Raw genomic sequence first — 72,089 nt, 5'->3', positions numbered from 1 at the left:
TGACATTTTCTCTTCGTTTTCTTTCAGTCCTTGGCCCCAAGATTCAAATTTGTCGATAATCGTGGCTGGGTCTTGGCTTTGTACGAACAAATTTGGAGCTGTGTTGATTTTTAGGCTCGAGTTTAACGTTTCCAAGGATAAGTTAAAACTCGGGGTGATAAGGTCTATTTTCGTTGACTCTCTGGCGATCCCTCGAATAGTGTATTCATTACACGTCACTTGGCATCCTTGATGGATGTGTATCAGGCCGGTTCCGTTAATTACCGGATTTTCGGCAGTATGTCCTGGACATCTCCATCGAATATTTTCCTGCTTGCACGTCGAATATGCCCAGGTGTTTTTCTCGTTCATTTTTATCCAAGTTAATTTGCATTTTGGAATTATTCTTATATTGCAATTCCGTAGATTTTTGGTTTTCGGATTCATTAATAATTCCATCTCGCAATGTACTTCGTTCTCTAACTTGGTTGTTTTAGACGGAAGGTCCGGCGGACAAGCCATGTCTGGTCCGATGGGCTTGCAGCTATTGATGTAGTCTTGTCCAGCGAGAAAATATTCGTCGAACGATGGCTCTGACACGAGGAATTTTGATGTTGGTTGGATTGTTAATGTTGATATTTGGTCTCCAATTTTCTCGGGCTTGGGAAGTGATTTTAGCTCATATGCTAACCATGGCGTCTGGTCGAATAGTGGAACTGTAATTATTATCAGGAAATGTCTATTTGTTTTTCCTGTTTCCACTGTGGATACCCTGGCTAGTGTATTGATGTCCATGTGATTCGGAGGTTGAGGTGGATTCAGCGTCGGATGTTTTTTTTATCATGTCAGCGGTCGCTTGATGCAGTTGTTTGGCTGACACTGTTAAATAGGTGAGTCTACCCCATTTCGCCTCTTCTATAATTTTTTCTGCGTTGTTGAGAGTTCTTAGGTGGTTGGTCATCAGGTGAATATGTTCATCTCCAGCTGTTGAGAACAATTGGATTCTTTGTAGATCGCTCAATTGTTTATTTACTGCATGCTTGAGGTAGGCTAATGTTCGGACTAGTTCCTTGATTCGACCGTTTATGTTTGCTTCGTGTTTAAGGATCTCATTTATTTCACTCTTGATGATGTGAATGTTGTTTTGAGATAAGTGTATTAATTCCCTATTGTTTTGATATAGGTTGTCTATTTCCTTAGTGATGTGCTCTTTGTCGCTGTAGTCCATGGTCCCAAACAGTTCTCGAGCTATTGTACCTACGAATCCGAACCATGGAGCTCTCTTGGTGCGGTTTTGTGAGTCGAGTTCCTCTAGTTGAGGATCTTCAAGGAGTTGTCTCAGCCGGTGTTGAGCTTGTTGGATTTCTGCTTGTATTTCTCGATGGCTGTTGACCCTCAAATATGACGTGCAGATTGAATGGTTGAATTTTGCTGAGCATATTCCATAGGCTTCACATAGACTTTGATTTGAGTGTGGGTACAGGTTCACCAATTTTTCGATGTTAATTGAACTAATGAGTTGCCATTCTTCGCGAATAAGGTATATTTTCTTGAATGGGTCATAGAGTAGGCCTGGGTTGGCTTCCATTGGTTTTATTCTCGTCTCTCCTGCGCTCCATGCTAGGTATCCAAGCCCCAGGAAGAGGAGTACTACGGTGTTCATGTCGAACTTGTATTGGCTGTTATATATCTGAAACAAACAACTTGGGTTCCTTTTTAGTCAAATTTTTCGCGGCTGGCTGGTTTAGCCTTATTCGGGTGGAGTATTTTCCGTTTCCTGTTTTCTTTTTCTATTATTAAATTTCCCATTTCGTTTATTTCAACTATCTCATATGGGCCGGTATAATAAAGGTCTAATTTATTTTTTCTAGGTTCTTTTAAAGTATATATGAGGTCTCCTACATTAAATTTTGCCGGGTGTGTATGTTTGTCGAATCGGACTTTTGACTCGTGTTTAGCTCTCGTTATATTTTCCGCAGATATTCGTTGAATTTCGGAAATTCGACTAATTAAGTCTGCTAGATAATCGTTATATGATTCGATTTTACTAAAGTCCGGAAATTGAGTCGGACTCTGAGCTTTTCTTCCGTACAAAATTACATATGGTGTAAATTTCGTGGCTGTATGCACGGTGGTGTTGTAATTCAACATTGCCATTGGGACATACCGATCCCAGTTGTTGAATTTATCTACATAAGCCCGTAAGTAATCGACTAAAGGCTGGTGAGATCGTTCCAAGGCTCCGTTCGATTGGGGATAATAAGAAGAAGTTGTTATTCTTTGAATTTTCAGCGTTTTGGCTAGCTGTTGAATTAGTTTGCTTGTAAATGAGGTGCCCTTATCTGATAGAATTACGCGAGGGCACCCATAAAGAGCGATATAATGATTTAATAAAGCGTCTGCAACAGTTACTGCTCTGATATCAGGGAGAGGAACTGCCGCAGCTGCTTTGGAAAAATTATCCTGGATTGTTAGGGGTCAGGGGTCATAAGGGTCATAGGTAAAGGTCCTACCGTATCTATACTAATTTTTTCGAAAGGTTCAAAAGGTGTGTCTGTGATGGACATAGGCTGTTTTGTCTTTATTCGCGTGAGTTTATTTTTCTGGCATATCTCGCATGCTCGTATATAATTGTAGATTTTATCTTTCATTCCCGGCCAGTAATATTTTTTGCGAATACGCCAATACATTTTTACTACACCTTTGTGGCCCCCTATTAAGCTGTTATGATTTTCTTCAATTATTTTTGTTCGAAGGGATTCGTCTGGTACCTCGACGTTCCCTTCGCACAAGGTAATTGTTATTGGACAGTCTCTTAATTCGTGTAATAAATAAGCTTGAATATCTAAATCGTCAAATTCATCTCCCTGCTTTGCACAGCGCAGTGAATGGATATCGTGTTTGTGCATCGACTGTCGAAGATTTCTCAATCCTTCGATCAGGTCGATTGGGTCTAATTTTTCAAAATGTTTTGTTTTGATAAATACCGTGAAGATTTTACAACGAGCTAATTTGGTGACAAATACGTCCCCCTTTGTAGGTTTTGAGGCGTGAAGGTCGTCGGCATTGATAAATTTTGAGTCGCGGAGCAGCTTCGCTACGGGTTTTATTATCTCGCAATCAGCTGCTAAAAAGTGTACTAAGTGGTCTCGGGTATAAGTAAGCTCGTCTCGGCTGTTTGAAAATTTGATTTTTATTTCGGACCCTTTTGGCGGTATACTTTCGTCTGAACTCAAGGGTGAAGATATTCTTGGTCGATGGCGCCTTTCAGCAAAAATATCTTTAGCCTCGTCGGAAGTTGGAGGGTCATAGGCGACAAAGGGTGGTCCAAATCGGCGGTTCCCTATGTCGTCCCCCACTGTATTACTTCTGCTTCAAGTTGTTTCGCGTTTATTTCTATCTGAATCGCTAGACTTTTCTGAATTACTGTGCGGTTTATTATTATTATTTATTTGCTCGCTATTTTGTCCCTGTTCCGTTTCGGTAAGAGTGTCGTTGGGTTTAGCCGATTCGGTTTTGACCCTTTCGTTTATGACTTTACCGTTTTCATCTACGATTTGGCCGCTAGTATGGTCATACTGGATACCCATGGCCGCTAGTTCGTCAGGAATGAAGACTCTTGCGAAGATTGGAGTTCGGGGTTCTGGACCGTTTCCTAAATATCCGATAAACCGTGATCGATTTACGTTCTGAGGGGTTAAATTATTTTTGTTTCTCGTATCTATGTCGTCGACCGAAGTCGAAGGTTTTAAGATGATGGGAGGCTCCGTTTCGCTGTGATCTTCGATTCCTTCGGTTTCTTCTGGACTGATATTGCTGCTTGATCCTTTTTCAAACTGGTCGCTGTTATCTCTCAGAAATTCGTCGACGTTAATTTCGGGTATTATATCATCATTTAACGAGTCTTCTTCACTTCGCCAGAGAGTTGGGTGTTTGTCTAAGGACTCACGAATTGTTTTTGCGGTCTCCGAGCTCGTCCGTTTTATTTCGGCATACTCTTGGGGAGTGTAATTAGATATTGCTTCTTCTCTACGGATCCTTTCTAGTGCTCTCTCTGTGTAGACATTTTCTTTTGGAGGTCGTCTTTTGAAGAGTTCATCAAGCATTTTTACTAGTTCTTGGGTTTTTCGCCGTTGTTTTTGTGGAACGATCTTATCGTTGTTCTTTTCAGCTTCATCTTCCTTCTCTGCTTCGTCGTCCCCCTCTTGGCCAATGTCTGGAGTCGGATTACTTGTGGATGGTCCTGGTGTGGAAGCTGTTAGGAAGACTTCGTCGTCCCCCTGTTCTTCATTTCCGGTTTTCTGTGTCTTCTCTAAGTCTTCTAAAGTTATATCGAGGTTGCTAGTTTCGTAGTAATTTATTTTCGGTGGGACTCGCGTTTTTCCCATCTCCCTTTTCCTAAGACGAGAGGCAATGGTCTCTCTTACTTCAGGAGCGCTGCTGACTCTTGGTCTATTTTTAGGTTTCGGAGGGCGACCAGGGCGTTTGACCGCTTGAATCGCCTCCGAGTCAGAGAGTTTCTTACCCGATCCTTTTGATTTCGGTATAGCAGAAATCGGTAGCGCTAGAGGGTTATTTTCAGTACTATTATTTATTGCGAGTTCTGGAGATTCTGAACGCCCTTCTGGGTTATAAGAGAGCCCTTCCGCGTATTGCTCGGTGATTTTATGGCGGACTACAACGTTAAATTTATATCTACTTAATTTGGAGCGCCACTTAGCTTGTCTTTCGGTTATAGTTACGCTATCTCTTTACCAGGTGATACAAGGGCTACTAGTTATTAGAGTGAAATGTTTTTGGAGATACGGTCGGAACTGTTGAATCGCGTATACTACCGCGAGGCATTGTTTTTCTACGTCTGTATATCGGGTTTCAGTGTCGTGAAAGACGCGTGAGACACATGACACTATTTTCTCTCCGTCTCCTTCTAGGTCATCGTCCCCCACTGTCGTCGCTTGACTGAGAATTTCGGATATTCCCGAGTCTGACGCGCTGACAGCTAGGATGAAGGGTTTGTTAAAATCTGGATATTTTAGGAAAGAGTCTTCACAGAGGACATTTTTGATATCATTAAATGCAATTTGTGCTTCTTCGGTCCATATAAAAGGCTTTGTTTTTCGCGTAAGATCTGTTATGGGCTTGGCCCTTTCAGCGAAATTTTGGATGAATCTTCGATAATAATTGGCAAGTCCCATGAATTTTCTGGCTTTCATATGATTTCTAGGTCGTGAAGCATTTTTAAGTGATGAAATCTTTTTCGGGTCTGGTTTTATGCCCCTTTTCGTTATTACGTGGCCTAAATAATCTACTTCCGGACAGAGAAATTTACATTTTTCAGGTTGGAGAGTGAGACCCGCTTCTCTCAATCTATGAAATAATCTTTGAACTCTCACCCCATGTTCTTCTAGGGTTTTACCATAGCTAACTAAATCGTCGATATAAATAAATAATTCCGTCCCTTTCAACCCGCTTAAGGTGGAATCCATCATTCGTTGGAATATAGACGGAGCGCATTCTAGGCCAAAAGGCATGCAACAATATTCCCAGTGGCCATCTGGGGTAGAAAATGCCGTTTTTGGCGCATCTGCGGGATGCATTGGGACCTGGTGGAAACCCATGGCGAGATCGAAGACGCTGAAGAAATTAGCGTCGCCTAACTGGTCTAAAATATCGATAATTAGAGGTAAAGGATAGGCATCCCCTCTAGTGATTTTATTTAGTTGCCTAAAGTCGATAACCATTCTAGATTTTTTTATAGAAGGTTCATTAGATTTTTTTGGTACAATCCACAAAGGTGAATTGTACGAAGAGTTAGATTTTCTAATTATTCCCTGTTTTTCAAGATTTTCGACCTGCATGGCGATTTCTTCCCGATGCTCTGGTGGAAATCGATACTGTCTTATTCTCACCGGTTCGTTGGTGGTCGTTTCAATCCGGCAGATGAAATTTTTCGAGCAACCCAGCTTGTCTCCATGGAGATGGAAGACATCGTGGTTATTTTTTATAAGGCTTTGAACTTGTTCTTTTTCTTCTTCATTTAGATGACCTAGGGGTATTTTCTGAAGTATGGTCTTAATACGTACTTCCGTATTGGCTATACGACTAGAATTTTTGATGGAGGGGTCATCGGACTCGTCGCCGTCTGAACTAGGGTTACTGAACTCGAAATCTTCGAGTGCTTGGGGTCCGATTATGTCGACTGGATTTGAATTAAGATTAATGACCATACACGTGGCATACCCATTCTCTACCTTGACAACGGCCTCTCCTCCAAAGACTCCGTCCGGAAGGTTCATTCGAGGGAGATATCCCTCATTCTTCTCGAAGTCTTGGACTGGTATTGCCACTACTATTTTCATACGAGGTGGTAATGTATACCGTGAAGAAGGCTTTGTTTCAAGGCTAAAGGAGGTTGTTTTTGTTGGAGAAGATAACAAAACCAAAGTTTGATTGTCATAAGAGATTTCAGCTTTTTCGGTTTTAAGGAAATTGTTTCCCAGGATTCCCACTCCGGAGAATGGTAAATCCTCCCGACAAACTTGAAATTCGACTTCGATATTGAGAATTTTTAATTTAACTACTCCTAGGGTCTCAAAAGTACTGTCGCTGAGACCTCGGAATTTCCTAGCTTTTCCAGTGTCGATAATCGTTTTGGGTTTTAAAGCGGATACATTGATGAGGCATACATCCCCCCCTGTATCAATGAGGAATCGCTGGTAATTACCTAGGAGCAGATTGCACGAGATATATACCTTTGGCCCGGTTCCTAGAGCGAGGATCTTTTGCTCGGGGAACTTTCGTGAGTTGATGATCGGTATTGGTTGAATAGGTCTGTTTTTCATTACTAGAGTATTCCAGTAAAACAAGATGGTTACACGATTTTGAATAAAAAATTCATTTCCGAGGATAGCTCTATAACCGCCGGGTGGTTTTGGTACGAGATGGAACGTGATTTTAACTCCGAATATTTTTAGACTGATAGAACCGGTTATAGGCATTGAGCTCGTAGCAATACCTCCAACTACTCCTGTATTTTCGATGTTACAGAGGACTTCGTCGCATAGTTCTTCGATGCAGAGTAAGTTAAGGTCGGAACCGGTGTCGAGAAGGGCGTTTACTCTGCCTTTTCGAAGTGCTGGGCTTTGTAGATGGACTGTAGGGCCTCTTCCTGTAGTTAGACACTTTGGTTCGTTCTCGCCTGGGCTCGTAGCTCTCCTGCGGTCATCAATTGAGGGTTCTGCTGTTCTGCTGATGACGTCGAGTTGATCTGGATTGATTGTTGTTCCAGTCTCGGTAGAAACGTTGGTTCCGTCATAGTCGATTGATGTTCTAAGACTTGCTTCTGGGAATTTTGCAGAATTGATCGAGGGTATTGATTCTGATAATTCCGATATTGACTCATTGGATACTGCCGGTAATTGCTGGGAGTCCTCGTTATCTTACGAGGATGGGAGTCCATCTCACTTAACCGGTAGTAGAAATCTTCAATATTTTCCGTATCTTTTGGAGTCGCAGCAGCTAGATTTTTCTGCCACATGATATATGGGTCGCCTCTTTTGAGTTTTCGACCTAGGACTAGTGAGATATCTTCTACCGAGCCTAATTCGACATGTTCAACCAATCTCTTGGCTCGTCCATATAGTTTTTGGGCTATACGACGGGCGAAGAAGTCTTGGTTGTCTGCTGGGATGCTCGGTAGCCAATTTCTTACTATCCCATCAAACAATTCAAAGTCTTTTACTGCGTTTGGCCCTTCTCCGTTAAAATAGGGGAGGGCATCGTGTAGCTCTTTGGCCAATGTTTGTATTTGAGTTTTAAGAAGTTCCTCGTTTATAGAGACGTCGATACGGAAAGTTCTTCTAGCCATGATTCCAAACGGAAAATCGTTTGAACAAGGGACGAAAAACGTTCCTTCTTCGTCCTCGAAGAGTTCCACGATCCTAGGGTGGTCTAACCTGAGGTAAAATTTAACTATTCTAGGTAAATTTGAATTTAGACGAAGGTTAAGAAGAAAGTTTTCGCTCAAAGAACTCGAAATAAAGGAAAATAAAAAAATCGAATTTTATATGATTTAAATCGCGATGTATTTTTATCGGTCACTAGGTAAGTAGATCACAGCTGTAGAGTACAATACACCGGATAAAAAGATTAGTTATCGTGTGTATAGAGTTGCAGTATGTTGAGTACGGACGGATAGACACGGAAGAGTTGAAAAACGTGTGTTTACTATAAGCAATTTCGAGATAGTAATAAAAGAAGAATCGAATATTTTAATCAGACAGTAATGAAAAAGGAATTTTTATTATTTGTCAGCGAATTTAATGTTAAAAAAAAAAGGCGACAAAATATAAAAAAAAATTTTTTTTTTTTTCGTTTTTTTTTTTTAAAGAAAAAAAAATTTTTATGTCAGCAAAGGTACTAATAAAAAATTTGAAAGGGAATTCTAACAGCTTGACCAATCCCTAATTTCCAGCAAAAAGAATCTTTTAATTTTATTATTAATTAAAAATATAAAAAGGTTCACATAAGATTGGAGTCAAATTACGCTAATGTATCAACTGGTGACTCGAAGTGAAATTTAATTTTTTGCTTAGTTAGCAGAATTTAATATAATGAAATAATGTAAGAGTTCAAAAAAAAATTTTATATACAAAAAATGTCTTGTTATTCCCATTGTAGCATCTCGAGTCAACAGAAATTACGAAGAGGGAGAAAACCAAAAAAATCATAAAAATTTTTCAAATTATTAAATATTCTTTCTTATTTTGGTAAAAATTTATTTTTAGCCAAGTAACGGTGTGATCAAGGGGAGGTGCTAAATTCAAAGCACCCTTTCCAAGAGTTGAGTTTCGTGAAAATTTTCTCAGCTAAAGAAAGTGCTTTTTAAGCACCTTTCCAGAACTGGGAAGCTTTTGTATAAGAGAAGGTGCTAAATTTAAAGCACCCTTCTCGTAGTATGTAAGTATAAATGTAAAGGTTCAAAATAAATTTATTTTTTTTTTGCCAAAATAAGTCCTTGTTAACTAGTGATGAGGGACAAAAAAAATAAACTTCTATAAATAAAATTTGAATAATATAATTTAAAAATAATACCCGTAAAACTGCTTAATTAGCAAAAGAATTCTTTAAATGGACGTACAATATTTCTGCTGACAAGAGATACACGTGCGAGTCCGCGTGATGCGAGCCGCACCTCGAATAAAGAAACGTCAGCTAATCTTTATTCTATTATTTAGACTAAGAGAAGAAAGTTATAATAGAAGGTGAAAAAGATAATAAAAAGAAATGATTTTATTTTAAATCTTATAACTCCTTTAAATAAATGAAAAGAAAATTCTTTAGCAAATTATAAGAAAAACTTTGATGTGAACAAAAAAAAATGTTAAACGAAAATTAGAATTTCTGGAGTTGATGGTATATATATAAAAAAATTTTAAGAATTTTAAATGAGACTTGAAAATTTATAAAATTTAAGAATAAAAGAATGATAATTTTAGGTTTTAAGAAAGAGATTCTTAAACTGTCAAAACTAGAGTTTACTTAACAGTGGAATTTACTTGATTTTAATAAGAGATAGATTTAAAAGAAAAAGAGGAAATATTTAAAGATTATAAATTTTTTCAAACAAAAGTTAAATAATTTCGTACTCGAAATCCCAACCGCTGCCACCAGTGTTCTTTATGTTATGTCCAAGGGCGTTTAAGTGGTAGCGTAAACGGTGGAGGTTTGGACTAACGAATTAAAGAATACGCAACGGAGGTTTTAATTCCGTTGTTTAATCATTTATGTGGGACGTTTTCGAACGGACGAATTTACCACGCCTTCGTTTGAGACTGAGCACGGATTTTTATTGAGTATAGATGTACTTACTACTTGCAGGATTATTTCTGATTACCGGATCCGTGATCCCGGGGCTGCTGTTAGCGCCTTTTCCTTGAATGGGCCCTCCGGTTGTTCCTTGCAGCGGATGGATGTGGATGGATTTGGGCTGCTTATTTTAAGGGCTTCTTATTTTTATGAAATGAATTTATTTAAAACAGATTTCACTTCTTTTTAAGATTTATTTTAATTAACACCAAAACTTTTACACTTTCACAAATTTTATTTAGTCGAAATTATTATAATGAATTTTATTTGAATTTAAGCTAACGTCCTCCAGTGCCTCGTAGGATAAAGTGCGCAAATTTAGCTTTAAAAGATCTTAAGTTACTTATTGACCGAACTCTCGCCTAAGTGCAGGGCAAATTAGAACTTTGAGAATCCGGTTCTCTAGATTTTCTTATTGATCAAAATCTCGCCTAAGTGCAGGGCAAATTAAGACTTTGAGATTTTGACTCTCTAAATTTTATCTACTGACCGAGCTCTCGCCTAAGTGCAGGGCAAATTAGAACTTTGAGAATCCCGACTCGTAGACAATATTAACGACTAATACGTGGCCTGCCGGTTAAACCGCGTCCAAACTTCCTCTAAGTGCGGAGTAAATTAAAGCAAAGGACTCTACAAGGCACGGGCCCGTCAGTTAAACGCGGAAGTCGAATTAACCAACTAAGACTACGCGTTGGCTGTTGGTCGCCTTTTTAAATACTCGCGGTGCTGAGGTTGCAGAAGTCTCCGCTAGTTAACCAGCAGTCGCGTAGCTTCTATTTTATTGTGGCTTTCGCGCATGGAAAAATCTTCCATCTGCGCGGGTGATTTAAATTTAAAGAAAGAAAAAAAATGAGGGTGGACATAACACGGGGGTGGGTGTTGAAATCTAAAATTTAAATTTCCAAACTGTAACTCCTGCAGATTCTAAATTTGGTAGGAATCTTCGTGTATGATGTCAAGTTCAGCTGAGAATGGATTTTCTCGAATTCTAACCCCAAAAGGGATGGTGGGGGCGTTAACAATGAAAATTTCTCATTTCCAATCGATAGTTTTTATAGACTCGAAGTTTTGTTGAAATCTTTTATTTATAATGTAGAAATTATCTCGAATAGGATCTTACGAAATTCCTCCCCCACATAGAAGTGCGGGAGTAATAATTGTCAAAAAATTCATATTCTTTAAATACAGTTCCTACAAATATAAAATTTGATAGAATCTGAAGAGAAACAGGCAAATACCGGGATGGCCTCCAAGGTCAACGGATTTAAATATTTTTCTTCCGTAATAGTGATATTTTCTTACAACAATCGTCTCTTTGGCAGCGGCAAAAAAGTCGACTAAGAATTTTACATACATTTTTTTTTGCTGATCACATAACCGATGAATTGTTCTTATTACGGGATCGCGAAAATGTAACAGATTAAAAGCATTGCATTTTCTAAACACATGAGATATAGAAAAAAAATTTGGCTACTCATTTTAAGAAAATTCGTAAAAAACAAGTACAAATAATTTTCTATGTATAATTGATGTTACGGAAGAAATTTTAATTAACAGCGAAATTCGTCACAATTTAAGCTAGTCAGATTTCAACTTCACTTATGAGACCTGCAATTACTTTAACTAAAACTTACAATGCTCATTTAAAATTTTTTTTCTTTGTGTCAATTAATATTCATTTTTGGAAGAAAGCCACGAGAATGTTATAGTGATTGCACATTGACAGTTACAATGAATTTTAGCTAGAATAATCATGTGGACAAAATATACAGACCAATTTGATGGAATTTGGAATCTGTGCAAATCAAAACAATCTTCCAATTAAATTTCAAAGCTAGATCTAAAAATACAATTCTATAAAGCGCCCAGCGGAGCGGGCGGGTAACAGCTAGTATATATATTTATATATATATATATATATATATATATATATATATATATATATATATATATATATATATACTAGCTGACCCGGTGAACTTCGTATCACCAACAATATATTTTAAAACACCTTCCGAACAACGATTATCAATCTAAACTCTAATCTACTTCGATAAATAATAAATACTGGCTGCATGAAGCGCGGTTAGAATTTTGTCAAGTTATTAAATGAAACTCGCTTCTCATTATCGCCTGAAAATCAAGATCCTAAAAAATGAACACTGAATTTATGAAATTTTTTTTTGTCCATACATACAGAAGATAGACGTTTAACAATTTTAGATCTGTTGATTTCCTTAGCTAAACTTTCGGTTTTTTCAAAAATTTATTTCTTTCGAAAACATCCCTAAACTATAGCGAGATTAAGGCACAGCTATTCATTTTTATCTATATATATATATATATATATATATATATATATATATATATATATATATATATATATATATATATATATATATATAGATAGACTTATGTAGGTGACAAATGAAATACTGCTGTGAAGCAGAAAACAATTGATGTTTCTTGATATTTTTGATTTCTTAATATTTAGGATTTTTTTTTTCAACTTTTTATTTTTTTTTCTAAACCACCGTCTAACTATACCTGATGACGTACAAAATAAAAAAAAAATTATTACAATCGGTCCAGTCGTTTTTGAGTCTTAGCGAGACTAACGCACAGCTATTCATTTTTATACATGGGGTATTCCATGCCAAGGCGACCACATTTGAACTCGACCCCTTTAAATTTAGCTGAAACTTTATCATTCTTTTCTATCTTTTGAAAAACATTTTTGAGAATTTTTTGAAATTTATTTGTTCAATCCAAAAACGGCATAATTGCGATTTTAAGCGGCCAGATATGGAATTAGCAGAAAGTTGCAAGGATGGCCTTCAGGGTCAACCGTTTTCCTATTTTTTTTTTTTATTTAATTGAAAAAAAAATTGTCAAATTTTCGAAAATAAAAATTTTTTTTTTTTTTTTTAAAAAATATTAAAAAAAATCGGCCCTGCCCGGGATGAGCGGAAATAGTTGTCAAATTGATTGAAGTCTTTTTTTGAGAAAAAAAATTAAAAACAAAAAGTCACCAACTTCGAAAAAATAACGATTGTGCTTAGAAAAAAAAAAAAAAAGGCGGAAGTAACTATGACTCTCTTAAGGGAGTGAGGACAAACTTAAGAGAACATAGTTAAGCAAGCAATTTCCTTTCCGTGGGTCCCGCCATAAGTAAGGTAACATTGAAAGGCATCCCTCGATGCGTTACCCCAAACCAAAAATTGCCCCTGCGCTTTCGATTGTAGGTGTTACAAGCTCCTACAACTTAAATAAATCGGTCAGGAAAATACGGCAAAGCCTCGGATAGGTGACGCACCCACGTTCGGTGGTCACCAAACTCTTTCGACCGTTCGACGGAGCGCCAGAATAGCCAACCGCGTTTCTCCGAACGAGCTGCTATCTGACGTTCTCGTTCATCGCCGGCCCGCGAATTCGGTATCGCGATCGCGTTCGTGTAAGCTCGCGGAAGCATTACGTATAAAACAGCTAATGCCTCTAGCTACGCGACCCTGTTTAGTTAAACTCACGCGATTGAACTTAGAAGAGGTAAATCCAAGTAGAAGGGGGGTTTCCGAATCTTGCTCGCGAAGCATCGACCGGCGAAGATGCTTAGGGACAACTAAAAATACCCTCAGAGGGTCCGCGAACTCGGCAAACTTAGGTGGGCTCGCGCCGGGCGTTAGGTCAAATAAAAAGTCTCCGCACGCGACCCGGGGAATGGGGGTTGAAGGTTTTCGAGTTTTGCAGGCGAATTTGCGGAACGACAGAGCTGGGACCCTGGAGGCGAGTCAGTTGTGGGAGGAAAAACGTATTGATGTTCTCCTTCTACAAGAGCCATACGCAGCACATAGTAATAATAGTTTCAAAATACCTAGTTTCGGTTGCGGCATACAAGTTGCTGACAAAACCAGGTCTAGGCCATACGCGGCCATTTGCTTAACAAATCCAAAATACCAGTTGCTGGTTTTATCACAACTTAGTACAACTCACTACGTATACGCTCAGATCATAGGACCTGACACATCGTTCTTCGTAGTCTCGGCATATTTCCAGTACAAAGACGAAATAGACATGCATTTAAAGCACTTAGAGAAAGTGGTCCGAGCACTGAGAGGGAAAAGGGTATTAATATCAATGGACGTGAACGCGAAATCCGAGAGATAGGGATCCGAGACTGACGACGCGCGTGGCGAAAAGTTAGAGCAATTTATTGACGCACACGAGTTAGAGATAATCAACGACGCGAGGGAGGGTCCGACGTTTGAATCAACTAACGGGAGTTCGTATATCGATGTGACACTCATCACGCCTAAACTGGTGAGTAGCATTCTTAGCTGGTCCATTAAGAGAAGTTGGGTGCAGAATACTGACCACTACCCGATCGAGATCACTCTAGGAGCTCAGTCGGGGGAGAAGGATGACGCACAGGCAGACCCCAAGAGGTTCAACTTAACGTTGGCCAATTGGGAAAAGTTTGACGAAATCCTTTTCTCGTGTGCATGCACAAACCTTGATGGCCTTGGAGTGGAATCGGTTGAGGACGTGGAAAGGTATGCTTCTGCACTTGGCAAATCAATCTTAGAAGCTTGCGAAGCCGCGATCCCACGTAGGAAAACCCATGTAAAATCATACCCATGGTGGACCAGGAAATTAACACGCGCGAAGAAGCTGGTGTACTAAGCCAGACGGGTATATCGAAGGGAAAGGGACGAATTAGCTAAAAATACCCTAAGCGTCAAATACAGAACACTACGAAAACAATACTCGACAGACATAAAGCGGACGAGGGAAAGCAGCTGGCGGGACTTCGTTACGAAGAAAGGTAATCAAGAAAAGTGGGGTCCTATTTACTGAACCTGCGCAGAAAAAGTTAGAGTCAAAAGTGCAGTGCGCACGCTAAATCGTAACGGAGCATCCACGGAAAACTTTAAGGAAACAGCCAGGTGTTTTCTCGAGACGCATATTGTAGACGATGACCAGGACAACGAAACCCCCGATCAGGAAAAGATTAAAGCCAACACAATTTTACTACCTGACACCGCGGACGCCGAACCGTTCACCCCGCGTGAACTGGACAAGGTCTTAAAAACACTGAAAAACAAGAAGGCCCCGGGGCCGGACTTAATAGAAAACGAGGTAGTTAAACGCGCAGGGGTTATCCTTCGCGAACAGTTTTTAAAGTTATATAATGCTTGCTTGGCGCTAGGAGCATTCACAAAATAGTGGAAGAAGGGGGCAATCATAATGTTAGTTAAAAGCAGCGACAAAAACGCAAATGACCCTAAATCTTATCGGCCAATTTGCCTCCTTTCGGGTTTAGGTAAGGTGTTCGAGAAGCTCATCAATGAGCGACTTACTACCACAGTCTTAGCGGAGGGGAACATTTCGAGCCGACAGTTTGGGTTCACAGCCAAAAAGACGATGGAAGATGCAATTGTGGAGATGCGCCGATTTGTAGACTCTTTAGAGAAGAGACTGGTGGTCGGACTTCTCTTCGATATCTCTGGCGCTTTTGACAACGTGTGATGGCCGTTAGTACTCGAGGGCCTCAAGGCCAGAGGCTGCCCTAGCAACATTTACGCGGTAATTCGGAATTACTTTGAGGACAGATCGGTCGCGCTGTCATGGGGTTTTGGTAGCGAATCGAAAACGCTGACGCGAGGGTGCCCTCAAGGATCTGTGCTAGGACCATTATTTTGGAACATTATGTTCGACGATCTCCTCAAGAAACTCGAACTGACAGAACACGGAAAGAAATTTGTTGCGTTTGCTGACGATTTGCTCGTCTTAGTAGATGGCTCTTCAAGAAAAGAAATAGAGCGTAATAGTCAAGTAGTAGTAGATAAGATACTGGAATGGTGCTGTTCCGCAAAGCTCGAGCTGTCGAAGTCGAAGACTGAAGCCATCTTCCTCAAGAACGAATTTGTACATCGCGGTCCACGTAAGGACAAAAAGAGCCCGTACCCCTATGAAGCAAAAGGACGACAGAGAAAGCTCAAATACGATAACAAACCGCCAAAAATAATGATAAGAGACTCCAAAGTCAAATTTAAATCAAGCGTTAGATACTTAGGGGTACACTTCGACGAGGGCCTCAAAGTGAAAAATCACATTAAAACAAGGCGCGCGAAACTAAGTAGGGTATTCGGACGCATGCGGCGTATTGCGCGGGCAGAATGGGGATTGCGATACCCAGCTATGTCCACCATATACAAGGGTTTCCTTATGCCTGTCGTCACATATGCGGCGGCAGCTTGGAGTGACCGTTGCGATAGGGAGGACTGGAGACATCTTCGAGCACTTCAGCATCAAGTGCTAATAACAACAACTACTGCCTACAGGACAGTTTCGCTTGACGGGATTTGCGTAGTCGCGGGTGCAGTGCCCATTCAGCTCGTAATAGACGAACGGTGCGCGCGATACAACCTCCGTATCGGCAAACAGGCTACCTTTGGAAACGTCACCGTGCAGCCAGATGCGGAGGATCGCCTTGTCACCCTTAGAACTGAAACTATACGTCAGTAGCAAGAACAATGGGATACATCAGAGAACGGCCGTGAAACTATAGTCTTATTTCCAGACGTAGCAGAGCGTCTAACAAACAAATGGATCAGCCCTAACTTCTGGCTGACCCAAATCCTAACCGGCCACGGTTGCTTTAGAGAATACCAATACAAGTACGAAGATACGGATAATAGATTCTGCGACGAGTGTAGGGAGAATGGGTTAGGAGAAAGGGTCGACAACGTGGAGTACTTAATGCTTGAATGCCATGAGTACGAGCCTCAACGTGAGGTGCTCAAGGACATATGGGGTGGGAACGCGGAGTGGGCGAGCGTTGCGCGTGCGATTGCCACATCCCAAAGTAACTTCAAGCTTTTAAAAGGTTTCAGTAAAGTAGTAATGTGCTGCAAACTCCAAACCCAACTAGCTAACGAAAACGCGACTAGGGACGAGACTCAACAGACATCCACCTAGGTAGAGTCGGAGCGCCTAGGCACAAGCGATATGCTCCACACAATTGTGAGGACAGTATAAAGCTTTGGATGACTGCCGTAGAATAAGTTAGGGAAAATGACCACAAATAACACAAGTGCCCGGGCACCCTACACACGCAAACACTTACACGTAAAATCATACTTTACACACAACACATCACACAAACAACATGGTCTTCAATCGACTCCGCCTCCCCGTGGTCCCCGCTGGACACTGCTCATATCCTGTAGGTACATCTCGATGTGCCTACAGGGAATAAGTTGCCAGAGGAGTCGATGAGAGTTGCACACACTTACAATTATACGCAACTCTTGCAGCTGTTCAATGAATATAAACACAAGAGAGCGGCGGTTTTTCCTTGTCCGCGAACTGGGCTGTGTTCTCGCTATAGTGGGGGTAGGACAAATATACGTGCATGTATAGCTCTTTTGAGCCCAGGAAACGGCCTCTTCGGAGGTAAGCGAAAGCCTCGCCATATATTCTTCTGTGCTTAAAAAAAACCGATTATTTTTTATCGAATTGAACATATTTAATTTTTATTGCGTTTTTTTTCTAAAAGTTCATTCAAAAACAAAAATTTATTAAAAGAAAAAGGTACCCAAAGGTCAATGCCTAAAAAATTTATGGCTATTTGAAAATAAAAAAGCCATTTTTTTTTTAAATTCATAACTTTTTTTGGGTTGGATGAAAAAATTTGAAAAAATTCTCAAAAATGTCTTTTGAAGGGTAGAAAAGAATCGTAAAGTTTCGGCTAAATCTAAAGGGGTCGGGTTCAAAAGTGGTCGATTTGGTATGGAATACCCAATTGATAGATAGATATAAACATTACAAAAATAAACACGAACAAAACAAAAGTAATGACAAACATTTTTCTTGCGTTTCTTCTTGAGATTTGTGGTTATGTCCGACAAAATGAATAGGTAAATAGTACAACTCTGCAGTATACATGTACATATCTTCCTATATATCGAACAATTTTGGTACTCTCTTGCAGCCTTGAGGCTCAAGCGTAACAATAGCGATTCCAACACAAAATTAATAATTTTTGATTTTTTTAGCTGAACTTTGGCGTTTTTCAAAAATTTTTAACTTCCCGCTAAGAAAATCGGAAATTTTCAAAAAATCGGGAAGTTATTGTTTTCAACACGTTTTGAAAAAATCGAGGTTACAACAGATCTCGACGTTTTGAAGCCGTAAAAAGCTTTCCTGACTATTTTTACGATGATGCCCGTACGTCTGTATGTGTGGGTGTGTGTGTGTGTGTGTGTGTGTGTGTGTGTGTGTGTGTGTGTGTGTGTGTGTGTGTGTGTGTGTGTGTGTGTGTGTGTGTGTGTGTGTGTGTGTGTGTGTGTGTGTGTGTACAAACCTCTTATAACTTCTGAACGGCTTGACCGATTTGATCGCAGTTAATGTCATTCGAAAGGTCTTCGCCAAACTTAGATTTCCTGAAAGTCGGAACCTATTCGGACCTGTAGATTTCGAGAAATCGCAAAAAAAGTGAAAAAAAAATTTGTTTTTTTTTTTCATTTTTTTCAAATATCTCCGAATTGGCTGAAACGATCGACCTCAAAAACTCATAAGCGTTCGTGAGATATCATTGTCGAAAAAAATCGAAAAAAGTGTTTTTTTATAATAACTCCGAAATGTTTTATCAGAACAATTTTTATGTTCTGAATTATTCATAGAGCTTAAAAAACTTTATCTATTGCTGCCAAATGCGTAAAAATCGATTAGTTCATTCAAAAGTTATAGCAGTTTGAAAATTTAAAAATCGTGTTTCATCGAACTTTGATAAAATTTTTGAACTCAAAGAATTCAAAAGCATAGGAAAGCTGTCTCCTTTAGCTCGGAGAGCTCAAAATAACATTTAAATCGTATTTTTGAGCTCGAAGAGCTCAAAAACGTCATAAGTGCAATTTTAAGCGCCTAGGTATGGAATTAGCGGGAAGTTGCACGGATGGCCTTCAGGGTCAACCGTTTTCCTTATTTTTTTTTAAATCATCTCTTAACTATAGCGAACAAAACAAAAAAAAATTTTTCAATCGGTCCACCCGTTTTTGAGTTTTGGCGAGACTAACGCACAGCAATTTATTTTTATATTTTTTTATTATTTGATGATGATTGATGATAATGATTTTTTTAGCTAAATTGTTGGGTTTTCCAAAAAAATTTATTTTCTGAATTATCTCTGAACTAGCAAACAAAACAAAAAAAACAATTTTGAAAATCGGTCCAGCCTTTTTTGAGTTTTAGTGAGACGAACGCACAGCAATTAACTTTTTTTTTTTTTATTTTTTTAGCTGAACTTCCGAGTTTTTCAAAAATTTTTATTTTTCTTAACCATCTCTGAACTATAACGAACAAAATGAAAAAAAAATTTTTAAAAATCGGTCCAGCCGTTTTTGAGTTTTAGCGAGACTAACGCACAGCAATTTATTTTTATATATATATAAACTTTTGAACCATGTGTATTTTCTGACTCAGCTCGTCGAGTTAAGTCGGAATATAGTAAAATTTTTCAAAAGTTCCGTCATAAAGACCATTGCAATAGTTAGATTTCTATGAAATCTACTAAAAATCGGCGCGTGTGGGAATCGAACCGTGGACCTGACGCTTGAAAGACTAATTCACTAGCTGTTTACCTAAGAGACTTACTTGAAGAGCAGACTTTGTTATAACTACAAATAATGAAAATCATATACATTGTAACAGGGTAAAATTACCCTGAATCGATAAGTCACCAGAGATCGATAACTGTTCGACGCAGCACCGGCGCATCTCGATCTTCGGGCCTAAAGTGAGAGTAGGAGGGGGTAGTTTGGGGGTTATTATATAGGTGAGCCATGCGTTGTGATAGGGAGAAGTAGTGTAACCGCCAGACAGTGTGCCACAGAAATCAAGAGGGACCGATCCTCGAAGTAGTTACCTATCAACAGAAGCCAACAACATCTAGGACTTCAATCTCCAGTAGTGAGTTAGATCGTTGTATATTTAAAAAGGTATCAATAATTACTCTGTGGGCTAGGAGTGGACCGCGGTATTTATACTCGGTTTACTTCTCCTCTGATTAATTGTTCATTAATTATTTAATTCGTAATAATTCAGTAATTATTTAATTACAATTGATTCATATTCGTTAGTTGGTGTTGAGCGTCCCTCAAGGGGATTTTTACCCGAGGACTGCTCAAGGACCTTGTGGTGTAAATTGTCGTGAGAATTTATTTGATAAAAATTAATTTACTGGATCAATTATTAATAATTCCTGAACATTTGAAAAATCGGTTTTAGTTGCATTTATTTTATTTAATAAAATAAAAAACGAATAATAAATTCTTCGAGAAATTTCCTTTGTCTTCTCACGGTCCAGTCAAGCGTCGGTTTAATAGTACAACGCAGTTAATACGTACCCAAGGTCAAACTTTACTCCACACTAACGACTGTAGGCGTCCATTTTGAACGCGCAAATTCTTGTCGATTATTTTACTCGATAATTTATTACGAACAATTAAATTATTATTTATTAATATTAATTATTACAAGGAAATAATTATTTAACATTACATCATTTATTTAGAATTGGTTTACTGAGATTTTGGCGCATTTAAGACTGATTTACCCGTGGATAATTTTTTGTTAATTTATTTTTTATATTGAGATAAATTATTTATTAATTATTCATTTAGCCAGAAAATTCCACGTGTTTATTTTTTTATATGTTGAACTTAAGTTCTGGAATTTATTTTTATTAATTTAATATCATTATTTGATAAAATTCTTAGAATTTATTTAACAGCGTGGATATCAAGTCCGGAAATTTTTAGTTAAAATTAATTGATGAATTTTATAAGAATTATTTCTATAATTAATAATAAAATTACGAGTTGAATTTGAATAAATTTTTACGTCGAATGTTCTTAAAAATATATTTAATGTTGAGTATTAAACTCGTGATTGATTTGGAATAAATTCAGCATCGGATTTTAGTTTAAATTTTTAAGAACTAATTTATTAGTCGTGGAAATATTTTATAATTTAATTGCTAGCTGATGACTGAAATTCTTTTAGTTAAAAATTAATGTAATAATTTTTCTGGAATTAATTTTCGTTAATCATTTTTATAAATAAAAATAAAAGTAAATTCTGTGTGTGTGTGTGAAGACGCGTGAGTTATGTGTGTGGAAATTTGTACGGGTTATGAGAATTAGCTGCAGATAGTCTTGGTTTACGTTGCGTTCACTAGGCCGAGGCTTCTTTAGCCCGGTGTTGTGACGAGCCCTCGTGCACAGCGCGTTCTTTGTATAGGGTGACTTGTCGGGTGGTTAGGTATTAGTTTTTGGCACTGGATAGCCGCCAGTTAGGCTATAGACGACCTCTGTCACACAGCGCGTTCCTTGTGCAGAGTAAACTTTGGATCTGGTCAGCCGACAGTTAGGCTGTAGTTTTAAGTTGATTATAGTGTGAGTGTGAGAGTGTATAACTTTGTTAAATTGTTGTTATCAATAAATTCCGGATATTGTTAATTAAGAATTTATTTATTTCAGATCACCGTCCTCCACTCTCTCTCTCTCTCTCTCTCTGTAAGATAAGCTCAGTTCTGGTTCCGGTTCCAGGAACTGTGATTAAAAATCCTGGTGGCGCCCTTTTATTTATTAATATTAGATTTCAATTTTGTTTAGTTTATTGTTTTGTTTAATTTAATTTAAGGGGCCAATTGAGCGGCATAAAAACCCGTTTCAACATGATCGGTTTGTAGTGAACAAAATTTTTTATCTAATTTATTAATTATCATCAATATATACGTAATAATGGTCTCTATATGTAGATTTATAAAATTATCTATGCATACATGAAATCGCAAAAATAATTCTACGATATTGTTAAGGTACACTGAGAAAAAAAAATACTTTTATTAAGAAAATTTTCTTGATACAAGAATTTATGTTCTTGAAAATTTTCAAGAATAATTATTCTTAGCTCAAGAAATTGTTAAATTGATTGAAATAATTTTTACTTAATTTAAATAAAGCTATTCTTTTGTTTATCTATTATCCAAAGATAAATATTGATTTAATTATTATTTTTACGATCGAATATTGATGCTCTTCTCTTCAGAAATTGATAATTAATAATAATAGAATATTTGATCGTAAGCGAGTTTCTTGAACCGAGAAATTGTTAATTGAGTAAAAGTATTTTTTTTTCTCAGTGTACTTCGTTGCTTTAAAATTTATAATTCCTTTAAAATTAAAAAAATAATAGAGGTAGAATCAGAACTAAAAGCTCAAATTTTGATAGAATTATTTTTGTTTCGTATATGGAACTATATATTGCTGGAGGGCCCGGCTAACTATTTATGAACTTGACAAAACTAACAACTATTGTAAAATTAAATTTTTTTTAAGTTCCTATTATTTCATTCGCAAAATACTATTTAAGGTAAAAGCCCCAATATATGATCATGTTATTATGATCTATATTCACAAATATAGGTATACAAATACATGGAGTGATCATATACTGGTACATGATCATATATTGGGGTTTTTACCTTATTGAAAGATTGTTAATCATTGAAGTAACAGACTCTTAGATAAGAAAAGAGAATGTTTTATAGTAATCCCCATCAGAAAAATAATAAATCTTGTTACAGCGTTCAGGAAGACTTTTTACATAATCAGTTATTAATTTGATGAAAACATGAACAGCAACGGCATCGTGATTATTACAATCTGAAATACTTACTAAACTTTTGTGTTCAAGATCATCATTTACTTTGTTATAAATAACAACCGGAAAAACTGTTGCCTAGTTATTATTCCAGTGAAAACCAGATGCTGCATTTTGTACTATGAACGCATAATTCTCTGCAAAATCACAAATAATGACAAAGTCATTTGATTTCAGTATTTCTTTCAATGTTTTCAAAAATTTGGCTTGTTCTTTAGCAATAAATGAGTGAGGTAAAAGAACTTTTAGTTCACTACAAAAGTTTTCAACAAATTCTTCTGTCGGCTTGAAAAAAGTTTCCAAACTACTTCTCGGTTTTGATATCCAATACTTATACGTAATATTCTCGATCTCCTGATTCGCAAAACATGTTAGTAGAGTGTTACTCAACTTATCTACCCCTAGACAGTTGTTACATCTACCCAAATAACATTGCACCGATGGAGTCTCACAAATTATCATGTCCAAACAATCACTATAGTGTTTCATGGGCTTTTGTGTATTTATTGTTAAAGAATGAAGATTTGCACCTAAAAGAATAGTTATTTATGCTACATGTGGGATAAGTAGCAAATAATCGGACAGTCGTGTTGTTGCTCGCCTACGGCTCGTAGCGACATCTACCACACTCGTCTTCATACGAATGCCCCATAAACCTTACAGCGAATGTCGTAATCACGACTGTCATATTTGTTATTTATCCCACCTGTAGCATACAATACTTTTTACAACTACTGCTCTGGAAATTGAATTTGAGAGGAATATAATAAATAATTTTTATTTTAATTACACTTTTATTTGCGTTTAACACAGTTGCTCTGCGACATAAATAAATAAGGGTTAGGACTGATCGTTGTTTTTAGTGTATGAATTCACATGAACGATAAAAAAATAAATTACTATCACGGCATCAGATGGCGTTTCAGTAGTCTCTAGTAAAATAAAAACGATAGACTGAGTCAAACACAGATTGTGTTCGTGGAGTTATCCCGAGTCGAAATTTAAGTTCCGTTTTAACGGTAAAAGTGCGCCAAGTCAAAATTTAAGTTCTGTTTTAACGGTAAAAGTGTCTAAGCCCTTTGAAGTCTGATTTCGATGGTTTTCTGACGCAACCTCGTATCTCAGAAACCACCACTTTCCAGGAAAGACAAAAAACGTTTTATAATGAAATTTTTAATTATTTTTAACATTTTTTTTTTAATTTTAAAAATATTCAATCTTTTGCCAAATTTTTGAGTTAAATATAGTATTAAAAAAATTTAATCATTATTTTTTCTTTTTTTTTCTGAGATACGTGTTTGTCGTAGGGAAAAAATCGTAACATACGTGATTGCGTAATATCTTTTTCAAATAAGAGTACATGAATAAAATTGTTTTAATTATTTTATTTTAAGAACAGATCAACTTTTTTAATTATTCTTTATCAAATAAAAATATTATTATTAAATTTTTTAATAATGTTTGTTTTTAATTACTGAAATATAGTACTTTTTTAACTTGAGATACACTTTTTGTCTTAATTCTAGTATTATAGTATTAGTATCACATAGTTTTAATAATACTTTTAATCACTTTAATTGGCTTTTCTAATAGAATTATAAAATTACAAAATATTATCTTTCATCATTGCCAATAGATAATATTTAAAGGTGTAAAAAAATATAATTTTTATTTCTCATTAACGTATTTTAAATTTTCATAAAAAGAATGATAATCCTTCGGTAATAATGGATTGAGAGATTGTAAGTCCCTGTATTTTTGACTAGTTAATGGAATTTCTTTGGAGTATAAGTCTAACTTCAGTTTCTACTGAGTACTTCTTATCCAAACGTTGCGGAAGATCCTTCCATTCATCATCAAAAGATAACTTAAACATCAACTTGTCTTTACTATATTTCAATCCTCTTAGTTGTAATACAGTTGGTGAACCAGTTTTATTTCCAGGCCAAATCGATTTGAAAAATTTCAAATCTGAGTGATTTTTGAAAAATTTGTAATCAAGGTATTTGACTTTGTATGGTTTTTTGACTCTAGATTCTTGAATAATTTGCACAAAGTTACAAGGTGCATACAGCTCGCGATCTTTTTTATGCCTTTCAATAGCCGCATGAACGGAATCACATTTCATTTGAGCGTGAACCTTGACTAAAGATTTTTGAAGAATGTCAACATTGTTTTTTGCAGCAAATTGGTACAAAGCATTAGCTATAGTATCATTGCGGTTCTGGGCACTGCAACCGTCGCTGTAAAAAACAATTGGCGTATCAAGTTTAACTTCAGTTTTTAAAAAATCAATAAGGCAAGACGCAAAAATGTTGCCGTCCATACCACCTTCACCTTCGTGCCATACGTAGCACAATACATCTCCATTTGCCATATTATATACAGTAAATTGATGACACTTTAATTTTTGTTTAAAATAAAGAGCACCTACCGGCAAATGTGGGATCATTTACACGGCTTGGACATCTACAGTGAAAGCCATGATCTCTCCAGCAATAGCCTTTGTTTTATCCTGGTCTTTTTCATCTCGAGCATGGTCTTTTTCTTTTACATGCTTATTGTACTCTTCTGTTGATATATTTTTATTTTTAAATGCAAAACATGTGTCGCAGAAGTCTTTTCGCGGTTGGAAAATCTCAATATTCATCGATTGCATTTTTTTAACTAAGAATCCATAGCTAGATACTTTACTATCTGGGATATTTAGCTCTTTCATAGATTTTAAAAAATCACGGTAAACGTCTTGAGCAGACTTATATAAATTATCTAAATATAACTTGGATGTATCTTTTCGACAATAGTGAGACTCCATCTTGGGTAATTTATTTAAAAAATTCTCTACGTGTGATAGCTTCCCCTTGATTAGCTTTGATTCTTTTCTAGTATTCTTTGATTTATTTTTTTTTAACAAACCAAAATTACTACTTTTTTTTACCCAGTTTAGAACTTGAGACTCACCTAAGCTTAATGTACTTAAAAACATTTTTTTACATACTAATAACCTTTTATTATCAACCATAAGATAGTACTGAAGAGTAAAACTTCGCCTAGATGTTTTTGAATTTTCTTTTCGTGGAATTACTTCTTTGGTAACAAGAGATATTACGTAAGACTGCTTCTGGTCCCAATTCAAATCTTTCCAAAATGAATTGAAAATTTTTTTTCTTGTTTTTTCCGAAATTTCATTTCACTTTTTCACTGAAGGACGAGATGGACTTACGTCACTTGTTGCACTGTCAGTTTGATTCAAAACTATTGAATTTGATGAATTTAATAATCCATGTGATGACATTGATTGATCTGAATCTACTACAAATAAGCCCGTAGATTCATCTAAGTGCATATTTATAAATAAACTAGAATCAATATTCTCCTCTTCGTCTTCGTTCACTGGTGTACATTCGAGAGGAATTAAAACTCCAGTAGTTTCATCAAGCACCATTACTACTTCGTGATTTTTACTTTCATTATTATTTCGATCTTTATCTGATATTACTTTTTCGTTTGTTGAATTTGGCTCTTCGGATGACATATTATTTAACTCTAAAAAATAACAAATTTAATTTTTTAATTTCATGCCAGAATTGTGTCAGTGATAGGTTAGAATTGATAATTGTTTAATTTTTTTTACTTACTGTGATACTTTTTTTCACTATAATAAAAAATGTGTTTATTAACTATTGTTTATTCACTTTGAATAACAATTCAATTTACTGAAAGATAAATAATAAAATTTTTATTAATAAGATTGGACTACATAACATTGCTGAGAGAGAACTTGTTTATAAATGCGCCATCTTGTATTTTAAGATACGAGGTTGCGCTTGACACATTTTTTTGAACTGAGATACGAGATTGTATTTTTTTAAATAAAAAAAAATTGAATGAATATTTTTATTTATAACTTTACAGATCTATGCGGCTATATTTATTGATTAATTTTCCGATTAAATCTCAAAATCGTCAAAAATCGAGTTACGAGGTTGCGTCAGAAAACAAAATTTACTATTATTATTTTCATCATTAATTGTATATGTAATATCTTGTTATTGGGAATCCCTAGTGTTAAAATGTTGAGTGGTTCGAGTTCGAATCCCACTACAATTTTTTTTTTCATTATTTTTTGAATAATAAAAATAATAAAAAAAAATAATAATAATAACTAGCAACCTTGCAGTCACTATGTGACTGCCGTGACTGGTGAACAATAAATAAATAAAATTTTCCTTTTTCTAAATAATGACTTTTGTTAAATTGCACTGTACTTCCTTAAATATTGACGTTTTTAAAGATATCAACTCATCCCAATGTAACACTCATCAAGAGCTTTCATTTGAGTACCCACATGCATTTTTTATATATACATATACAGGGTGATCCAAAATTACTTTTACAGCGAAGATATTCGAATAGAGAAAACGATTCTGAGCAGAAAACTTAGTCGTTACTGAAAATTTTGAGTAGTTTTTGAGTTATTCAAAATTTTCGTTGACCAATCAGATGTGAGATTTAACATTAAAAAAAAAAATACAAAATAATAAATAATAAATTTGGCTGCGTTGCGATTTTCAACTTCATGTTTTACTTTTGTTTGTTTACTTTTTTTAAATAATTCTAATTTTTAAGAGTTTAAACAAATGTAACCTTTAAAATAAAATTTTTTTTTCTTAATTTTGTTTAAAGTCGCATAAACTACTAAGGTCGTGAGCGACTACGTTAGGGGGTAAACTTTTGAGATTGGAACTCGTTTTATTTCTTGGGCTGAGCAGTATAATACACTTAAATATTGAAAATATTCATTGGTGTTACGTCCCAAACGATGAACGTAAATTATTAATATTTATTTTGGTCCTGGTATTTCTCAACCACTAGACCGGGAACCCAGAAATATTGTGAAAGGATATTGGTATTTTCTTTTTAAATAAATTAACTCACTGCAAATTTAAGAGTTATACAATATATTGAAATTAATTAAAAGTTACAAAAGATAAATGTTTACAAAATTCTATTGTTTCAGGTTTATATTAATAATCAAAGTTTTACACATGTGAAACTACAATAAGTTTAAACACATACCTTTATTGTTGCGTCGACACACGTGGGTTTTTGGTCAATTAATATTTTTATTATTTAACGCGGTTAATTATTTATTTAATTTTATGTGAAGATAAGTAGGAAGATGTTAAAATATTATTACGATTTTACTTTAAAATAACAAATGAAAACTTATTCATTAACACTGAGTTTTATTTAAAATAAACTATTCAGCTGCGTGAGAGTAGCCACGGTCACTAGCTAATTGGGCGATCCGCACAGTTCGGGGTCAAGATGACGAGAGAGAGAGTTCATACGAAGTTCTCTTGGGGCTCGAATTTTTGGGCGTTTCCAAATTACTAATTGGGGGAAAACAGTATCCAATTACCTGTCTATTTCCCTTAGTTTCTACCCTCTCTTCCGATTTTTCCAAGATGTTCGCTTGAACTCCCTTCCTTGGGCCCAGAGGGCATGATGTGTCTCTTTCTCTCTCTTACTTATAGGCTAATATATAACTATGTATTGGTGTACGTGTAAGCACATTTACATGCACACAAATACATAGTTTTTATTTAACTAAGTCTTATATTTTATTAATAACTATTACTAATGATATTCATTTCTTATAATTTTTTATTTATTTATTTATTAATATAACAATAATTATTTATTCTTTCGTAATTATTTACGTAATTGTTGTTGATTTTTCTTTTTTTTATATTATTAAATTTTTAAATAATTATTTAATTATTTTCTTTTGTTTTAGTTGTTAATTCCCCTTTTTTAGTAATTATTTAAATACTTCCTATTTATATTAATGTTGGTTATTAAATTTGTTGTTAACTTTTATTATTAAATTTTTAGTTCTTTAAAATTATTTTATCTTAAAAGTTTTAAATTTATTTTCTATTAGATTTAATCCTATTTAAACGTTTAAAAATTTCTAAAGTTCTTTTCTAAAATGCTGTCAATACAGAGGGCAATAAAACTCCCATTTACTTGTGTACTTAGGATTTTAATCTTCAAAGAACTTAAGTCTGCCTAATGACGGGAAATTTTCCGGCGAGACCGGACGAGATACTTAATGCGTTTCTCATTATCAGTGTCTGCTGTAAATTTTATTTCTTTTAAAAATATATTTTAAAAGAATAAAATTATATTATTCAGACAAATAAAATAATGTTAAAATAAGACCACGACGTAACATTGGTGTACGCCGGACTCGAACCCGATCCAATGCTTCGGTAAGCAAGGGCCGGATCCGATAGGCTACTGCGCGCCTAAAAAATAAAATAAAATAAAATACTCAATTTTAAACTTAATTTCAAAATTTAAAGAAGCTATTGAATTAATGAATGGATAGGTAATCAAAGATAAAAATTAATTTATTGTAAATTATAAAGATGAAAGATTCTAAGTCAATTGTCAGAATAATAAAAAGGACTCATATCAGACGAAGTATAAGGACAAATTCTAGGCTACTTATCAAGATAAAAATAAGGACTTTTATTAGGTAAAGTAAAAGGACAAATTCCCAGGCTGCTTATCGAGGCTACAGGGTAATAGTAAGGACCTTATCAAGAAAACTAACAGGATAAGGACCAGGCTATTTATAAAGGTAATAATGAGTCTTATCAGGAAAACAAATGGGACAACTTCCAGGTTACTTCTCAGGATAATAAAAAGGACTCTTATCAGAAAACTGGAATTTACTGATTTCACTGTAAAATTCCACTCATTCATTTTAAGAGAGTAGCTTACGATAAATGTCAGAAAAATAAAAAAATTGTAGAAAAAAATGCCTATTTTAACAACAATATCTAGATCACTATGCAAGGTGAAATTAAAAAATTAACATTATTTTTAGGGCTGAGATCCGAAACTCCAACTTTATAAAATTCCATATAATTGAGTAGAGTTATTTCAAGTTTTAAATAATTTCAGAAATATTATAGATAAATAGATAGGTTGGATACGTATTAGGGAGATGACAAACAAGACAACAAACGAGACGATAAGCGAGACCACAAGCGAGATTATTAGCGAGACCACGAGTGAGATCATTAGCGGGAGCACGAGCGAGATCATTAGCGAGACCACCAGAGAGATCATTAGCGAGATCATGAGCGAGACCATGAGCGGGATCATGAGCGAGACCATGAGCAAGATCATGAGCGAGACTATGAGCGAGAGCACGAGCTAGACTGTGAACGAGATCACGAGCTAGACTATGAGCGAGATCATGAGCGAGACCATGAGCGAGACTACGAGCGAGACCATGAGCAAGACCATGAGCAAGATCATGAGCGAGACTATGAGCGAGATCACGAGCTAGACTATGAGCGGGATCATGAGCGAGATCATGAGCGAGACCACGAGCGAGACCATGAGCGAGACCACGAGCGAGACCATGAGCGAGACCACGAGCGAGATCATGAGCGAGATCACGAGCAAGATCATGAGCGAGACCGTGAGCGAGATTACCAGCAATACCCTTATTATTAACCTCTAAGAATTTTTGAATTCGATCTTGCTAGCCTCCACATTGTGTTTTTTTGAATATTCGGCAAATTGTCTTTCAATCTAAGCTTGATAACATGATTTTTACTCCCGCAGTTTAACCTAAACTTTATCCAGTAAAATCATCTTTCGGATTCTCCTTCAGTTTAGTCGTTCAAATTTATCCTGAATATTATCCTGCTAAGCTTTCAATTTTGTTGCCTTCATGTTATCCTCCAATTTAACTCTTAGAACGTTTTCCTTTTTTGAACAATCTAGATTTGATCATCAATTGATTCTTTCGAGTGTTTTAAGTTGTTTACGCGTTTAAAATCTCTGCATATTGTCCTTTTAATCATTCTTCTTATGGTCCTTCTGTATGATCTTCCTTGTATCCTACATTTTAGTCTTCTATTTTTTATTCGTTCATTCAGAACAAAAGAGCACGCTTATTACTACGTTCGCGTTGCGATCGCTTATCTTTTATTTATGTCAATCAATCAATTCGGTGTGTATCTGTCATTACAATTAATAATTTACTTAAGAATTTAAATATTCATAAATCGATTTTTCTCAAACAATATCTGTATTATGGCTGAATATACTGCTCAAGAGTATGCTGATATGATCTTCCTGTATGGTATGGCCAATTGTAATGCTGCTGAAGCACGGCGCAGGTATGCAGAGAGATTCCCGAATTGGCGGCATCCAAGTTCTTCAGTGATCCTTAGTGCAGTCAGCCGATTACGTGAGTCTGGTAATGTTTTACCAAATCACCGAGAAGCTGGTGCACCACGTCGTGCACGAAATAATGAGAACGAAAAGGCTATCATTGAGGCCGTTGAGGAAGATCCAGAGATCGGTATTCGTGGAGTTGCTCAGCAACTGCATTTGTCTTTTGGCACCGTCCAACGAACACTGAAAGATGAAAAGCTTCACGCGTATCATTACCAACGAGTTCAAGAGTTGAAGCCCGAGGATTATCCAGTTCGTATGGCTTTTTGTCAGGAACTCTTGAATAGTTTCGAAAACGATGAAGATTTTTTCAAAAAAATTCTGTTTACTGATGAAAGTAAGTTTGGCCGGAATAATTTTTGGAATACCCGAAATTTCCACTGGTACGCTCAAGAAAATCCCCACTGCACTATTGTTCGGAATCACCAAGACCGGTTTTCGATTAACATCTGGGCAGGAATCCACTTTGGCCAACGCACGATTGTAAATTAAATTTATTATAATAATTGTCTTCAACTAATTTTTGATTTGTAAAGTTCTAACAACAAAATTTATTATAGGTTGGTTCTTATGAATTCGAAGAAAATTTAACATCAGAAATATATGTAGATTTTCTCGATCAACATTTACGGCAAGAATGTCGAGAAGCAGGAATTCCGCGGAGGATTTATGAAGAAATGTGGTTTCAACAAGACGGCGCTCCGGCTCATACAGCAGGAGCTTCGCAAGCATGGCTTCATGCAAATTTTCCCAATCGCTATATCGGTCGAGGTGGAATAATAGATTGGTCTCCAAGATCACCAGATCTCAATCCGTTGGATTATTTTGTATGGGGCCATGTGAAGGCCAATGTTTACCGTCATCCCGTTGACGACGTTGATACTCTGCGAGACAAAGTCACAGATTGTCTGAGAGAGATCACACAGGAGATGGTCGATAACTGCGCAACGAACTTCGTCAAGCGTCTTCGTTGTTGTATCCAAAATAATGGAGGACATTTTGAACAATTTCTATAATAGATTTGTTCACTGACGTTATAAATTTCATATTTTAATAAAATTTTTACTATAGATAATAATGCAGTCATTATAATGTAATGTTAGTTATCCTTATAGGATGCCTGGAAATTGTTCTCGTAATCCATCTGATAAAAGTCCTTATTATTATTCTGATAAGCACCCTGAAATTTTTTCTTGTACTCCACCTGATAAAAGTCCTTATTATTTATTTATTGATAATAAATGCCAAGGCACAGGCCAAATGGCAAGATATAAAATACAGTAATTTTTGTGGAACTGAAAAATTTACAAAATATGTAGATAAATAACAAACAAAACTATAAAGTAATGTATAAATCGATTGAGCTTAACAATATTATAAATTCAATAGGTATATTTAGTAATAATTTAAGATTAAATTAATGAGATTTAAATTAAATAAGATTTAAATAAGTCCATTTCTTATTTGGAATAAAAGTTAACTAACATCTTGTAGAAACTAGCTAAACAAAATAATACGTTGTAACATTGCACATAAACTTAGAAATATTAATCGTAGAAATATTAATGTATCTATAAATCATTTGACAAAAGGTAATCGAAGAATTTCTTTTTAAAGACTTCTAATGAACTCGCATCTAAGACATCTGGTGGAAGTTTTTGCCATAACCGTATTGCTGATATAACGAAAGAATGTTCTAGGCAAGATGTTGAGAATTTAGGTATTAAGAAATTTACATTATTATTTTTAATTGCAATTCTTTCTGAACGCCTAGAGTCATCATCAACGAACATTTCTCTTAAATAAATAGGCTTACCGATGGTTAACAATTTGTAGAAGTAAGTTGCCAAGAAGTACAGTCTTCTAGATTTGACTGACAACCAGCATAATTGTTGTCTGTAAGGCGTGATATGTTCATCTCGTTTTAAATTATAGATAAATCTAATAGCACTATTTATGGCACGTTGTAATTTTAAATCATTCTCAACATTTGAATCAATAAGAACAACAGAACAATAATCAATTAATGGTAAAATAGTAGCTATAACCAATAGTTTCCTTATTTCCATAGTAAATATATTTTTTCGAATTTTCAAACAATAAAGAGCAGAATTTATCTTTTTAATAATATAAGAGATATGATTTTTCCAGGAGAGATCATTATTTATATATAGTCCAAGGCATTTAGTTGAATTTACATAAGGTAGTTTAATACTATCAATAACAATAGGTGGAAGAGTAGACCAATTTACTTGCTTTAATTTACTATTTGTTCCAATGATCATTGCTTTAGTTTTATTGAGATTTACAGCCAAACCGTGTTCGCCAGCCCATTCGAAAATAGCTTGTGCGTCCTTTGTGACTAGATTAATAGCATTTTGCAAATTACTGACCGATGAATGATAATAAATATATTTGTCATCGGCAAATAACCCATATTTGCAATGTGCAATCCGTCGTGCTACTAGGTTTATAACCATAAGAAATAATATTGGTCCTAAAACTGATCCCTGAGGGACTCCGGAAAATGTTTCGAGAAATTTAAGTGGTAAACTATTTTCATCTATAATTGACTGTGATCGCTGTGACAGATATGAGTGAAACCAGGTGATAGTTTTTAAAGAAAAGCCTAACTCAAACATAGTTTTTAATATCACTTTTGCATCAACATAATCAAAGGCTTTACTTAAATCAAACAATACAATAATTGTTAATTTACCTCTATCCATGGCATTACGTATATCCTCAGTCAGTTTTAGTAGAGCCGATTGCGTATTATGGTATTTTCTAAATCCTGATTGATATTTATCTAGCAGCTCATTTTCTTCTAAATAATTTACAACTTGATTAGCTACCAATCTTTCAAATGCTTTACTTAGGTGGGATAAATTAGCTATCGGTCGAGTATCTGCGGGTGACTTTGGCGGTGTCACTTTGTTTAAAGGAATAATAAAAACTATTTTCCAGATGTCAGGGAAAACACCACATTCTAACGAGCGATTAAATAGACGGGTCAAGAAGATAGTAATTTGGGGTATATGGTCTCTTAACCACCTTAGATTTAAGCCATCCGGACTTTTGCCCTTAGATTTTGATAGAGTTAATTTCAATGCTTTTGTTACATCAACAATATCAATATATTTCCAGTCAAAAGTACAATTTACTTGACTATGATAATGTTGTGGTAATGAATCAAGAAAAGTATTATTACAAGATGGATGTCGTCTAACTGTTTCAGCAAAGTAATCATTTAGTACAGAAGCATCAAAATAATTCAAGGGTGAGGACACTTTTCCTTTGATTAATCCTAAATATTTTAGCTTGCTCCAGACGGCCGGATTATTAGATTCTAATGAAAGTTCACTTATTAAGTAATTGTTACGAGCTAGAATTAATTGAACTTTCAATTCTTTTCTTTTAATCTTATAAAGCTTAAGCAATTCATGGCTTTTCGTTCTTTTCGCTCGCTTATATAATGAATCACGTTCCCGACATTTAGATTTAAGTTCATTTGTTATCCAACAATTTGAATTGCCCTTAATTTTACGAGTAACAAATGGAGCATATTCATCCAGTAAATTAACGACATTACTCAGAAAGAATGACAATAAATCGTTGGGACTAAGACTATTAATCGTTTCATCATCAATATTTAATACTCTCATTATAGAATCCGATAAAGCAATATGATCACAATCCCTAAAGTTTCTATAAGTAATTGTTTTATCCGACATCTTTGGTAAATTTATAAGATACTCACAAAATAAGTAGTCATGCCCTGAAATAAATGGTGAATCAGATTTAAAAAATTTACCTAATTTAGTTTCCGAATCTAATATAATTACATCCAACCACGAATCTTTTGATCCACTATGGTGTGTAGCATTAAATGGAACACAAAATAATGCTGATTCAAAAATAAATGAACTTAAATGATTAGACGACCAAGTTGTCTCTAGTAAATTACAATTTAAATCACCTGCAATAATAATATTTTTGAAATTGGGTGAATACTTGGAAAACATGTTAAAGAAATTAAATAGCGTATGACCATTGGGACGTCGGTAAACACAGGATAGTAAAAAATATGGTCCACTTGCAAGGTTAACATCTAATATTAAAAATTCAGGAGTATTTAAGTCATCAGAAAAGGATGAATAAAGAATATTGGCTTTGAATGATTTATGTATAAGACAAGCTACTCCCCCACCTTGGACAAAACGTCCAGTGTTTTCATGAACTAAATTTCGATCTCTCCTGTAGACAACATAATCTGGAAATGCAAAGATACTGTTGTCGATAGTTGGTTTTAACCATGTTTCAACCATCACAATGATATGAGGATTTAAGTCATCTATTAGTTTATTTAACTGAGCGATATGACCTGCAAGACTATTAACATTCAAACTTAATACTCTTAAGATTGTATTGAAACTATTTATTTTTGGCTTATTTAAATCTAATTGTTGTTAGTCTAATTTATTCAAATCTAACTCAGAATTTATAATGATGCGATCAGAATCATCATTTTTCTTAACATACAATACACTGTTTCTCACCCATGCATATTTAAATTTACAGAGTTTCGCTTTTTGTTTTGTTATTAACCATAACTTATAAAGATCTGAGGGTAAATATTCGTTAATGTAGATATAACCACCAGATGGGCCAACATAATTAGGAAAGATATCTGCAACACGTAGATGCTTCGAATTCTTCTTGACACTTATGATATGGTTACGCAGCTCAACTGATTTCATCCTTATCATATAGGAATTATTTAATGGACGATTTGACGGGCCATTTGAATCATTAGAAGTATTGGTCAGTTTATTATTTTCTAACTTTCTCACAGTAAGAATATCATTTTTTAGATGAGATATTGCTAATTTATCAAAAATGGCCGATGAGACCTCTAACGGAGTACATTTTGTATCTATTGAATCAGGTATACCTGATATTAATAAGTCTGAGGTAATCAAAGGGGCCTTTAGATTTGAGGGTCCAGCTTGATCAATCTTTAATTTGCTCACTTCATTGGACAGTCGAGTGGAATTGGCAATCGTTTCTTTTTTAAATTCATCAAGATCAATCTCAAGTTTCGTAATACTCGTAGCATTTGTGGTGACGTTTGCTTGTTATTATACCCTTCAATAGCCTGGACTGTCTCCCGTTTGTTTTTCTGCTAAGAGTCCTTAAAATTATCCTGATAAGCAGCCTGGCAGTCATCTACGTCTTCGGCCTGATAAAAGTCCTTCAAATTATTCTGATAAGTAGCCTGGATTTCGGCCTTACAATTTTCCTGATAAGAGTGCTTATAATAATATCGATAAGCAGCCTGGATATTATCCTTTTAATTTTCCTGATAAGAGTTCTTATAATTGTCCTGATAAAAAGCGTGGATTTTATACTTAAAAGAGTCCTTAAAATTATCCTGATAAGCAACCTGGAAGTCATCCTCGTCCTCGGCCCGGTCAAAGACCTTAAAATTGTTCTGAGAAGTAGCCTAGATTTTGTCCTTTTAATTTTCCTGATAAGAGTCCTGATAATTATCTTGATATGCAGCCTGAATTTTTTCCTTTAAATTTTCTTTAAAAATATCCTGATAAGCAGTCTGGATTTTGTTGTCTTAGTTTTCCTGTTAAAAGTCCTTAAAATTATCCTGATAAGCAGCCTAGGTGTTGTCTTTTTAATTTTCCTAATAAGAGTCTTTATAAATATCCTGATAGACAGCCTTGTATTACTCTTCTTATTTTCTTGATTAACGTTATCATCTTTAACCTTATAAGTAACATGGAATTCATTCTCTTAATTGTCTACAAGAAATTAATTTTTATCTTTGATTACCTATCCATTTATTAATTCAATAGCTTCCTTAAATTTTGAAATTAAGTTTAAAATTGAGTATTTAATTTTATTTTAAAGGTTACATTTGTTTAAACTCTTAAAAATTAGAATTATTTAAAAAAAGTAAACAAACAAAAGTAAAACGTGAAGTTGGAAATCGCAACGCAGCCAAATTTATAATTCATTCTTTTGTATTTTTTTTTAAATGTTAAATCTCGTATCTGATTGGTCAACGAAAATTTTGAATAACTCAAAAACTACTCAAAATTTTCAGTAACGACTAAGAAGTTTTCTGCTCAGAATCGTTTCCTCTATTCGAATATCTTCGCTGTAAAAGTAATTTTGGATCACCCTGTATATAATATATATAAATATATGAAAAATTGATGTGGGTACTCAAATGAAAGGTCTTGACGAGTGTAACATCGGGATGAGCTTATATCTTTAAAAATGTCAATAGTTCACAAGATACAAGGTCATTTCTCAATTATGTATCTAGAGATCGAACTCTTTCAATTGCAGCCTAAATACTTATCATCATGAATTCACTATTGGTGAAAATGATATCAAACCTTGAAAAGGCACAACTCCGGATCAAGACTTTTCCAAAAATCCAAATTTAACCATAAAAATCTATTTTATTATATAAATACACTGGCCACAAAATTTTTCTTATTCTTTTAATAATATAGATAATAATGATAATAATTATAATAATAATAATGATGATAATATTCTCAGTCACTTTGATAAATTTATATTAGAAGAAATTTGGTATTTTTTTTAATGAAAATTTACGGACTCAGTTTATATATTTGAGGAAATTTTTCAGAAAAGTAAAATGATTAACTGTAAAAAAATTATTTTATTCAGAGTTATTAGAATTAACAGTTATAGCAACGTACAAATCGTCCTCAATTTTTATTTCAAAACAAACGGAAATTAATTGATCAATAGACATAGATAAAAAATTGTTCATTTTTAAACATTTGTAAATGTATGAAATTCCGTATTCTAGATTCTGATCACCTTTTACTTCAAAAATCCTTTCACTTGAAAAGGTTTGAATAATGGCTCGATGGATAGGTACTTGATGATTCAGACAACCTTCTTCATTTACACACTCACAGTAACTTAATTTCACAGAGCAAAGAATTGAGCAAAGATGATACCCAATATGATCCCTGTACAAAGCATATGATGATGAAGTTTGCTTCACTCGACCATATCGTTCAGATACGTAGAGCTGAGAGTTTTTTAATAAACGCAAATATTCTTGAATTTTTTGAGGCATTAACAAATTTGCTATAGCTTGCTGAACAAAATCAGGAATAATATAATTATCATTATAAATTTTATAAGAACCGATAGTATAACAACCTTCCTTGAGCCGTTCACAAATTTTATTATTATATTTCCGTTTTAGACAGAAATCTTTTATTTTCCCTTCTAGCAATTCATCAAAAAACCTTTGAAGTTTTAATTTCTGATTATGTGATCTTAAAGTTTGGGAATCAATATGGCGAGTTCCTTTGATTACATTTAAATATTGTCCATTTAAATCTTCGTATGCAAAACATTCGCGTGCCCACAATGGCCCAAGGGCAATTACACAATCAGGCAGATGCAAAATAAGATGAACGTTGATCGAACAATTTTTTAATCTATACATGACTTCAAATTCACGTACAAATTTATGTAACAAATTAGATGCCATATTTACATTTCCATTTGTAATTGAATCTAAATTTAAAAAAGAGATCCCAGCAATAAATAGTGAAAAGTAGTCAAAATACTCTCGTTGCATTACTCCTTCTAAAACTGGCAAAGAATAATAAAAAAACCAATTTTTAAGTTCTGAAGCTTTCCAATGCAGGAGATCTTCAATAGTACGAGGCATGCGGTGGACAAAGCTAGGTGGTTTTATACAACCAACCTGTTATTTATAATATTTGCGACATCAATCAATGAATACGCTTCATTTCTGTTGCTAGAATCAAACCATAGTGATAACATTTTTTTTACAACGCCACCTAAAACACAATGCATCTGGTCTATAGCAGTTCTAACGATAAAATCAGGCATTAACTTCGATAAAGCACAGGGACCTTTGACACCCATATATGGGGAACCATTATTTAAAGCAATTTCTGCAAATGCAATACATCTCGCTGAAGTTCATACCTCTGGATTCTGTGTGTATGGATAGACATATGAGAGCTACCATCGTCTGTCAGGCGATAGGTTTCTCCAGGCCATAAATATGATGGGCAGCCATAAGCACCCATATAATAAGTGAAATTAAAAAATTGGCATTTAGCTGGAAGATCACAAGTTTCTATTAGTAACACTGCTTTGACTTCTATGATTTGATTATCTGGTAAAGTAACATTTATACCATCAGATAAATTTTTAAACTGCTTGTAAAATTTATAAAAATAATTATTAGCATTAGTCTTTTGATCTCCAAACCACAATCCAATCGATAACACATTTTCTCGTTTTGTCCGCTCTTCGAAAGGTAATTCATTGATTGATAAGTACACTGGCCACATGCTTACTTTTGATGATTTATAAACTGGTATGCCATCAGTGTACCATGTTAAGAAAATATTATCTCTATTTGCTAAGAAACCATTTGTAGTTAATTTCTGATACAGACTTTCTTTATTCGTATCACTAATATTTGGATTATTATCTTCTAAATGAGCCTGAAAACGATGTTGCAGACAATCGTAGAATCCTGATCTTCGATATAGTTCTCTTAGTTGATACTTGACAGGAATTTCAATGAAATGAGCCTTTTTCTAGATTCGCAGTCATCACAGTTATCATTTTCGTTTTCTAAATTTTTTTGACAAGTTACACAGTAGTAATGTTTTTTTTTTTTTACTTTCCCTTTCTTAGAAAGTGAAAAAAATTTTCGAAATTTATGTAAGCTATTTTTGAAGCTATTATTATTTTGAATACAATGTAAGTTGATGATGGTTATAATATCACTCAAGCAAGTTTGAGTAACATTGTGCCGCACAAGTAAATATAATATTAAAGACATACTTTGACTAACAGTTAATGGAGCACCATCATATAACAGTTGCTCATAATCAAAGTTCCTTATATTATCTTCATCTTCCTCATCACTATCATCTACTGTTTCATTTTCACTATCCTCGGTATCTTCATTTCTATTAAGTACTTGTTCATCACTTTCATCCCGGTCACTTTCTTCTTCACTTTCAACCTGGCAAAAAAATTTCATTGAATTACTTATCAATTAAGAAGTTATTTTGATGATGTATATTAAAATTTCATGATATAAGAGTGCTATAAATATGTCATAATGAGTACATATATGTACTATTTTTATAATACTGAAGTAAACCGTCAGCTGTCAATTTTAAAAATTTTTTTAACAAATCAATTACAGTAAAAAAATTCTTTTAAAAATTTTCACTTGTAACTTTTATTAATTTTCACATGTCGAATGTTTTAATTCATTATTTTTTATAATAATTTAATTGCTATAACATTCTAAAAAAAATTATAATGTCTGTTAACTTCAGTGTCATTAATTTTTTCATTATCTGGGAAATTTATTTTATCCTGTACTTTTTATTTCATGAAATTATTAATATACATAAGCTATCACAATTGTATTTGTAATGAAAACTTAAAGCTAATATCTTACCTTATGATCATTTATTTACTCATTCAATCTGTCAACATAATCATAGTCACCGACTCCATCATTTACATTAACAATTTGATCATTCAATTGTTGATATAACCTGTTATCAAAGTCACGACCGCCATTGATTTCATTATTTACAGTAACAACTTGATCATCCAATTCTTCATGTAACCTGTTACCACAATCACGACCACCATCGATTTGATTATTTACAATAACAACCTGATCATCCAATTGTTCATGTAACTTGTTAACATAATCACGACCACCATCGATTTCATTATTTACATCAACAATTTGATCACCCAATTGTTTATTAAATCCATTATCATTATTATCGTCATCACTGTCGTCATCATCCACATTCACAATCCTCCTTAAATAATAGAGTTTGCGTTTTTTCGAATAATCATTGTGACTTTTTCTTGAGTTCCTATCCATCGTTTTTATTGTATCATTAGTTGACTTTAATTAGTTATTTTAGTTATTACTTTAGTTATTTTTTAATATGATACACTTTATCAGCTGTTACTCGATTGTACATGTACATGTTGATGTATGAAAACATAAGGCCTGTTTACAGCTGGAAATTTTTGTGCGCATGTCTCAACATCCGCCATATTTTTAGGGCAGTTTATATCTCTCTGAACAGTGTACAGTGTATGTGTATATGTTTTGTGCCCAGCTATTCGTGTGAGGAGACCTGAAAATTTTGAATTGCCGCTTTGAAAACATGGTGGATGCGCTTGCGCTAAAACTCTCGTAATTTAGTAGATCAGGTAATTTTGTTATTACCGACTAAGAAAAAACTATCAAAGAGGCGCTGTGCTGGCATACGACGTCATCAGCAGCCATTTTGACTTACAAGGGACATTGTATCCGCATTTATTTCTACGTTGGTTAAGATATTGTTTACGAACTATTTAGAAACTAAAAAGAATTCAAGTAATTATTATGCCACCTAAAAAAGAAAATAAAAAAAAATAAAAATAAGTACGTGTTAATCTGGTGGGTAATTGATGGTCAAAAAACTATAACGGAGTTGAATAAAATTCCAAAAGCAAAACGTATTAAAAACGAGACTGTGAAGTTAAAATGGGAAGGAAAAGACGGAAAAAAAGATTTGTATTTTGCAAAAATTATTGAATATGGAGGTAAGTCCTTATCTTGAGTCGTGAATATAATAACTAGTAAGCACTAAAATTATTTATCAGCAGAACTGACAGTAATAAATAAATACGTTTATTTTACAGAAACAATTGAGGAGCTAGAATATGTACGTTTAGATAATAAAGGTAATGTTTGTGATCAATCGACTAAAATGTATTCGGAAAATGTATTGCAACAGAAAAAAACAATGAACATGTCAAAACAGTTGAGTAAAGAGTTTACAAAAAAACATAATAATGACATAGAACGCAAGATTATTCATCAAAAGGCCATCTTTTCAATTGATGAACAGCCGTTTTCTGAATGTCATAGAGATAAAATAACAAAATTTAAAAATATAAATGAAGGAAAAAAGTTGAGTAAAAAAAAAGATCAAAGCTCTGAACCATCGGAGCAAGAATTGATCAATCATCAAAATACTCCATCAAATGTAAATACCCTTGAGATCACTCACACTGCTAGTCAGCAAGATGTAACGATTGATAAATCAATAAATTTCTTCGATAAGTCTTCTACTCATCCATTTAATTCAAACAATTCATTAATTTATCAGATTCATCTTGAAAATTCTACTGAGAATAGTGAATTAGACCTAGCTCCCATTTGGAACAGCAATTACTTGAATAATTGGTCAAATATGAACAATCCAGTTGATTACTCAAGATTTTCAATTCCAAGGTTTTAATGAAGCAGATCAAGTTTATCTTCTACTTATTTGGAAGTTGGAAGTTTGGAGAAAGAAGTATGCAATACTCCAATATCGAAATTTCCTTCTAGTCTCCAGGAACCGAATCAAAATAAAAATAGTACCATTTTTCGACCTTGGGATTCATTAGAAGCTGCCAAAAACATTACTACTATAAATACATCTACTACTTCAAACATTTTTATAAGTTCAGAATCTACTGAAGAAGAATTATGTTTGGAATCTACAGAAGTATTTGCTGACATGAATATACCTATTGGTCAATCAAATGATTTGGAGGACAGAGAAAGGACAATTAACGATGGGTCATTAGCTACATACTTAAAGCATGAAGGTTCCTTTAATTAATTTTGATTTTTTGAAACAGTGTTACCAATTTTTTAATAAAAAAATCTATAACTATTTATTGATAAGAAATTGAGCTATCTAACTCCGAAATATCTACAATAAATTTTATAAATATTTTTTTAGAATCAACTTAAATAATTTTTGTTTTTTGATTAACTAGTGCTTTAAGTTACATAAATAATCAATTTTGAAGATTCCAACTTAATTTTATTCGAATTTATTAGTGATTTTTTCAATTGCTACTCGCTAATATTTTAAATTAAATATTTCAACGACCATTGAAAAATGTAATAGATAGTTATAATATAATATATTTATTTTTTTAATAGTTTTTTAAAGATGTCGACGGATTTATTAATGAACAATGTTTTCAGTGAGGGAAACTGAACTACATTTTCTTCAGATGTTGGAGCAATCTATAAAACGGGCTTACGAGTCATATCAAAGATACGATCGACAGTCTTCTCAAGTACTCAACGTAAAATGATTTAATTTTTATATTACAAATTATTTACATTTCTATAGTTTTGCTGAAAAATTTACTTATTTTTATTTACTTACAGATACCGGACTTATATACTCATACTGGTGAACACATGGTACATGTAAAATTTAATTAATTTCTTTTATTCATCTAATATTCAATAAGGCGAGAACTAAAGAACTATAAATTTCAAAAATGATTTTTTTAGTAAGCTTTCTTGGAAAAGCCAACAATATAGTGTCTACAGTTATTGTCACCTTTAAATAATTGTTTTTACGCTGATTGTCGTTTAGTTTCATCCTCTCAATATAAACAATAACTATAGATTTGATTATAAAAATCAGAAGTAAAAAATTATTATCTTTTTTATTAGATTGAAATTGCATCAGGCTCAAAAATTTACTTTCCCATTAATGTTAAAAAACAAATCGAAAAAACGAGCGAACAAAAAGATGGCAGTTGTGACTGGGGAATCCAGTATTGATTATCAAAATACCAAGCATTGTGATTATCAAAATACCAAGTATTGTGATTATCAAAATACTTTTTTCTCAGTGTGCTAATAAAAGAGGGAATGAAAATCAAAAGCTTAATTGTTCAAAACAATCTAAACACCCAGATACAAGTAAGTTATGAAGCAATAACAAATATTTTTTACTTTTTATATCTTAAAACCAAATTTATTTAACGTAATCCTGAACAAAGAAAAAAAATGACATTAGAGAATATATTCTTACCAATAAATGAATAAGGGTTACTATTTTTATAAATACTTTTTAATCCATTTGTAAAATTTATTTATAAATTAAAAAATAACATAATTTAAGCTCTATCAAATGAACTGATTAAATTTTTATATTATTTAGTAACGGAAGAAAATTTACTTTTCTTTCAAAAAATTGTAAAAATTTCTGAAGAATCTTATAACATGCAACAAAAAGAAATGTTATCTGAACGACAAACGCACCAGGTATGATTTATATACATCTACTTGTTTTATAAACTTATAAACAAAATTAATAAAATGGTTGACATTTCAAATTTTTTTTCCATGATTTCAGCTATCAAATGTTTACACTGAACCGGCACCATTAAAAATAAAAATAAGTCCACATTACGAGATTTACTTACCAAGAAGTACTTACCTCTATATAGAGCGAAAAAGTGAAATTGCTAGAGGAAAATATGATTGGCGTATTTTGGTAAAAGAAACATTGTTAGAGGTTTATGGTGATAACATAAAAAACTATTCGGCTGAAGGAGTTCGTGGTGGGTCTCCAGGTATCAATCCAGAATGATATCGAGCACTTTATGGTAAGTCAATAACTAAATTTATGTTAGTTTTTCTTTTATAGCCATAATTTTTAACATGAAAAAGTTTTGCTAATTTAGGCTAATTATAGAGATATGGATTCTTCATATTGATAACTTCTATAGAACTAATAAGATAAATTTTAGCTTCTAGAGTAAGAACCTTTGAAAACTAATTATAAGTTTACCTGATTAAACAAAACATTTTTTTTTATCTTAAAAAACTGTATTGCAATCAGAACAAGTGAGATTTTCCTTAACGTTCATTTCAAATTAAATTTTCACAACTCGAAATAAAATTTTTTTAATCTCCCTAGATATCAACGCGCCAATTTTTAGATCTACGTATATCTTAGTAGATATGATTTAATCAAAAAATTAGCGAATTTCTATAGAAATGGCGTAGATCTACGTAGATCAAAAATAATTTTTCCCTGAAATCTATGCTCATATAATCATAAAACCTAAATAACTGTTTTATAAGGTAAATTATAGTGAAGCTAATTTATTTTAGATTGGGCAACTTTGGTAACTCATAAAGAATGCATCCTAGATTCTCAATTTGCAGAGTGTATAAATCAAGTTACGAGAAATAAAAGGAAAGCCAAAAAAATTAAGGGACAGAAAATGATACCCCAAAAAAATTAATATACTTTTATTATTATTATTATTATTATTATTATTATTATTAATAAAAAAAAAAGTGAACTTATGTGAGATTCGAACTCGCGCCCCTAAGCATTATGGAAAATTATTATCAGTATTATCATTATTATTAATATACAATATATTTTCTATAGACTGGTTAATACTATAAATCTGATTTTTTTTTTTCTTTTTTTTTTATTGGCTGTCCAGTCTATTGCACGAATTTTTTTTTAACTAATTATTTATCTAATAATTTATAATATCGTTCGCCTGTATTCCCTACGGGCATAAACAATTTTAAAATTCGTATATAAATTTGTTATTAAAGGTAAATTTTACATTGAAGGTAAATTTGACTGAAAAAATAATTCGGACGGCCCAGACCAGGAATCGAACCTAGATCTTCTGGTATCGCGCCAACTGCTCTTCCCTTAAGCTATCCGAGACACTGTCCAGAATTACCATTCAGTCACCTCTTAATGACGAACTACGAACTTTAATTCTATTTACTTGACTCCTGTCAATACATCTTTAACGCCATCGATATTTTTATACAATATATTTTCTGTAGACTGGTTAATACTATAAATCTGAATTTTTTTTTTTATTGGCTGTCCAGTCTATTGCACGAATTTTTTTTAACTAATTATTTATCTAATTTTATCTAATTTTCAGTCAAATTTACCTTTAATGACAAATTTATATACGAATTTTAAAATCGTTTATACCTGTAGGGAATACAGGCGAACGATATTATAAATTATTAGATAAATAATTAGTTAAAAAAATTCGTGCAATAGACTGGATAGCCAATAAAAAAAAATTCAGATTTATAGTTGTTCGGTGAACAAGGCCCAGTAGCGATTAACTCGCTCCTGGGGGACACCCAAATTCAAGAGACGCACCTGTCCACCGCTAGTTCCCGCAAAAATCGAACCGCCAATAGAAAATCAGCCTCTCGATCACGTCATGAATCGACCGCTTTATTGGCTGATCGCTCCCACTAGACATGCGCAATAGCCTTCTTCCCCAACTCAACGAGGAAGAAGACGGACTATTGTTATTATCTTTCGCTTCTACGCTTTCGCTGCATCAAGTCGCCATTAGTATTTCTTTACTTTCGCTTTTTGTTAATAAACCGCATTTCGCTAATTTTATAATTTAAACTGCTCAAATTAACCGCTAATAATACGCTTTAATTTGTTATAGGTAAATTGTGTTAACAGTGCATTTATTTCACCGCTTTTTCAGTGCCGGCAAAGTGTTCAACCACGTGTCAACCGGCTTCGCTTTTGCAAACCACGCTGTAATTTACAAATCCGCTTTTATCTTAACAATCCGCTATTAAAAATATTAAATATTGAGTGTAATTAATGTAAATAAATTACTAGTGTTATTTTTGATAATAAATTACGCGTTTTAATTGAGATATCCAACCCTAAACCTGATCCCCGCTTTTCCGCTCTTTCTGTAATTATTCATTGGTCCCTCGAGCCGGATCAGGCTGGCTCTATCTCAATTAAATTAATTTATTATTCCGCTTAAAAATTGTTTTGTGTTAAGTGAAGTGTAATACCGCTAGGAAAGGTCGAGTGTCAGGAGCATCGCAGAGCACATCGGGTGCTGCTCCTGGTAGTCATTCGTACACCGGTACGCTGAACTTTCCGCTTTAATTGACTGAAAACTCGATCTCGGTCCTACATTAAACACCGCAATGCAGTTTGAAACTGCTATTGCTATGCAAAAGCAGTACCTGGATGCTTTGTATGCCATGGTGGATCGCTTAACTAATGAGGAGCTTAACTCGCTTACGATCACCGCTATTGAGTCAGTGGCAACACAAAGCTCCAAGATTTGGCTGGACATCACTAACTTGAACTCGCTGATCTTTGAGACGTACCCGGAAGTACTTGAACACGAGTACCACGTCGGGAATCATTATACTAACGCTCACGCCACCTATGCAATCTTGGAGACCCGCATAGCCACCCGCAAAGACGTCATTCAGCAGGAGATTGATGCCAGAGAAGCCGCACAAACGCAACAAAACCTGGCTATGCACAGCACCGCCTTCTTGGGAGGCTCATCGGGTACTGGACTCCCAAAAATTAAGCTCCAGAGCTTCTCTGGAGACTTTAAGCGCTGGGGATCATTTAGTCAGCTCTTCTCTGATATTGTTATTGACAATGCACTTCTGAAAAACAGCCAGAAGATGCATTATTTGAAGACATTCACCAAAGATGAAGCACACCAGCTTATTGGAAACATGTCATCCACTGATGAGTCATTTGAGCCCGCATGGAACCTTTTGAAAAGCCGCTATTCCAATCCTCGCCGCGTTGTATCATCACATCTTGAAGACCTGCTGGTTGGTGAGTCTGTTCCCGCTAGATCAGCCGCTAAATTGGATTCCTTGTTACTATCCAACCAAAAGGCTCTGGATTCCATCAAGGCACAAGGAGTTCCAGTAGATCACTGGGACCTCATAATCATACACCTGACGCTACGCCGCTTGCCGCCCGCCGTTAGAGAAGATTGGGAGACCAGCCTGGGTCTTACTGATAACATGCCGACTTACGTTCAGCTCCACGAGTTTCTCAAGTCCAAAGTCAGGGCTTGGGAGAACTTGGAACCCGCTTCGGAACCCAAGAAGCAATCTGAAGGTCATAAATCCGGAGGCTCACGCAGTAATAAACCTCAGAAGACAACATCCTCTTACACCGCTACTCAATACAAAGCAAAGCCCAGAAGAAATTGCCCGCTGTGCCCTGAGGAACATTACATGTTGTTCTGTCCAATCTTTAAGGCCGCTACTTTGGAGGAACGAATCGACATAGTCGAAAAATACCGCCTGTGCTACAATTGCTTGGGCCCGCATCGCGTCGCTGATTGTAAGACCGCTCAAGGATGCAGGAAGTGCAGTCAACGTCATCATACTTCCATCCATCGAGATACACCGCCTAAATCTGCACCACAGACACTTGCAGACAACGCACAAGGTAACTAACCGTTCCATTAGACCGCTTATAATTCAACATTAACTGTTGGTTATTTCAGATCCGCTTTCCGCTCAAGTATTGCTAGCTACCGCTTTAGTCCAGGTCCGCCCACATCATGGTAATCCAATCACCGCCAGAGTGTTGATTGATCAAGGTTCAGAGCTCTCATTTATGAGACAGTCGCTCTTCAAGAAGCTTGGACAACCGCTACAGCGTGACATGGTCATGCTCAAGGGCATTGGCAATGTCTCCGCAGGAAGCTCACTAGGTGTGAGCACAATTGAGCTTCGTTCGCTGTGTACGACCGCATCAATGCATGTCAGCATGCATATTCTACCAACACTGACGGTAGATCTTCCATCGTTCGTGATCGCTGATCCGAAATGGCCGCATCTTGAGAATCTCAAGCTCGCTGACCCGCAGTATCTACAGCCACGCCCTGTAGATATTATTCTAGGTGCATCACCAGCCGCACAGATCATGAACGCAGAGATTCAACGAGGACCTCGCAATGCTCCTATTGCACAATCCACCACGCTTGGTTGGATTGTCTATGGAGCTGTCACCGCTAAACACGCTTCAACATCACACGCAGCACTACATGCGTCAGTAGATACTGAATTACAAGACGCTATCGCTAAGTTTTGGGAACAGGAAGAAGTTCCATCAGGAAATTCACCGCTCAACACCGCTGAAGAAGACGAATGTGAAATTCACTTTCGTCAAACGCATTATCGACAGCCTGATGGACGCTACGTAGTGAGATTACCGCTTAAGGCCCTTGAGAGTCAACTTGGCGACTCTATCAACGCAGCTATGGGGTCACTCCGCAGATTAATAACTCGCTTGTCGCGAGAAAGAGAATATTCTGACATGTATCGTGCATTCATGGCAGAATACATTCAACTAGGACACATGGTACGAGTACCAGTCAACGAATTGCCCGCAAACGCTTACTTCTTGCCTCACCATGGGGTATTGAAGCTTGATAGTGCCACTACGAAGCTCCGCACAGTGTTCAATGGTTCCTGTGCAACATCTACAGGAATTTCATTGAACGACATTCTCCACGCAGGACCCAAAACGCAAATTGACATTTTTGATGTGATGTTGAGAATCCGTTGCAGCAGGATTCTATTCGCTACTGACATCACCAAGATGTTCAGACAGATTGAGGTCGACTCGCTTGATTGGCCGCTTCAGTGCATTCTCTGGATAGATGAGAATGACTTAATAGACGCTTACTGTCTCAAGACAGTCACATACGGAACCGCTAGTGCACCTTTTGACGCTGTACGTGTGCTTATCCAACTAGTAAAGGATGAAGGACACCGCTTTCCGCTAGCTGTTGCTCCAATGTTGAAAACACGCTACGTAGATGACATCTACGGTGGAGCAGACAACGAAGAAGACGCTATCAAGGCTGCAGTACAAACAAAAGCTCTGTGTGCAGCAGGCTGCTTCCCGCTTGCCAAATGGGCTAGCAATAGCCCACGGTTACTCGCTGAAGTCGCTCCAGAAAAGCAGCTGGATACACCGCTTAAAGAAATCAGTGATGCACCAGTAAAAGTCCTGGGCATGTACTGGAATTCACGCACTGACGCTCTCCAGTTCAAGTACACGCTACCGCCAGATACGCCTAAGACAAAGAGAGCTATTTTGTCTGAAATCGCTAAACTGTATGATCCGCTAGGACTTCTCGCACCAATAGTCGTCAAAGCCAAGATCTTTATGCAAGATCTGTGGCTAGATAGAGTGTCATGGGATGAACAATTGTCACCATCACTCATTCACAAATGGACTGGATACCGCGAGGATCTTCGAAACATCGAATCCATCCGCATTCCACGCTGGAATAATATAGCACCTGGAGCAACTATGGAATTGCACGGGTTCTCAGACGCTTCGCAAAACGCTATGGCTGCCGCTGTTTATTTGAGAGTCACTGACGCTGATGGGAACACAAAGGTCTCACTTTTGTGTTCAAAAACGCAAGTAGCACCGCTGAAGACCATGACAATCCCACGCTTGGAATTATCTGCCGCATGGTTGCTAACACAACTGATACTTCATGTTAAAGAAGTTCAGTCGCTTGAAAATGTCAGGATCAATCTCTGGACTGACTCCGCCGTGACTCTCGCATGGATTAAAAGTCCAGCAATCCGCTGGAAGACATTCGTCCGCAATAGAGTGGGAAAAATCCAAGAAACGCTTCGAGATGTCTCCTGGAAATTTATTCCAGGAAAACAAAACCCCGCTGACTGCGCTTCAAGAGGTATACCTACGCTAAAACTGAAACAACACGCTCTCTGGTGGCATGGACCAACTTGGCTTCATGAACCAGAATCCTCTTGGCCCACTCTGGAGCCTCCAACCGACAACGCAACGCATCGAGAAGAACGCCAAGGTCTGACACTAGTAACTTGGAAAGCAGAAAATTGCCTGCTCCAACAATTACTGTCGCATTACACGCAGCTGTTTCCACTGCTACGGAAGCTTAGCATCTGGCATCGTGCCATCGACCGCTTTAAAAGAGTTCCACAATCTTCGCTGGCCTACCCGCTTACTCCATCAGACCTGGAGCGCGCTAAATTGACCTTGATTAAGTTCACTCAAGGACAATACTTCGCTAGAGAGATTCACACGCTACAAGATGGTGATGGTCTGCCTAAAAATAACAGCATCACTAAGCTGACTCCGTTCATCGACCATCAGGGGGTCCTGAGAGTCGGTGGCCGCTTGAAAAACGCATTGCTGGACCCAGAAGAGAGGCATCCAGCGATTCTACCGCGACAATCACCGCTTACATCAATTTTGATTGATGACTCGCACCGCAAAACGCTTCACGGAGGTACTCAGCTTACGCTCGCTGACTTACGCAAGAGTGTCTGGATCATTGGAGGCCGTGTTCCAGTCAGATCATTTATTTTACGCTGCGTTATCTGCACGAGACACCGTGGAGAACGCGCTCAACAGTTGATGGGTCAACTACCCGCCGCACGAGTACAGCCAACTCGAGCCTTCTTGCATACAGGACTCGACTACGCTGGACCTATCACGCTGAAAACGTTTCAAGGACGTGGAGCAAAAACATACAAAGGCTGGATTGCAGTCTTTGTATGCATGTTCAGTTCAGCTGTACACTTAGAGCTAGTAACTGACTACACCGCTGCCGCTTTCATCGCCGCTTATCGCCGCTTCACTAGTCGCCGAGGTATCTGCCACACGCTATATTCAGACTGTGGAACCAATTTTGTAGGAGCAGATAAAGAGCTGAAACGACTATTCGCTGCAGGATCCCGCACATTACGAGAATTATCAACCTTGATCGCTCAAGATGGCACGAACTGGAAATTCAATCCGCCTGGAGCTCCACATTTTGGAGGAAAATGGGAAGCCGCTGTGAAATCTATCAAATTTCACCTTCGAAGAACAATCGGAGACTCGCTGTTGACGCTTGAGCAATATTCAACGCTACTGGCTCAAATTGAAGCCATATTGAATTCCAGACCGCTCACACCGCTGAATGAAGATCCTGCTGACCTGGCTGTACTGACTCCAGGTCACTTCTTAATCGGACAGTCACTGACCGCTATCCCAGAGCCATCGCTGACAGATTTACAACCTGCTCGGCTCTCGCACTGGGAACAAGTCCAGCAAATGGTTCAACATTTCTGGAAACGCTACTACCAGGACTGCATCCACCGCTACCAGGCCATTTCAAAGTGGCATCATCGACGCAACCAGATCAAGGTGGGTTCAGTAGTACTGATCACCACTGAGGATCTCCCGCCAACCAAGTGGCCATTAGCCAAAGTAATTGCTGTCCATCCAGGTGAAGATGGACAAATCCGCGTAGTAACTGTTAAGACAGTTAACACAGAGCTGGTACGTCCAATTACAAAGCTCTGTGTCCTGCCGCTAACGCATGAAGAAGATGATCTTGTCGACGCAGCCGCCAACCCGGGGGAGAATGTTTGGTGAACAAGGCCCAGTAGCGATTAACTCGCTCCTGGGGGACACCCAAATTCAAGAGACGCACCTGTCCACCGCTAGTTCCCGCAAAAATCGAACCGCCAATAGAAAATCAGCCTCTCGATCACGTCATGAATCGACCGCTTTATTGGCTGATCGCTCCCACTAGACATGCGCAATAGCCTTCTTCCCCAACTCAACGAGGAAGAAGACGGACTATTGTTATTATCTTTCGCTTCTACGCTTTCGCTGCATCAAGTCGCCATTAGTATTTCTTTACTTTCGCTTTTTGTTAATAAACCGCATTTCGCTAATTTTATAATTTAAACTGCTTAAATTAACCGCTAATAATTCGCTTTAATTTGTTATAGGTAAATTGTGTTAACAGTGCATTTATTTCACCGCTTTTTCAGTGCCGGCAAAGTGTTCAACCACGTGTCAACCGGCTTCGCTTTTGCAAACCACGCTGTAATTTACAAATCCGCTTTTATCTTAACAATCCGCTATTAAAAATATTAAATATTGAGTGTAATTAATGTAAATAAATTACTAGTGTTATTTTTGATAATAAATTACGCGTTTTAATTGAGATATCCAACCCTAAACCTGATCCCCGCTTTTCCGCTCTTTCTGTAATTATTCAATAGTATTAACCAGTCTACAGAAAATATATTGTATAAAAATATCGATGGCGTCAAAGATGTATTGACAGGAGTCAAGTAAATAGAATTAAAGTTCGTAGTTCGTCATTAAGAGGTGATTGAATGGTAATTCTGGACAGTGTCTCGGAGCTTAAGGGAAGAGCAGTTGGCGCGATACCAAAAGATCCTGGTTCGATTCCTGGTCTGGGCCGTCCGAATAATTTTTCAGTCAAATTTACCTTTAATGACAAATTTATATGCGAATTTTAAAATCGTTTATGCCTGTAGGGAATACAAGCTTACGATATTATAAATTATTAGATAAATAATTAGTTAAAAAAAATTCGTGCAATAGACTGGACAGCCAATAAAAAAAAATTCAGATTTATTATTATTAATATTATTATTATATATTTTATGACTAATGCTATTGTTATTATAGCTAATATTATGATTATTCAACGTCTGGTTTAACGGTAAACACGTCAAAATGGGAAAAAAACTCCACAAGTTACCGTTAAACCAGACGTACGCTCATAGAGCACTCAATGCTGTAACGTCTAGTTTGATAGTAAAACTATCTAAAAATTAAGTTAGAAAAAGTATCATCAAAACGGAACTTGAATTTTGACTCGGGAATTTTCTATAGTAGTATAGTTTAGGCGGAATCCGTGTAGTTATGTGGTCTTAACCGAACATGTGCGTTTATGAAGGAAGTGTCTATTCGCCCGTAACTGTGACGATATAGATCGGTCATTTTACCGCAGTGTTCTCTACGATATGAAACCGTCACGGTATAAAACCGTTCACGGTATTTAATTTCGACTATATAAAACCAGCTATTATAAACTATTATGTTATTGTTACTTGGTGAATAAACAATTTTAATCTGACTAACAATTTTACTAATTTAATATACCTATAGCGAATTCATAATAATTATGTGTCGGTTGTTAAACAATTAATTCCTATTACTTTTTGTTACGCAATTTGTAATATATTTTATGGTTCTAAAATTTACTATTTTTTACGAGCTTTTTTATTTTTTACTACAATTCACTAATGTATAATTTATAGATATGTATAAATATTAGGGTAATCCAAAAAAAAAAAAAAATTTTTTTTCTTCCAAACAGGCTTAAAAGTTTCTTTTGGGTGTAAAAAAATTACTGTAAAAAGATGATCCCTTAATATTAATATTAAGATTGTCCTCATCGCATTTTTTTTTAATTTCCGTAAGAATAACACAGAAAAAATTTTTTTGGCTTCTTCTGATTTTTGTACCGTTTAAACGATTGATTCAATCATAAATTACTGTTCTTATCTTTATAGAAAATTAAATGCTCTACAAAAAAGGTCTGATAAAATTTTTCGATTTGTCCACGCGTTCAAAAGTTATTCAAGATCGAAGTTCAATTTTTCAAACATTTGATCGAATTTTATAAATTACACCGAAAATGTTGGTTTGGGGGAGTCCATAAATTACGTGAGGCATTTTTGAAAATTTTTTGACCCCCCTCCTTCCCCCTTGATAAGATTTCATAAGATTTTCCCCAACTCCCTCCCCCCTCCCCTAATCTCGGGCGAGATTCTTCAAAATTTATGTTTTGGCTGTAAACGTGTTGGATTATTGAGAAAAAAAAGCGCCATTCGGCTACACTTGACATGGATAGGTAGATTTCTTGTTTGAATATTGAAAAAAACACGTTATTAAAAGGCCGTAATGTCCTAAAATTTATTTTCTATTATATTTTTGCAAATAACGACATGAGATTGACTATAACAAATAGATATTTAAAGACATCTACCTAAAAAATCGGATTTTTTACAGATAAAAGTCATTTGATGATAAAAGCTAAAATTTAATTTATTCTTGATTTTTTTTGAATTTTCTTAACTACGAAATAAATTGAAAAAAGTATTAAAAGTCGACGAACAATAACTTAAATTGAAGATAATTAAACATATTGCGACAAAATTTTATTAAGATTACGACATGAGACCGGCTACGACCGATAGATTTCTAAATAAATCTACCTAAAAAATTAGTGAACCTATCGATCAATAATCAAATTAAACAATCGAGCACTACTTTGCTGCTCTGCAGGGTTCAGACGAATACGACAAACACTATTGTGTCCAATTTGGCCATATTGTATTATAGAAATACTATTTCACGCAATTTTACACTGTTTTCTGCTAGAGAAAAAATTACGTGATATTTGTTAAGATCCCCCCTCCCCCCTAAGTGAGATTTGGTAAGATTTAGCTTGATCCACTCCCCCCCTAGAACACCTCACGTAATTAATGGACGCCCCCTTTCAGTGTCAAAATAAGGATCAAATTTTTCTTCAAACATACATTAGACTTCTGATAAATGTTGACCAATGATTTTTTTTTATTCAATCAAGTAAATATGATGCTTTTAAAAAATTTTTTTACAGTAAACCAAAAAATGAACAATTTTATTCTATTATTATGTTCATTTTCATATTAATAAATTTTTCTCAAAAAATTGCTTATTTATTTATATTAAATATTTATCTTTGATGTGATTTTTTATTACAATTCAGACAACGTCGATGGCCACGAGCAACCTGTAATAAATACTGCAACTGTTCTTCATTTTTAGTTAGGCAGCACATATATTCTTCAATTAGTGCAATACCCCGTTCAGCAACGTCGTTCGTTACTTTTAGTTTTGAAAAATTCCAGACAAATTTGAAGCTTCCTTTTTGTGTCTAAATTGGTGCGGCTTCTTTGTCACCATCATGTATTAAAAATTATTTTACGAAGAGTTTTTAAAGTTTTTTGGAACACTACATCTGGTCCAAACTTGCCGATTTTTCTTCGTTTTAAAAAAGGATGGGATAACATTAATCAAACTAAATATAAAAGTGGGATAGAGAATGAAACTGTGACAAGCACTTTGAATGAAGATAAGATAAAAATTATTAATTTCATCAATAATTGCTTACAGGTAAAAATTGTTTATTATATGTCCTTAATACAATCAAAACTAATACTTTCAAGTTATGTTTATTAATTTGGTTTTTAGATGTCTCATCCTCGAGATCATTATCAAAAGCTTTCGTTATTATCTTTAGTTTTTCTTGGTAGTTGTCCAATCTATACGGACAGTTTCAAGCGTCCTGGTGCTAAATTTAAAATTGTTATTAGATAACGATTTAAGCGACTTTGTTCCCTAAAACTCATTGGAGCTATTTAAAAAATTTGAATTACCCTCCGATTTCATAGAAGAAGATATTTCTACATGGCCCAATGATTACAGTTTCAAAATTTGTCTGAAATTTTTTAAACTTTAAAAGTAACAAACGACATTGCTTAACGGGGTATTGTATTAATTGAAGAATAGAACTGCTGTCTAACCAAAGATGAAAAACAGTTGCAGTATTTATTATAGGTTGTTCGTGGCCATCTACAACGTTTTACGAATCGTAATAAAAAATCACATCAAAGATGAATAAATAAGCAATTTTTTGAGAAAAATTTATTAATAATATGAAAATGAACATAATAATAGAATAAAATTGTTTATTTTTTGGTTTATTGTAAAAAAATTTCTTAAAAGCATCATATTTATGTTATGTCCAAGGGCGTTTTTAGGGCGGTAGCGTAAACGGTGGAGGTTTGGACTAACAGTTTAAAGAATTTGCAACGGAGGTTTTAATTCCGTTGTTTTAATTATTTATGTGGGACGTTTTCGATGTACGAATTTACCACGCCTTCGTTTGAGACTGAGCACGGATTTATTGAGTATAGATGTACTTACTACTTGCAGGATTATTTCTTATGATCGGATCCGTGATTCCTGGGCTGCTGTTAGCGCCTTCTCCTTAAATGGGCCCTCTGTTGGTCTTTGCAGCGGATGGATTTGGATGGATTTGGGCTGCTTATCTTAAGGGCTTCTTATTTTTATGAAATGAACTTATTCGAAACAGATTTCACTTCTTTTTAAGATTTATTTAACAAACACCAAAACTTTTACTCTTTTTATTAAACGTAATTCATTTATTTGAATTTTATTTATTTGAGCTAACGTCCTCCAGTCTCTCGTAGGGTAAAGTGCGCAAATTTAGCTTTAACGAGATTTTAATTTACTTATTGACCGAATTTTCGCCTAAGTGCAGAGCAAATTAGAACTTTGAGATTCCGGTTCTCTAGAATTTATTTACTGGCCGAATTCTCGCCTAAGTGCAGAGTGTAAAATAACTTAACATTAAATATTTATTTGTACCGGATCTGGGTGTTGAAAAGAAATTACAATCACTTATTCGTGGTTTTCTCGTTTATTATATAAAATATCACAGTTTAAAATTAGTGAACACTTGACTCTTAATAACTATTATAAATTTAACTTCTTAATTTATTTGAACTATTTAATTAAGTAATATGAGAATTATTGTTAAATTAAGTATTTGAAAATACTGTAATTATAATCATAAAGATGAGTTATCAATATGTTGGCACCATACACAAATATCAATTTAAGGTTTTAATAAGAGCGTTGAGTTAATCAATTTCAACAAGATTTGAATACGAGCTCAGGTTTAATTAATTGCATGAATTTGTTGATCTATTATTTTATCACAATAAAAATTATTAATGACGCGACAATAGTTAGTACGAGCGATGATACGAGTGAAGAGCACGGAGGAGAGTCAGAACGCGAACTCAACTCAGCAGTCACAAGAGAGGCTTGAATAAAAGCAAGAGATTATTCGCTGGGTGCGTAAGGCATAGTGGGGGACACAAAACTGATGTCAGCGCCCGCTGCGGGACAATACAGAACTAAGGGTGGCTCTTTATTACTAAAAGCTATGAAAATAACACGTGTGTTAGTTTATTTAAATAAATAAAATAAAATGGGTCATCAAAATTGTTGTGTAGTTAATTGTAAAAATACTAGTAGAAATAGTGATTGTAAATTTTATAATTTTCCGGTTGCCAATTGGAAATTAAATCAGCGAAAAAAATGGATAGCTGCTGCTCAACATCTCTCATATGTTCAGCCAGGATTAAATTTTTACCCTTTATTAAAGTTTGTGGTTGAAAAATAATATTATGGGTAATAGATTGCAAAATTAAATAAAGAATATAAAAATTTAAGATATATTCGTAAATATAAAGTTATGTTAAATAGAGCTATTCGTTATGTTATGTCCAGGAAAAATCTAATAGTTTAAATTTTTTTTATTCTTTATATTATTTCCATTCGTTCTACTTCGATACGACAAAATTTTATCTTTAAAAATTTCGGACCATTACTGGGTCATAAATTACTTTTAAGCTTAAATTTTTTTTTAATCTCAAATTTCAAAAGGTTCTTGGATATTTTCTGTTTTATTACCCAGATGCATTTTCTCTTTTTCTCGGGATTACTAAACTAAAAATAAAAATAATCTCGAATAAATGGAGGAATCTTTTTAGAAAATGCATCTGACCCAAGCCTAAGCCTACCAGGGCAATAAAATTCTCACTAAGAGACCCACTCAAAGGGACTAAAATTTTATGGCCTTTTGAAATTTTATACTTATAATAACCAGATGTGTTCAAAATAACAAATTATTTTTAATGTCTCTCGACAAATATCTTACTCAACAAATTTTTATTTAAACAAATGCCGTATAGAAAAAACCCATATTATCAACATCAGAATTATCTCACGATAGAATAAGTAAATGTTAAAGAATTTTCTTTTTTCTTTCACATAAATTATTAACCAGATAAAATTCAAAGAGAGTAAATAAAATCCTCCAAATAAGGGAACATTTATAAATAGAATAAAATAACGAAATTTTATATCATAACGGTACTGGTTATAAAGTTTAACAATTATCGAGTCAAATAATAATATAACGTCAAAATAAAATATTTAAAAGTTAAACAATTAAAGCCAAAATAAATTATTAAAGTCAAATTAAAATTTTAAGATCAAACTAATTTCTCGATGATTATTATATGCAAACAAAATACAACCCATTGTTGTAAGATTTGCAATAAATGAGGGAACTTCTAAAATCCTATTAACTAATGAAATATTAATTCTGAATAAACACGTGTATTTTTGACCACGTGTTAAAACAATTAAAATATTCTCAACATTAGCACTTTTCGCATTATTATTATTTTCAGTCTAAGAATTAATAACTTGATTTGACAAAGATATTCATACCTAGGAAATTTATTAAACAATTTTTAACAATAAAGCAAATATTATAAATAATGAAACTACCATGTGGCGATTGTCCTAATTATCATACTTTAACAAAAATATGAATAATAGATCGATAAGATAATTTTATGTACTTAAACAAATAATATTAAGAAACAAAATTTATAAATAAATCTAATAATTATTGTGCATGTTGGTGTATGTGTGGGTGCGCACGCACATGGGCCAACATTTTGGGCGGGACTAGCCGTTTTCCTTAAGAAAATATAGTAAGAAAGGGAACAGACCCGGAAAACTGCTTCCTGATTGGATGCAGTTTTCCCCCGAAAATTGTGTCTATTTCGGAATGACCACGGACATAAAAGGGCCTTGTTCACCCGAATCGTTCTCTAGTTCATCCTCAGAAGTCAAGTGTCCACACACTTCAAGTACCTACCGGCGTTAGTCCCGACTAACCTTCAATACGGTGTTCTCACACTTAACATAATACTTTAATAGAAATTTAAATTCAGTTTTGATCAGTTAGCATCAGTGCATAAGAAAAACTTTGACCAGGTACCGTAATTTATATTATTATATTTAATCTGATTTCCAAATTCTTGTAAAACTTGCGTTGTATTTCGAAATTTATACACTGAATATATTTTATAATTTAAAATTACCTCTATCTGTATTTCTTTATCTAAAAATCCTAGTACTCAGCACGATCCCGGTCTATAGGCTGAAAAGCTTGGGCCAAAAATAAATTAATTAATTACTCCAATTTCTGGACGTAACAGTTATTTTTTATATAATTTCAGATTGTTATATATTTAATATTAATACGGATTTTTCATTTAATATTAATTTAACAATAAACACCTTGACAGATTTTAACACTGATTAACCTAATTCACTTGAGATTTGTTTTAGTTATTGTGTTTATTTTCCTTACTATTTTCAACTGACCCAAGAAAAAATTTTTAATTTAATCTACATTCTGTGTAATATGTCACATTTTACATAGAAAACAAATTTTTTTCAAGTTTATTTAATTGTTTAAATAACTATTTGGCATCTAATACATGTAAATTTTCTTAAAAAAGCCACCGTAAGTTGTATCGTCAGGTGGCGGTGGGGTCACGCACCCAGCGAATAAGATTATTTGCATACCTGGTGATCAGTGACATCACCTCATCCAGATATGACAACGACTTTAACTGAAGACAATTATAATTAATGAGTCATGCAGGTATTATATTATTAAGACTGAATATTATTTAATCTCTTGTGAATCCTGATTGAACATGTAAAATAATTTATATAGTATGTAAAACGTGATTCCGAGATACCGGCATAACAACAATCGAGAGGTTACGTTTTTAATTATTATTATTAACCAATTATTATGAAAGACAAGAAGTTGGTACCTGAATTTCCGATGATGGAAAATTATCCTGGATGATTTGTTGAGTTGTATTGCACAAAGATGCACTGAATTAATTTATGTGTACTGAGCACGTGTAGCTGGCCACCGCGTGTAGAGTAATTATGCCGGTTGGCGCGTAACCGTCTATTTGCCTTGGGGAGTTGACTATCAGGGTGCGCGTCAGTCGCAGCACCACTGATGCAGTAGAGTGCGGAGTTACCAAGTGTTCTGGCGCGAACATTTGGTATTTACGCAACACAGAGCAAATTAGAACTTTGAGAATAAGACTCTCTAGAATTTATTTAATAATTAATAATTAATAACTACTACGTGGCCTGCCAATTAAACCGCGTCCAAACTTCCTTTAAGTGCAGTGCAAATTAAAGCAAAGGACTCTTACAAGGCACGGGCCCGTCAGCTAAACGCGGAAGTCTAATTAACTAACAAAGACTAAAATTCGATTTATATATGAGAGCTGAAAGGGGAGAGGAAAAGAAATGGAAAAAAAAATTTTGTTTGGTTTTTCTTTGTTTTAGGACATAAGAGCGGGCATCCGAATCTTGAAGGCTCTAGCGCGTCCGGTGAATCCAGGCCGGGCGCTGGCTCTTGGCGTCTCGATTCATGGACGTGTTTTGGTCCTTTTCCTCCGGAAAGGTGAGTTGTCAGAAGATTTTCCTTTTCCTCGTCCTCTTGTTTTTTTTTCTGGGATGTTGGTTCAGGCAATTTTGTGTAATCTTCTGTTTTTTTTTGTTTTTTTTTTTTTTTTTTTTTCCAGGCATGTGTCACGATGGCTGGCTGGGGCGTTGTTGATCATGCTGCGCTCATCAGATTTTACTCTTATATTTTATCTTATTATATTATATTATATTATATCTTTTTATATTATAAAGTATCATAAATATTTTATGTAGGAAAAGTACCTTAAAAAATTTTTTTTTTTTTTTTTTCTCGTAGTAATAATGCTGGTGATAACAAGAAGGTAAGTAAAGATTTAATAGAGAAAAAAAGCAAATATAAATAAATATAATATGGAAAACAAATGTAAAACTTTAATTATTAGGAATAGAGGGGAGGGTTAAAATTTAGATTTGGGGAGGAGGGGGGGGATTAATAAAAAGAAGTGAGTTTGGTCTTGGGAGGCAGCAAGATAAATTTGTGCTGCTATTTGAATGAGAGCAAGAGTAGTGGTGAGTGTAGGTGTACGTATGCACGTGTATGTCGTATATACGACCTGCACTGAAGGCGGCACGGTGTAGTGTGGTAGGCGTGGCTTACCGAGAGGCGGTCGCAATCGAGCGGACGTTGGTAAGCTGCTGTGTCTGACTTAGCGGCCCCATTATAATTGCCGTTAGATGACTCTCCTTGTCCTCTTAATTACTTAAACTTATTCTTCTTTAATATTAATCGTTTGAAATGAGTTTTGCGAGAGCTAAAATTTTTATCATTTCTCAAAAACATTGATATGAATGACGTTAGCTCCATTCAAAAAAATTTTGTTATTTATCGTATAATTATTATAATTGTATATGTATATAAAAAAAATTAGCATGTTTAATATAATCTTTCATAATTTGTGGTTATAAGTAATAGTAATATTCTAAGTATATAGTAATAGTGAACTTATGGTACTAAAGAAGGGAGGAAAAAAAATTTTTTTTTGATAAAATATAGTAATTATAAGATATAATAATTGTAGTATTTATATATGAATATAGTGATAGTATGAGGAAAAGTTTTTATGAATTGATTTTGGAATTTGATTGGGGTTTTGCGTTATTTCCACTCGTCCCCCCAAGGCCGGAGATAATCCTATTTTCGGTCTTGTGAGTCTATAGAGTAGCAAAACTTTTTTTTTTTTTTTTTTTTTGAAATTGGATAAATTTGCTAATTTTTATTATACTATCTACTATATATAAAAAAAAAAAACCATAAAAATTTGTTTACGTATCTTGAATTAGATCGTATATTCAAACTGTTGTCTATATTGGTGATTTGTAGTCTCTCAGTCTGAATGTTTTCGACTACCTTGACGCTTCACTGGACTCGGGAGCTTCTTTGGTTGTTACTTTTGTTGTCGTAGAGACGTCCTACTTGTTGTCGGTGTCGGTTCTTGTTGGGAGTGGTATGCTGAATTCTGGCAGGCTTGATGATTTTTCCTCGATTGTTTTCAGCTTGATTACGACTGGTTTTTCGTTTTTTTTGTTGGGCTGGAGAGGTTTGGAGAGGAATCGGCGGATAGTTTTTTGTATAGCTATCTCCCCTATTATGAATGATATTATTCCCATTGTTGTTACCGTTCCGATAGTTATTTTGCGGTTGGTTTCCTCTTTTTGATGGTCTAGGGCTATCAGCGACATTTTGTTTTCGTTTTCTTCCAGTCCTTGGCCCCATGGTTCAAATTTGTCGATGATTGTTGCTGGGTCTTGATTCTGCGTGAACAGGTTTGGAGCTTCATCGTTGATTTTCAGGCTCGAGTTTAACGTTTCCAAGGAAAGGTTGAAACTTGGGGCGATGAGGTTTATTTTTGTTGACTCTCTCGCAATTCCTCGGATTGTATATTTATCGCAGTTTACTTGGCATCCTTGCTGGATGTGTATGAGCCCAGTTCCATTAATTACGCGATTTTCGGCTGTTTGTCCGGGACATCTCCATTGAATATTTTCTTCTTTGCATGTCGAATATGCCCAGGTGCTTTTCTCGTTCATTTTTATCCAGGTCAATTTGCATTTTGGAATTATTCTTATATTACACTCCCGTAGATTTTTGGTTTTCGGGTTCATTAATAATTCCATTTCGCAATCTACCTCGTTCTCCAACTTGGTTGTTTTAGACGGGAGGTCGGGCGGGCATGCCATGTCTGGTCCGATGGGCTTGCAGTTGTTGATGTAGTCCTGTTCAGCGAGGGAATACTCGTCGAATGATGGCTCTGACATGAGGTATTTCGAAGTTGGTTGGATTGTGAATGTTGATATTTTGTCTCCGATTTTTTCAGGTTTTGGTAATGATTTTAGTTCATACGCTAGCCATGGTATCTGGTTAAAGAGCGGCACCGTTATAATTATCAGGAAGTATCCGTTTGTTTCTCCTGTTTCTACTGTGGCTACCCTAGCTAGTGTATTGATGTCCATATGGTCCAGAGGTTGAGGTGGGCTTAGCGTCGGATGTTTTTTCATCATGTCAGCAGTTGCTTGATGTAGTTGTTTAGCCGACACTGTTAGATGAGCTTACCCCATTTTGCCTCTTCTATGGTTTTTTCTGCGTTGTTGAGAGTCCTTAGGTGGTTGGTCATCAGGTGGATATGCTCATCTCCAGCCATCGAGAATAATTGACTTCTCTGAAGGTCGCTCAGTTGTTTATTTACTGCTTGCTTGAGGTAAGCTGATGTTCGAACCAGTTCCTTGATTCTCTCGGTTATAATTACTTCATGTTTTAGAATTTCGTTTATTTCACTCCTGATGATGTGAGTGTTGTTCTGTGATAAGTGTACTAATTCCCTATTGTCTTGGTATAATTTGTCTATTTCTTTGGTGATATGTTCCTTGTCACTGTAATCCATGGTTCCGAACAGCTCTCGTGCGATTGTGCCTACGAAGCCGAACCAGGGCGCTCTTTTGGTGCGGTTTCGTGGGTTGAGTTCTTCTAGTTGTGGGTCTTCTAGGAGCTGTTTCAGCCGGTGTTGCGCTTGTTTAATTTCTGCTTGTATTTCTCGATGGCTATTGACCCTCATGTATGACATGCAGATTGAGTTGTTAAATTTTTCCGAGCATATTCCGTATGCTTCTCATAGACTCTGATTCGCGTGTGGGTACATGTTCACTAGTTTTTTTATGTTGATGGAGCTGACCAGTTGCCATTCCTCTCGTATTAAGTGAATTTTCTTGAACGGATCATACAGTAGACCTGGATTAGCCTCCATTGGTTTGATTTTGACTTCCCTGCGCCCCAGGCCAGGTATTCAAGCCCCAGGAGGAGAAGTACCACGATATTCATGTTGGAATTTGATTGGTTTTTTTTTTTTTCTGAAACAAATGACTTGGATTCTTTTTAGTCGAATTTTTCACGGCTGGCTGGTTTTGCCTTATTTGGATGGATTAATTTTCTTTTCCCGTTTTTCTTCTCTATGATTAAATTTCCCATTTCATTTATTTCGACTATTTCGTATGGGCCAGTATAATAGAGATCTAATTTATTTTTCCATGGTTCTTTTAATGTGTACACGAGGTCTCCTACATTAAATTTTGCCGGCTGAATATGTTTATCGAATCGGACTTTTGATTCGTGTTTCGCTCTAGTTAAATTTTCCGCGGATATTCGTTGAATTTCGGATATTCGACCTATCAGGTCCGCTAAATAGTCGTTGTAAGATTCGATTTTGCTGAAGTCCGGAAATTGAGTCGGGCTTCGAGCTTTTCTTCCGTATAAGATTTCATATGGGGTCAATTTTGTAGCAGTGTGAACGGTGGTGTTATAATTTAACATTGCCATTGGGACATACAGATCCCAGTTACTGAATTTGTCTACGTACGCCCGGAGGTAATCGATTAAAGGCTGGTGGGATCGTTCTAAGGCTCCGTTCGATTGTGGATAATAAGAAGAAGTTGTTATTCTTTGAATTTTCAGTGCTTTGGCTACCTGTTGGATTAACTTAATTGTGAATGATGTGCCCTTATCTGATAGAATTACTCGGGGACACCCGTAAAGAGCGATATAATGATTTAATAAAGTGTCTGCAACAGTAACTGCTCTGATGTCCGGGAGAGTAACTGCCGCAGCTGCCTTTAAAAAATTATCTTGGATTGTTAAGATATGTACCTTTTCGTCAGGGGTCATAGGTAAGGGTCCTAGTGTATATACTAATTTTTTCAAAGGGTTCAAAGGGTGTATCGATGATAGACATTGGCTGTTTTGTTTTTATTCGCGTAAGTTTATTTTTCTGGCATATCTCGCATGCTCGGATGTAATTATAGATTTTATCTTTTATTCCCGGCCAGTAATATTTTTCGCGAATACGCCAATAAGTTTTTACCACGCCTTTGTGGCCCCTTATTAAGCTGTTGTGATTTTCTTCGATTATTTTTGTCCGAAGCGATTCGTCTGGTACCTCAACATTCCCTTCACACAAAGTAATCGTTATTGGACAGTCTCTTAATTCGTGTAATAGGTAGGCTTGAATGTCTAGCTCGTCAAATTCATTCCTCTGTTTTGCACAGCAAAGCGAATGAATATCGTGTTTGTGCATCGACTGTCGAAGATTCCTCAGTCCTTCGATCAAGTCGATTGGATCTAATTTTTCGAAATGTTTTTCTTTAATAAATACCGTAAAAATTTTGCAACGACCTAGCTTAGTGACGAATACATCTCCTTTTGTAGGTTTCGAGGCATGAAGGTCATCGACATTTATGAATTTTAGGTCGCGAGGAGCTTCGCTACAGGTTTTCTTATTCGTCCCTGTCCTGTTTCGGCAATGGTATCATTGGGGTCGGCTGCTTCGCTCTCGGCCTCTTCGTTTATGGCTACTCCGTTTTCATCTACGATTTGGCCACTAGCATGATCATAGTGTATCCCCATGGCCGCTAATTCGTTAGGAATGAGGACTCTTCCGAAGATTGGGGTTCGGGGTTCTGGACCGTCTTCTAAATATCCTGTGAATCGCGATCGATTTGCTTTCTGTGGGGTTAAAGTATTTACGTTTGATCCCTTATCGGTGACGTTTCCCATATTGGCCTCGTTTGCCGAGGTCGGAGGTGCTGGTTCTATGATGGTGAGATGCTCTGCTTCGCTGGGATCTTCGCTTCTTCCCGTTACTATGCTGATATCGCTACTTGATCCTTCCTCGGGCTGGTCGCTATTATCTCTAAGAAATTCGTCAACGTTAGTTTCAGGAGCCGTGTCATTAACCGACGAGTCTTCGCTTCGCCAGAGTGGAGGAAGTTTGCTTAATGATTGGCGAATTTCTTTTGCGGTTTCGGAACTAGTTCGTTTAATTTCGGCTAACTCTTGAGGGATGTAGTTAAATATAGCTTCTTTTTGACGAATTTTTTCTAGAGCTCTCTCCCGGTACGTGCTTTCCGATGGGGGTCGTCTTTTAAGGAGTTCGTCAAACATTTTTACTAGTTCTTGGGTTTTTCGCCGTTGTTTTTGAGGAACAATTGTTTTATTATCTTTTTCGGTTCCATCGTTCTTCTCCGCTTCGTCGTCCCCCTCTTGCCCGTTATCTGGGATCGGATTACTCGTACTTGGTCCTGGTGTTGGGACTGGTAGGAAAACTTCGTCGTCCCCCTGCTCTTCATTTCCGGTTTCCTGTGTCTTCTGATCTTCTGAAGTTATATCGAGGTTGCTATTTTCGGGGTAATTTATTTTTGGTGGGACTCGCGTTTCCCCCCTCTCCCTTTTCCTAAGGCGAGAGGCAATTGTCTCTCTTACTTCGGGGGCGCTGCTGACTCTTGGTCTATTTTTAGATCCAAGAGGGCGACCGGGGCGCTTGACCGATTGAATCTCTTCCTCGTCCGAGAGTTTTCTGGTTGAACCTTTTGATTTTATTAAAGCAGAGATTGGTAATGCCAGAGGATTATTTTCCGTGTTATTATTTATTGGATGTACCGGAGGTTCAGGGCGTCCTTCTGGGTTTATATGAGAGCCCTTCTGCGTATTGTTCGGTAATTTTGTGGCGGACTACGACGTTAAATTTATATCTACTTTATTTGGAGCGCCATTTAGCTTGTCTTTCGGTGACTGTTGCACTATCCCTTAACCAGGTGACGCAAGGGCTACTAGTTATGTTTCTGAAGATACGGTCGGGACTGTTGAATTGCGTAGACTACCGCGAGGCATTGTTTTTCTACGTCCGTTTATCGAGTTTCGGTATCGTGAATCACTCTTGAGACGCAAGAGACTATCTTTTCTCCATCTCCTTCTGGATCGTCGTCCCCCACTGTCGTTGGCTGGCTGAGAATTCCGGATATTCCCGAGTCCGACGCACTGACAGCCAGGATGAAGGGTTTATTAAAGTCTGGATATTTTAAAAAAGAGTCTTCGCAGAGGGTGTGTTTGATATCTTCAAATGCCATTTGCGCTTTTTCCGTCCATATAAAGGGTTTAGTTTTTCGCGTAAAATCTGTTATAGGTTCGGCCCTTTCAGCGAAATTTTGGATAAATCGTCGGTAATAATTTGTCCCATAAATTTTCTCGCTTCCGTATGGTTTCTCGGTCGCGAGGCATTTTTAAGTGATGAAACCTTTTTCGGGTCGGGTCTTATGCCGTCCTTCGTTATTACGTGACCTAAATAGTCTACTTCCGGACAGAGAAATTTACATTTTTCCGGTTGGAGTGTGAGACCTGCTTCTCTCAATCTATTAAATAATCTTTGAACCCTTACTCCATGCTCTTCCAAGGTTTTGCCATAATTAACTAGATCATCGATATAGATAAAGAGTTCCGTCCCTTTTAACCCGCTTAACGTGGAGTCCATCATTCTTTGAAAGATAGACGGAGCACACTCTAGGCCGAAGGGCATACAACAATATTCCCAGTGACCATCTGGTGTAGAAAATGCCGTTTTTGGGGCATCTGCAGGGTGCATTGGGACCTGGTGGAAACCCATGGCGAGATCGAAGACGCTGAAGAAATTAGCGTCGCCTAATTGATCTAAAATATCGATAATTAGGGGTAATGGATAGGCATCCCCTCTAGTGATTTTATTTAGTTGTCTAAAGTCGATAACCATTCTATATTTTTTTATAGACGGGTCATTAGAGTTTTTTGGTACAATCCACAAAGGTGAATTGTACGGAGAGTTAGATTTTCGAATTATTCACTATTTCTCGAGATTTTCGACCTGCCTGGCGATTCATTCCCGATGTTCTGGGGGAAATCGATACTGTTTTATTCTCACCGGTTCGTTGGTGGTAGTTTCAATCCGGCAGGTGAAATTTTTCGAGCAACCTAGCTTGTCTCCCGGGAGATGAAAGACGTCGTGGTTATTTCTTATAAGGGCTTGAATTTGCTCTTTTTCTCCTTTATTTAGATGATCCAGGGTATTTTCTGGAGTATGGTCTTAGTACGTTATTCCGGGTTGACTATACGACTGGAATTTCCGATGTTACAGAGGTCATCGGACTCGTCCCCGTCTGAGCTAGGGTTACTGAACTCGATATTTATGTCAATTTATGTCAACTGGATTCGAATTAAGATTTAAAACCATACACGTGGCGTACCCATCTTCTACCTTGACAACGGCCTCTCCTCCAAGTACTCCGTCCGGAAGATTCATTCGAGGGAGGTATCCCTCTCTGTTCTCGTAGTCTTGGACTGGTACTGCCACTACCATTTTCATACGAGGTGGTAATGTGTAGCTTGAGGAAGGCTTTGTTTCAAGGCTAAAGGAGGTCGTTTTTGTTGGACAAGATAATAAGACTAAAGTTTGATTATCATAAGAGATTTCAGCTTTTCGGTTTCAAGGAAATTGTTTCCCAGGATTCCTACTCCGAGGAATGGCAAATCGTCCTGGCAAACTTGAAATTCGACGTCGATGTTGAGAATTTTCAATTTAGCTATTCCTAGGGTCTCAAAGGTGCTGTCGCTGAGACTTCGGAGTTTTCTGGCTTTTCTAGTGTCGATAATTGTTTCTGGTTTTAGAGCGGATAAATTGACGAGGCATACATCCCCCCTGTATCGATAAGGAATCGCTGATAATTACCTAGAAGCTGATTACACGATATGTATACTTTTGGCCCGGTTCCTAGAGCGAGGATCTTTTGTTCAGGGAACCTTCGTGGGTTAATGATCGGTATCGGTTGAATGGGTCTGTTTTTCATTACTAGGGTGTTCCAGTAAAACGAGATGGTTATACGATTTTGAATAAAGAATTCCTTTCCGAGAACCGGTTATAGGCATTGAGCTTGTAGCAATGCCTCCGACTACTCCCGTATTTTCGATGTTACAGAGAGCCTCGTCGCATAGTTCTTCGATGCAAAGTAAGTTAAGGTCGGAATCGGTGTCGAGAAGAGCGTTTACTCCTCCGTTTCGAAGTGCTGGACTTCGTAGATGGACTGTGGGGCCTCTTCCTGTTGTGAGACACTTTGGTTCATCCTCGTTTGGGACCGTAGCTCTCCTGCGGTCATCATCTGCGGGTTTTGTGGTCCCAGTTGTGACGTCATGGTGGTCTGTCCTGGTTGTTGTTTCGGTCTGGGAGGAGGTATTGGCTTTGTCATCGTTGATTGATGTTCTAGGACCTGCTTCTGGGTGTTTTGGAGGATTGGTTGAGGGTATTGATTTTGAAAACCCCGATATTGGCCCTTTTGATATTGCTGGTAATTGTTGGGTGCCCTCGTTGATGGAGACTGGATGGGCATACTCGCCATTGCCTCCGCTTGACGAGCGCCCGACCCGTTTAAAGGCTCGTACACGTCTCGGCGTTCTCCCTTTGGGCAGAATGGGCAAATACAGATTATTGAAGGGTCCGATTTGTGCCGTAATTTAGCTTCTTCGGAGTCTTCGTCTTCCTCGAAGCGTACCGCCCTCTTAGTAGGACCTAATACTTCCGGATGATAACGATTTTGATTGTAATTTGGAAAGTTTCGAGGTTGGTAATAGCCTTGTGTCCTAGGCATATATTGCGAGTTTCGCTCGGTCCCAAACGCGAAAGTAGAACCCATTGTTTGCTGTTCTGGTTGATAACTTGCACCGTAGTAACTGTCTTCATACATGTCGTGAAATGGGTCATCGTAATAGTCAGTAGTGTGTAATGGTCCAGTCGCGTTCGTCCTTGGATCTTGACTAAGTTCTTGGTATGCTAATGTGCGGGGTAATTCGCGATAATTACCTCAATCGTCATAATCTCGTGAGGATCTCGGCATTTGCGGGTAATGTCTGTTACCGTCTGGTCCCGCTCGTCTGTGATATTCTACTGAGGGTGGAAGTGATTCCTCCTGGTATGAGTCCGTCGTCTCTCATGGCTCGTCTACGTTCTGGTCTTCTGTAAGCATCATTTTCAATAGCTTTGTACATATCGTCCAGGGTTTCAGCTCTTTTTATTTTGCAGAGGCATCGTAAAAAGTCTGGTAAGTATTCGTACAATGTAGTAGCTGCTGTTTTTTTGAATGTCCGTTTTACCACGGCCTTATCAGCTTCGGGGGCATTGAGCTCAATGCGACGAATCATCTCGCTTAACCGGTAATAAAAATCTTCGATATTTTCAGAATATTTTGGAGCCGCAGCAGCTAAATTTTTCTGCCAGGTGATATATGGGTCTCCCCTTTTGAGTTTTCGACCTAACACGAGTAAGATATCTTCTACCGAGGCTAGTTCGACATGTTCAACCAATCTTTTGGCTCGACCATATAATTTTTGGGGTATACGGCAGGCAAAGAAGTCTTGGTTATCTGCTGGAATACTCGGTAGCCAATTTCTTACGATTCCATCGAATAATTCGAAATCTTTCACGGCGGTTGGACCTTCTCCATTGAAGTAGGGAAGGGCATCGTGTAATTCCTTAGCTAGAGTTGGTATTTGGGCATTAAGGTTTTCCTCGTTTATTGAGGTGTCTACGCGGAAAGTTCTTCTTGCCATGTCTCCGAATGGACATTCGTTCGAACAGGGGACGAAAAAGGTTCCTGACTCGTCCTCGAAGGTTTCCACGGTTCTAGTGTGAGTTAGTTTGAGGTAAAATTCAACTGTTCCGGGTCAAGTTTTAATTTAACGGTGGGGCAAAAGTTTTCATTCAAAGAACTCAAAAAAAAGGAAAAATCAAGTTTATTTCATTTAAGTCGCGAAGTATTTTTATCGGTCACTAGGTAAGTAGGTCCCAGCTGTAGAGTACAATAACCGGAGAGTAAGATTAGTTATCGTGCGTATAGAGTTACAGAATGTCGAGTACGGACGGATAGACACGGAAGAGTTGAAAAGTATGAAATTATTAGAAGCAATCTCAAGATAGAAAATGAAAGAGGAATCGAATAATGAAAATAGATTTTATTAGTTTTTCGCACATTTGAGAAAAAGGTTTTGAGAATTTCTCTCTCTCTTTTTTTTTCTCGAGAGAGAAGAAAGAAAAGAAGAAAAAAAAAAAATTTTTCTTTTTTTTAAAAAGGTGAAGAGAAAAAAATTAATAAAAATTAAGAGGGGATTTGAATGGCTTGGCCGGTTCGTAATTCCTAGCGCCAAAAAAAACAAAAAAATTTTTTCTTAAGATTTTCTTTTTATATGAGTCCTCTGAAACTTTTGAAAGAATAATAAGCAGATAGAACAAAAGATTTTTTTTTTGTTTTTGTTTCGTTGGAGGTTTTGTTTCGGAGGAGTCTTAGAGTCGATTGGATGGAGGTTGTACTCGAACGGCGCCTTGATAGGGGCTTGAATTTGGTGAATTTTCAATATTTTCTCGTAAAGTTCTGCGGCGGCTGTGATGTTTTCTATGATTTTCGGACCCCTAGTCTTATTGTTAATTGCGCTTTTTGCGGGTTCAGGGTCTCTTTCCCAATATTTGGTTTCTATCAAAGGGCGGTTGAGATGTTTTGAGATAAAACGAACAAACGAATGTTTCTCCCAGATATAATTCAGTTGTTCGCCAATAGAAGGAAAAATTTCTTATAGGAATTGAAACTCGAAAAACCGATATTAGTATCGTAAATGAGGGGAAACGGGTTGCCAATTTTTTTTCACAACAAAAATAATCAATATCAATTAAAAAAAAATTTTTCACACAAAAAAAATTTTATAGTTACAAAAATGGTAATATCTCGAGTCAGCAAAAATTTCGAGGAAAGAAAAAGAAAAGATTTTGATCTAAAAAAAGAAATTTCGAATATTAAAGTTTCCTTTCTTATTTT

At 35.8% G+C, this 72,089-nt stretch overlaps 4 protein-coding genes and 2 long non-coding RNA genes across 7 annotated transcripts; 5 read left to right on the top strand and 1 right to left on the bottom strand.

Moving 5' to 3' along the window:
* Positions 1-13,335: 13,335 nt before the first annotated feature.
* On the top strand, positions 13,336-14,526 carry LOC123267976. Its single transcript, XM_044732860.1, has 2 exons — positions 13,336-13,968; positions 14,011-14,526. Exons 1-2 carry the CDS (start codon positions 13,336-13,338, stop codon positions 14,524-14,526), a joined length of 1,149 nt encoding a protein of 382 aa, XP_044588795.1.
* A 23,029-nt stretch (positions 14,527-37,555) lies between these two features.
* Positions 37,556-40,848, bottom strand: LOC123267975. The gene is made up of 2 exons (XM_044732859.1): positions 40,379-40,848; positions 37,556-39,931 (listed from the first exon to the last, which is right to left on the bottom strand). The coding sequence occupies exon 2, from the start codon at positions 38,588-38,590 to the stop codon at positions 37,556-37,558; it is 1,035 nt and encodes a 344-aa protein (XP_044588794.1). The 5' UTR covers positions 38,591-39,931; positions 40,379-40,848.
* Positions 40,849-41,332: 484 nt separating this feature from the next.
* Positions 41,333-42,625, top strand: LOC123268121. Its single transcript, XM_044733002.1, has 2 exons — positions 41,333-41,535; positions 41,635-42,625. Exon 2 carries the CDS (start codon positions 41,703-41,705, stop codon positions 42,234-42,236), a length of 534 nt encoding a protein of 177 aa, XP_044588937.1. The 5' UTR covers positions 41,333-41,535; positions 41,635-41,702; the 3' UTR covers positions 42,237-42,625.
* A 251-nt stretch (positions 42,626-42,876) lies between these two features.
* Positions 42,877-43,437, top strand: LOC123268127. The gene is made up of 3 exons (XR_006510157.1): positions 42,877-43,083; positions 43,169-43,204; positions 43,298-43,437. It is a non-coding gene; the product is annotated as an uncharacterized LOC123268127 (long non-coding RNA).
* A 187-nt stretch (positions 43,438-43,624) lies between these two features.
* LOC123268125 lies at positions 43,625-45,033 on the top strand. 2 transcript variants are annotated; one of them, XR_006510156.1, is made up of 4 exons: positions 43,625-43,714; positions 43,956-44,059; positions 44,151-44,403; positions 44,915-45,033. It is a non-coding gene; the product is annotated as an uncharacterized LOC123268125 (long non-coding RNA). The 2 variants fall into 2 exon arrangements; XR_006510155.1 differs by having other exon boundaries at positions 43,632-43,714; positions 43,965-44,059.
* Positions 45,034-46,441: 1,408 nt separating this feature from the next.
* On the top strand, positions 46,442-52,104 carry LOC123268100. Its single transcript, XM_044732981.1, has 2 exons — positions 46,442-48,047; positions 48,106-52,104. The coding sequence occupies exons 1-2, from the start codon at positions 46,763-46,765 to the stop codon at positions 52,029-52,031; spliced, it is 5,211 nt and encodes a 1,736-aa protein (XP_044588916.1). The 5' UTR covers positions 46,442-46,762; the 3' UTR covers positions 52,032-52,104.
* The last annotated feature ends 19,985 nt before the right edge of the window (positions 52,105-72,089 follow it).

This window comes from Cotesia glomerata, linkage group LG6, assembly GCF_020080835.1.
Source record: "Cotesia glomerata isolate CgM1 linkage group LG6, MPM_Cglom_v2.3, whole genome shotgun sequence".
Taxonomy (NCBI): domain Eukaryota; kingdom Metazoa; phylum Arthropoda; class Insecta; order Hymenoptera; family Braconidae; genus Cotesia; species Cotesia glomerata.
This window is presented reverse-complemented; position numbering and strand designations above follow the sequence as displayed.

What these genes read in the sequence shown, in the direction of transcription:
- LOC123267976 (XM_044732860.1), top strand. Translation starts at nt 13,336, where the DNA reads ATGCCTCTAGCTACGCGACCCTGTTTAGTTAAACTCACGCGATTGAAC. An exon ending in GAGCACTGAGAGGGAAAAGG is followed by an intron (nt 13,969 to 14,010) that starts GTATTAATATCA and finishes TCCGAGAGATAG; the next exon opens with GGATCCGAGACTGACGACGC.
- LOC123267975 (XM_044732859.1), bottom strand. Translation starts at nt 38,590, where the DNA reads ATGCCTCGTACTATTGAAGATCTCCTGCATTGGAAAGCTTCAGAACTT.
- LOC123268121 (XM_044733002.1), top strand. Translation starts at nt 41,703, where the DNA reads ATGTATTCGGAAAATGTATTGCAACAGAAAAAAACAATGAACATGTCA.
- LOC123268100 (XM_044732981.1), top strand. Translation starts at nt 46,763, where the DNA reads ATGCAGTTTGAAACTGCTATTGCTATGCAAAAGCAGTACCTGGATGCT. An exon ending in ACTTGCAGACAACGCACAAG is followed by an intron (nt 48,048 to 48,105) that starts GTAACTAACCGT and finishes TGGTTATTTCAG; the next exon opens with ATCCGCTTTCCGCTCAAGTA.